This window comes from Harpia harpyja, chromosome 5, assembly GCF_026419915.1.
Source record: "Harpia harpyja isolate bHarHar1 chromosome 5, bHarHar1 primary haplotype, whole genome shotgun sequence".
Classification (NCBI taxonomy): Eukaryota; Metazoa; Chordata; class Aves; order Accipitriformes; family Accipitridae; genus Harpia; species Harpia harpyja.
Genome location: NC_068944.1, coordinates 15056288 through 15117235, shown reverse-complemented (window position 1 = coordinate 15117235; position 60948 = coordinate 15056288). Strand labels below are relative to the sequence as shown.

Below are 60948 nucleotides of genomic sequence, written 5' to 3'. Positions count from 1 at the left end.
ATCAATTTTTTAGTATAAAAAGGGAGAAAAAAAAGACATAAGCATATCAAAATAGGGAACTCATCAACACGCAGACCTCAGTCAAAGTAATTAGAAGTGGATCTGGAGCTCCTGATTTTAGAAGCTCATGCATACAAGGACAGTGGATATGAAAGATTTGAATTTTGCATTACTAAAATCAAATTTCTAGTCCTCATCATTTTGAACAAAAGCTAGCAACTGTGAGGCAAGTCTAATAGGTGATATATGCAGAGAGCACTAAAACAAGATGTCTGAACGTATGAACTGCCCAATTTAGTTCAATATGTTTTTAAGCCAAGAACAAATGCATTGGAGCGATCCTGCTAACATCCTCCTCGTCCACCATCCAAGTGGCAATGCTGGTAGCACACTTAGGTGAGTTCACCCTTGGCGATAAACTGTTGCTCCTACTGGGATTCGGCTGTTTGTTGACACATTTGGGTGCGAAAAAGTCTATCCCCAACACGATGCTATATGTTAAGGCTGAGACAAGCCAAGAGCACATTGGCAGCCTATAGAGAAGATTGCAATCCCCAGTCCTCCTCCCCTTGTCCCTCTACCACCGCTCCAAATGTGCAAACTACCTCTTTTATTTGTGTAGGCTGCGATACTCGCCTGATAACAGGTTGAACTACATCAGGCTACTAATCCAGCTGGAAAGTATTGTTTGGTTTTGCTTATTCAGTTTGTGTGTCTGCCTTGAAAGACCCTGACTTCTCATAAACTGCTCAATGCTAACAATCTGAAAATGCTGTTCTGGTGAACTCTTACAGGAACAGATGACAGTTTCCAAATGGTGGGAGTGAAAAATAAGGCACCTATTCTACTTTATGTCATGATTTATTGTTAGGTAAATGAATCTCAAGAGATTTAGCTACCTGAGCTGACTTAGAGCAGTCCAATGAGGACTCGAGCCACTATGAAGAGTACAAAAGGTGTGTATGGGCAGGAGGAGGGAAGGAGAAAAAATGAGGAAGGTCACAACTTTAAGGAGTGATACTAATTCAAGCTGTATTTAGCATCATACCCAGTGAGAAGAAAGTTAAGCTAGGGAAGACAAACTGGGAGAAAAAGCTAGCAAGTTTTTTGGATTACTTTCCTTCAACTTGGTAAAGTTGTCTATCAGTGCCTTTTGATTCGTAAGAGTGACAAGGGGGCAGTTTCAGACACATGAAAACCTTTGACACACAGGCTGGAAAACTTTGTCATCCAGAGCCAACTTTTTTGATAGTGTGGGAAGCTGTAAAATAAGATTCCTAAGACCAGTTTTTTGTTTTATCTCACATGCAATATAGTCTACTGCAGAAGTTGCCTATGGTAAAAGCTGGCTGAAGGCAGAAAAACATTTTTAGCCCAGTTAGGTTCTTCGCATATGGGCTGCTATTGTCCCGCAGCTGCTGCTGAAGACACTTCTTAAGACTACATACATGCGTCAAGCAAGAATACCAGCTGGATCCTGAAAATAATTACTTGTTCAAATGCTTGTATCCAAAGGAAAAGGAGGCCTGAGAAGAAGGTAAGGACACCCCCCTCCCCCCAACTTGTTTGAGGAACTATACAAGAATTAACCCAAAACTTTCCCAGTCAGGGCCTTTCTTGCTTACGTGGCTCTCTTTGGATTAGGTTGCTAAACTCCCAACAGTTTATCTAGGGAAGAAGGAACCTACTATGTTGGAAAAAAAAGTTAGTCTTTTGTTATTTATTTCATTTTCTTTCTTTCTTTTAACACTACTGCCAACCTAGAAAGTACTCGTATTTTTCATACTGACAGTATTGGTTTTACAAGCAAGAGGTACAATCCATAAGGTTTCTGAAATGATCCACTTGGAGCTATTTTTAGCTTTGTTTGTTATACCACTGATAACATGTAATCATAATCGTAAAACAAACAGTTTTAATATAAAACACTTAGCAAAAACATAAATCATTGTAGATATATCTGAAAAAGTTGAACTTTGTATTTGAAAAAAAATTTGGTTTTGCAACTCTTATTAGAGTCACCATCTCCTAAATGGTCCTGGCCTGCCAGCAACTGAGGTTGATCAGACACATGAAGAAGTGTTATGACCCTTGGATGAGAGTTAAGAGAAGCCTTTAACTCTCAATAAATGCCTGAGATATAAAAACCTAAACGCAATCAGGACGCATTCTGACCTCAAATAACTTTGGCAAGTAAACAATTCACTGACCTCAACCCACAAACACCTTTGATCTCAGTAGAAGAATTCAGGCAGAATGTGCATGAATATTCTCACAATCTTGTGAGTTTCAGCGATTTCTTTTTAACCTTGAAATCAGTAAAGTAGTTGCATAACGAGACATACAAATAACCTCACTGACTGTCCTGCGATTACACAGGTAAGCAAATTATGCATTTCTTTGCAAATCAGGTTCTTGATTTGCATCAGTTACATACCACAAGCAGGAAACAAAGGTAGTATTTTACTAGCTCCACATCAGTCAGCACATACGACATACAACAACTTTTAAGACCCATATTGTCCGCAGATTTTAATTCTTTGCCCCCTGCTAGCCTCTTCCGTCAGCCTCCCACATCCTAAATTAAGATTCGCTTTGTTGCTCTTGATTTAGCATTTTATTTTTAAAAGAGGGACCGGCGAACAAGCAAGCGAACAGCCTGCTTGGCTGAAGTTGCCGTAGCGCAGCTGATGCGGCTGAAGTTTGGCGGCACTCCTCTCGCGGCGGTCGCCGAAGCGGCGTTAAAGACAAAAATCATGCCTTTTCGGGCGCAGCGGGGGCGCGCCGAGGGAGGTGGAAGGGGAGACGAAGCGCGGGGGCGACGACCTCCCTCCCCGGCGCGGCGCGGGCCCGCGGGGGAGCGCCCATCGCCGGCGCCTCCCGGCGGGGCACCAGCACCGGCGGCGGCAGGCCGGGCCCGCCGCCCCTGCCCGGGGCGGGGAGCGGCTGGGGGGGTCAGGGGAACCCCTCCGGAGCGCGGTACCAGCGAGGCGATGCCCCTCGCCGAAACAAACCGGGGTGGGGGAGGCGGGGGGAGCAGCTCCCTCTGAACTTTATGGCTGAGCTTCTGTGGCCAAGGGGAGCGGTCGAACACGGGAGCGGAGCGGGGCGGGGAGGGAGGCAGGCAGGCAGGCGGTCGGGCTTTACTAGCCCCTGCCCCTTCCCCCCTCCCAGCGCGGCTCCCCGCCGCCCCCCGCGGGTCTCGCTGCTGGCCACCGAGGACGGGGCGGGGGGACGACGACGAGCCCGGGGGATAGGCGCCCAGAGCCGGCGAAGGGACGGGAAGGGAAGGGGCCCCGCCACCCCGGCCGGGCGCTGCGAGGCAGGCGGGCCCGCGGAAGGCGGGTGGCGGCCGCCGGGGCAAGCAGGAAGGCGGAGGGGACGGAGCGGGGGGTGTCCCGGGCCCTGCTGCCGCCGGGCTCTGCGCGGGCGCCGCAGCCGCAGCCGCAGCCGTAGCCCTGCCTGCGGCAGGCGGCGGCCATCGCGGGCTCGCCGCCCCCGTGCGCCCCTCCGAGGACGGAGGGGTGGGGGCAGAGGAGGCGGAGGAAGCGGCGGCGGCGCCAGGAACAGGGAGGCGGCGGCACGGCGAGGGAGGGAGCCGGAGGAGCCGAAGCCGGGCCGGGCCCCGCAAGAGCAACAGCAGCAACAGCAGCGCCAGCTCCTCCTCCTCCTGGGTGAGTCCCGCTCCGCCGCCCCGGGAGGCTGCTCGCCGCCGAGCCCGGATGCCGGCGCAGGCCGCGCCGCGCCGCCGAGGTGCCCGGGGAGAGGCCCGCGCCGGCAGCGGGACACCGCGGCCTCCGCTGGGTGAGCGTCCCCGGGGCAACGGGCGCGCCGCGGCCCGTCTCTCCCCCCCCGCTCCCCCCGGTGGCCGCGGAGGGCTGGTGGGGCGGAGGGAGAGCCGGGGGATGGGGACGGCGCGGTTCGCGGCTTGCCCGCCGCCCTCCTCCCGAGCCGCGGCCCCGGCCTCCTCTCCCTTTGTTCGCTCGGCTCCCCGAGCCTGCGGCGGCGCCAGGCCCTGCGGAGGCACGGGGGCCCGTGGCGCGGCCTGCAAGGCGGGCGGGCGGGCCGGCGGGGAGCAGCGCCCGGGCCCTGGGCCGCCGAGGCGCTGCCCAGCCCCCGGCGTGACAGGAGGGGGCCAGGGCCGGCCTCTCGCCCCCGGCAGCCGCGGCGGTGGGGCCTGCCGGCCTCTCCCCCTCCTCCCCTGGGCCGCTGCCCAAACGCACCCCGCTCCTACCGGCGCCGTTATCGGGGGCGGCTGAATTAGGCTCATTCCCCCCCCCCGCCCCGAAACCCGCCTTCAGTTTTGGGCTTGAGGGGGGGGTGTCCCCGTCTCCAGCTGGGCGGGTGTCCGGAGGCGGCGGTTTGGGCTGCCGTCTGCGGGGGCTGGTGGGGCGGAGGAGCCCCGGGGCGGCGGGTGTCGGGTTGTTGAGAGGTGAGGGAGCGCCAAGGGCTCCTGGAGGGGCGAGCCAGAGAACGGCTGCTTTCTGTGACAGGCGGCACTTAAAAACTTGACTTTAACAAAAAAAAACCCACCCCAAAACCCAGCACCCAAACCCCAAACTTTACTGGCTTTCATTGTTCTTCAGGCTGCTCCTTACGTTCTCTTTCCCTAAAGGTGCCGCTTCTCTGGGAAAACAACTGGTCCTGGCCCATGCCTACCCGTTTGCTTAAGAAAAAAGGCTGTGCAAAACACTGAGGTTTTAAGAGGTGCAGAGGATGATGCTTCTGCGATGTGAGGTGCTTTGGCTCTGTCTTTCTGTCTCTTTTATTCTTTTCGGTTTCTTATGTTTTCAAAATCAACTTAGTTTGGAACACGGTTTGTTTTTTTTTTTTTGTGGAGTAGGTTACTCTGTTAAAGGGGTTGGTTGCAGAATACACTTCAGTCGGGGAAAGCTTCTCTTCCACTTAACTAAATTCTTGTGCCCTTTTACTGTTAGGTCCCAACCCCTCTTTCTTGCCTGCCAGGAACGTTTACGCCATGTCCAGCCTCTTAATACACCTGGAGTTAAAAAATGCCTGCTGCAGGCCTCCTGTCTTAGAGAGCTTCTGTCTGCACAAGTGCTTGAGGAATAACGCATCTGCGTTTCTGCTCTGGGTGGAAAAAATAGCGCTATTTTTGTTTCATGTTAATAAACACAGCCTTGGATTGTAGAAAATATGGAAGCTTCAATATAGTTATGAAATAAATTACTTAGCTTGGCTGGAAGACTTTAAAACAGTGGAGAATGTGTAAGTATTTCTGGAGTCTTCTGCAGTAAGACAGTAATCGTAGCTCACAGTTTTATGTGTAACTTAGGAAAGGCAAATTTCAGCTTTTTCGAAATGCTTGTTTTCATGAAGTGTTAAGCAGTACTTGAATGGAGTCTTCGCTTCCTATTATATAGTTCTTGGTTTTGTGGCATTGCACTGTGTTTGGAACTGAGCCTTTACTTAAAGGAGGTTGACCTGTTGTATGCTTAATCAGGCATGTATCCCCTATATCCTGAGTTTTGAGATTTAAGTAGATTTTTTTTTTTTAAAGTTAAATTCAGTGAAATTAAGCCTTAATACTTAAGTATGAGCGGCCACAGTATATAGAGATACCTGCATTTGCTGACTCCCTGGGAAGCTGCAAGGCTATGGAGTAGTGAGGATGAAGCACTGTGGTGATTCCAGAGCTTTTGTGACTGTCACTTCATCACACTGCGTATGTGCAGCATCAGACTGTTTGCGTGGATTCAGGAGTCATGATGGATAATCCTCCTAAACTTGCTGAGAACTTGACATACTGAAATCTAAAAAAGATGTATGTTAATTTATACTAAGCTATTAACTGCTTTGAGCCTAGATTGTGAAGTTGGTCAGTGAAACACCTTGAGTTACTTTTAGAGAGGGATGGTTTGAAGAAATGATAACTGGCCTGCATTGTTCTGCAAGTAGATTACACCTCCTAACCCTCCGTAGCACAGTGAAGTGGTGGAGTGAGAGAGTGAGCTCTTAATGAAGAGTTCTTTTTAGGAAGCAAGTTAATTCTTTCTGCTCTTTCTTGGCAAATCTTCTCTAGCCATACAGTAACTTGAACATAAACATTTGAAAGACTTCATCTAGTAGTGTTGCCTTGAGTTCACTACGTATTTGCTACACTATTATTGCTGGCAAAACTGAGGCCACAGTCCAGGGTAATCCCTTACTCAAGTGCCTTATTTGCTCTTGCTTTACTGCCCTCCTGGGCCTACACAGCACTATTTTGATAGTGTTTGGGTAGTACAACATGTTGTAGGGAGGTGAGTGATAACATAAAGTAGATAGAAAGAAGACTGTTCTCTGCTGGTGTGTGTCTCAGCATTTTGTTGATAGTGCTTTAATGTGTGTTAGCAACAAATTAGGGGGGATAGCTCAAGCAGTTGTGATGCTCCAAGGACAAAAATAAGGTACAAGTAATGTAAAAGTAAATTTAATCTAATTTAGGAATGCAAATGCTAAAATGTGTTGAGTATAAATTGGATAGGATTGGGAATGAAAAGCAGAATAGAGTTTTCTTATGCAACTTAACTGTATATTTTGTAGTGTAAAGTATTAAACTGAAAAGAAATAGAGAACTTTGAGTTTCCTTTTTTTTTTTGAAGAGAAATAACAATATCTGATAATGTTGCTTATCATTATGTTTGTGCCAAAATCTAATTTCATTCCATTTTAGTGTACACTTATTTTTCTGGAAATACCTATCAGTCTTCAGAAGACAATAGGTATACTTGATGCAGAGCTCCCAAGTTCTTACAGCCTCTGTCCCAGTGCCTCCCAATATATTTGTAGAAGTACTAGACAAGGAAGTATCCTTTAAAAAAACCTTTCCTGAAAATTTTCCTTGACAATTTCAGATGGCAAGTTACATACAGCAGTACGGTTTGGGTTTTTTTTTTATTTGTTTGTTTTTTGTTTTGTGGGTTTTTTTTAGAAAACAAGAAGATTGTGCTTGTAATGGAATATTTATTGTCCATATTCAAAAAGCAGCTTCATACCACTCAAATATGCTTCTGATACAGCAGAGGATAAAGATTTATGGCACGCAGTAAATTCCTTCTTTTATTGTTATTTTTGCTTTTTCCTCTAGAAATAATTGATTTCTGAATAAAAACTCTGTACTATGTAAGTTGGATAAAATTCTGTGTTGAAAATAGTTACATTAGTTTTGAAACAAACATTTAAAAACTAGCTTTGTTGTTTGTTGCAGTAGGTTTTTTTTCGCCACTGTAGCTGAATGATCTTAAGCTATTGAAACAAAAACATGTCACCTACTTCAGCCTCTCCTGGTGGTCAAAACAAAACAAGCTGCCCTTGAATTACTGCCCTGAATGAAAAGTGAAAGCTGACTGTATGTAAAGTGTTGTCTGATACATCAAATACATAAAGAAGGTTACATAAACTTTGCTAGAGTCGACACAGAATGAATATGAAAGGGCAACATGATGCAGAATCTGACTTAGTCTGCTTATTGTGAGAATTAAAACTTTCAGATCAAAGTGTTAGAAATTTAGCTGTCTGATTTCTTAAGCTCACTTAAATAAGAGTTGCTCCAAATTTTTTCTTCTATCAGTTTTCATGGTCTTCTGACTCCTGCTTTTGTCATGTACAGGCATGCAAACAATAAGGATCTGCAACTCCAGATTAATTTCAGCGAGTTTTGAGGTGTATGGCTTTGCAAATCTGACTGCTATTCATTAGAGTCTGTAATGTGGATTTAAGGACCTATCTTTAGATATTTATCTACTGTCTGTCATGAAATTTTTTTCTGGAAAATATTAAGATAAAATACTCTGGAAACTATTGTCCCTTTGTGTGTCCTTAACCATTCACGTAACACTTTGGACTCTGAGGAGCTCAGTTGGCTTCATTTATGACAAGGATGTAAGCCACATGTTACCTAAAAAATTGTTCCTTGGTTGCCACATCACCAAGAAAACTATGCAAGTTACATAGAAGTCTTTATTTGTTTAGCATGGGTGCAGATAAATTGGCTGACTTGTTCTGCCTCTGACTTTCAAACTCCATTGAAGGACTATGAAAAAAAATCTCCTTGCTTGCAGGTAATCCCAACCTAAGGATGCCGTATATAGGCATTTCTGTCCAGGTGCTGCTCTCCAGACATTGCTTCCTATTGTGTATATATAGGGCATACAGAACACCAGAGGCTTCCTGTCTTCTGTGAAACATTCTTTTGTTTTGTAATTTGCCAAGTGCAATAGGTTGGCATTTTAAAAAAAAAATCTCATGTTTGCAAAGCATGTGGCGTTTCTGTTAGAAACTCCAAATAATTTTGCTGTAAACTGCTGTAAAACAGTTTTGGTTGAGAGCCATTTTCTCTGGCAGTGAAGGTATAAATAATAGATGTTAGTGTTTTTTTCAGAGTTTAACGGGTCTCTAGTTAAGAAATTTAAACAATGAAAATTAACCTATGTGTATTGTTAGGTAAATTGTATGGATATGTGGTATTGTTCTTTGTTTCCCAGTGCAGCTGTGTAATCAGCAACTGTATTTGTATTTTTTAACTTGGATGGTATATGACACTGATCTGCAAGAGGACTTGTGTAAGGTTTTGATGGTCTCGAGTTAATACGGTGAATGCAGCTAGCAGATAAATTGATTAATTTCAGGATTTGAGATTGCAGACTTAATACCTTAGGTATTGTTCCCCAAGTATATTCCATGTTACTTAATATATTGAGTGCTACTCTTAATGACAAAATTGTTGGAAATGAGGTTCCAGTCAGGCTTGGTTTTACAATGTGTGATCTCTGTTTTTCTTGAGTAGTTTTATTCTTAATTAATCTTGACGTTCTCTGGTAAATGTGCTAAAACAGCAGTTTGTAGGAGTCTTGAGTAGGTGATTGTTTTTCCTTCTCTAAAGCAGTCTGCATTCCTCAAAGAGGTTGAGAACAAATTAGTAGGCTACTCCAAACGTTTCTGAAGCATGTTTGTTTGATCCCAAGATGTCTGTGATACAGTGGTCAAGCTTGCTTTCTTTTTTGTTCCTTCTGATTTAGGGAATCCTATCTCCTCTGACTTTGCCTCAGTAAGTGCTGCTACAAGACTGGGCAGTTACAAGCTATAACGTTGGCTGTGGTTTTGGCATCAATAATGGGTTTTAATACTGTTGGAGTCCCTTTTGGTTGGTAATCAAGTATCAGATTAGGAGATTTAATAAAATAGAGAAATACAGATGAGTGACATCAGGGCAAAGGTTTTTGATTACAGAAGGTGTGCCTTCTAGGATGAGATTTGTGGTAGCTGTACTCCAAAAACAGGGTAGGCAACTTTTCAGGTCGACTCTCTTCATTCAGGAGCTGGTGGGAACTGGGCGAGTGAGGAATTCTCGACGGATTCGCTGAACAGAAGCTGTTTGTGCAGGCATACTGGTTTGGGTGAAAGCTGCGCTGGGGAAGTTTTCCAGGCTGGAATTTTGGTCAGCCAGAGGAGACTTGACTCCAGAATAGTTGGTTTGTGCATTCAGAGGTACGAGTCACTAGGTTATGTGAAAGATCTTAAGTCTGGGTCTGTGTAAGGTAGGTAGCTGGTGGCTTTTTTTTTTTTTTCTTCCCCTCCTTCTTCTCTCTTCAGTGGAAAGCAGAGGGAAAACCACTGCTGATTCAATGCTCTCTGAAACATTGACTTTTCTCCTCTCCTTGGCTTTTGAAAGGAAGAGAGCTGTTGGTTAGTAGTAAGTAATGTTGAAAAGTAATAAAGGATTAGCCATAGGCCTTTGGCAGGTTTTTGTGCAAAAAATCTAGTTACTTGGGAAAATACTTACATGTAAATGTAAATATTTCTCAGTCCCTTACTGAAGGGATAAAAGAGAGTCAATTCTGATGAATGCGCTAGTCTTATTTGCAGTCTAATCCAGTGATGGTCAAAAGATGACAGTGAAGGGAAGTTGTTACATCAGTACTGACTCAGATGTCCTGTGAATTACAAAAAGAAGTGGTTTTTGGAATCTGCAGTGTTTTAAATGTTGTTTGACATGGAAAACAGGAACAGAAATTCTGTGTACCAGCATTGAAAAGTATGTATCTATTCTCATTTTCTTTTAAATTGGGCTAATACATTTTTTTCATTTTATTTATAGTGTGTGTAAGTTTAAATGTATGTCAGAGAGAACAGGAGAAAAACCATTCTGTGTGCATATACGTGACTTATTTTTTTCATGCTTTAACTTTCAAGCTTAGCTAGCTTTTGCAGCCGGGCTTCTATACTCCTGGCTCTGCAGAAATTTGACCTTGCTCTGGAGATAGCTATCTTAAGGGCTTTGAGTTTGTGTAGATCTCATAGAGCATATTACTTCATATAGACAGTGAAAATTTTATCTTTGATCCTGCATGCAAGAATTTATACACTGATGTGAAGTTGCTGAGTGTAAGGCCCCAATTCTTCATGTGCAAGCTAAACATAATGTACAATGAGCAGTCCCATTGATTTAAATGTCTGCTCACAGTTAATTAATCTTTGCTGTGTTGGGACTGGATATTAGCAAAATCAGATTGTTTAGGGCTGTGTGGAAAATTATTTTCTGCTTCTGTGGAACATGATTTAAAAAAAAACCCTACCACCACCAAAAAACCGCACCCAACCCCAAAAGTCTTCCAGGGTGCATCAGGACAAAACAGCATCTGTCTAAAACTTTAACTAAAATATTCTCCATCAAATTTGCTGGTTGGGGTAGTGAGACGTTTCTGTCTGCAGGTGATTATAGAGTGTAGGTGTAGGAGGAAGAAAAGAACTTCCTGATCTTAATCATGAATAATTAAGAGTCTCTCTAGTTTTGACCCAAAATTAGAAAATTTGCATGTAGAGTAAGCTTTGTCGGAACTGGTATAGTCCTGTAAAAAGGTTTTAGTCTGACAAATCAGGACTTCATAAAAAAGATGGCTAAGCAGCTTTGCGCATGCAGTCACAATTCTCTTCCCATTCTGGTCAGTGTGCTAGTTGTACAGTGTTCATGTATATGCCTTCTTAAAAGCACCCCTTGGACTTAAAAGGACCGTCAGTTTAGAAAACCTATTTAATGTTTCACCATCTGTTTTAAGGGAAACAAAATGTTGAAGTAATTCTGTGAGATTAGATGGAGATAATACTTTCTGTACAGGTGTGTTTGCCCTGTGTATTTGACAGTACTTTGAGCACAGCCATGTCTCCTGTTTCCCATATATGGATAGGCTCTAAAGCATAAAGAAGGTAATTAATTTACTCTTTGTTCTTATTGGGCCTCTTGCCAGTGAAAATGGGAAGGGAAATATTTTAAATAAGCTGTGTTTTACATTCTCACTTTCCCAAACGCAGAGCTTGGATTACTCTCTTCGGTGGGCTGTAAGACCCTGGAGGAGCAGCCAGGCTGAATGCATGGGGGGCCAGTGGGCACACAGCCGGGTGCGACTTCTGCTCGACTGATCCAGGTTCTGCTGCTGGAGTGTGTTCCAGGGGCGGCCACTTAATTACAAGAGGTACTCTATGAGGAAGAAGATTTCCCCTTGGGCACCCACCTGACTGAAGATCCCCAATCTTGAAACAGAAAGAAGGAAGTCCTCTTCCCACCCTTCTGGTTTGTTGTGTTGTGCTGGCTTGTCTGTAAAATAAACCCTGCTTTCTGTTTCACTGATTGGATCTATTTTGCTGACCGTGAAAGACTGATCTTCAGTAGCCAATACTGTTTGACATTTCATGTATAAAATTGGTTGGATTTGAGGTTGACAGTGATCCTAACCTAATCTTCCTGTGTGTGGTTTGATACAGGTACCAACTTTATTTAGTGAGGAATATTCACTTAAGAGTCACGACAGTTTAGAAAGATCGTTTTCAAATGTCTCGTTCTTAAGGATTTATCCTCTTAGAAAGCTTTAAAACTGTCTTAACTTTGTTTAGCAGTTGACAAGCTAGCTTATGAATCACGTAGAGTCTAAGGGAGGAAGTAAAATGCTGGAGATACTGGAAATAGAAAATATTGAAAAAAGGATTGCAATAAAAATAATTTGGAGTCATAATAGTGGAAAACAGAACAGAATTACAAGCCTTCTTCAATCTTGATTTTGCGTGCTGTGCTGCTAAAAAACCTGATAGTATGTGACCCTTCTTTAGCTGTCTTGTACGAAACAGATTTTCTGCTTCTGAAGATTCTGAAACTGACTTCAGAATCAGTAGTGAAGCTTTAAATATTGTATTATTGTTTTACTTAGGTATTGGTTCATCAAGGTGAACATGTGAGTAGCTCTGTTAAAATAATCCATCTTTCAGTGCTTAGAATTTTTGAAGAGTGAGTGAGACTTGAACTTGCACGCGGCTCCCCAGCCCCTCCAAATTTGATTGTATTTAGAGGAGCTTAAAATAATGGAGTACTTAAAAATGAAGATGCAGGCAATAGGGAGCTTGTGTATTTGCCAAATATTATCAAAGCTGGTAGTTTTATGATAAGCACTTAATTTAAGTACAAATAGTGGGGGATAGACTTTAAAAACAAAAGGAATATTTGGATTTATTTTCAGATTAATTGCTGAAAGGCAGTTTAAATTCTGTCTTGTATCCCTCAGAAGTGATTTTTTTTTTTTCTCACTTCAGAATATACCAAACAAATCCAGCCTAATGACTCACTTTCCATGTACCATTAGTTTTTCAGAAAATTGGATTAAAATTATTTTTTTTTTTACTTTGCAGATTAAGTTGCTTTTGTGTTGTACTAACTTTTAACTGCTGCTGTCTGAAAGACTCTTTCAGTGTTTATTACTTCAGAATATTTACTGCTAATGTTATGATTTGCATATATCCAAGATTGTGTAAGGTACTTAAGCAGTGTGGAACACGTTTATTTTTCTGGGTGAGGTGGTTCTTTGAGGTTTAAACTACAGGTGTTTAAAGGCACAATGAAGATGGAGTTACAAATCTATTTGGTAACTGTTATATATGGATAAAGCCTTTCTTCTAACAGTGACAAAGAGAGAGAAGTATATTCACTTGGAAAGAAGTTATTAATAACATTTTTCCAATAACATTATTTATGCAAACTTTTTGCCTTAGATTAAGTTTTCCCTTCTATTAAGTGCTAGACCAAACCAACATTAATCTCAGTTGAATTGCATCTTGTTAAATAGCATAGGTGTTTCAGAATAGAAATGAGATACAACTGTGTAAGAGTGGGTTCCTTACACTTGATGTATTAAATGCTCTTTTGCCTTTAAAATGGATTCCCAAGTGTGTGTGAGTGAAGTATATTGTTGTCACTGTTACTTATTGGGGACCATGTAATAGGTGGACATTGGGTCTAGCATCCATGTGATGGGCAAAATTTATCTGCAATGAAATATGAAATTAAATATAAAAGCATATAGCTAAAAATTCCCTTGTCATTTGCATGTATGGGTTTCACAGACTGCAAGCAGTACAGGCTGCATTTCCCAGTGATGTAAAATGGAGGATGTAACAGCTCCATAGCTAGAGCCCTCATTCAGAATGTAAGATAGCCAAGTTAATTCTCCACTTCTATCCTTTATGTATGAGGACTACCCTGAACACCAGCCTTTTGGCTGCTCTGTAGCGTGAAAAGTTTTCTATTCCTTCTTTTAAAGCTGTTGTACAGAAAATAAACAGAGCTGAAAAAGAAAGGGCTAGATGTGGTATGTTTTCTCATCCCAGTGGAGTAAGCAACTGCCTTGGAGAGGGAAAACCTGGGACTGACTTTCTGGCCCAATTAATCCTGCATCTGAAACTGTTTCTGCACAGTACAGTATCTTAATCAAGAGTAAGTGATAATTGCCCTTCCGCGATGGCTAGGACCACTGTCCAAGTTGCTAGAATTTGTAGTTTGATTTCCATTGGTGCAGGCTCCTTACGTGGTCCAGAGGGATACCACGATCATTCTTCCACTTCTCATGATGTCCATAAAAAGAAGTGGTTGCCACCGTACTTTATGCAACATGATTCTGAGGTGATGATGGACAGTTTTAGAACATGCCTAAGGAGGTAGGTGAAGGCGTAGCCGTGAGGTAGGCATTGATACTGTTCTGCTAACACTAAGTACTTCTGCTTTTATATGCAAAAAATAAGGCTAAGGGCTACTGAGGAGTTTTTAATTAAAAAACCCCCAAACCTCTGAAATTCTGGTACCTCCTAGATTAAGCAGCTCTGTGTATGTGAAGGGGAGAAGGGTTTTGATGAACAACTTTTTAAGTATAAGGTCCTCATGTCGGTGGAGTCTTAAGGAACCTAACTTCTAGTATGCCCTAAGTACTTGCAACCCCTGTTGATTTTGAGAGGAGTTGCTTATGCTTAGGTACTAAAAAAAAAAAAAAAAAATCTTAACTTGGACAAAACCCAGATGTTTTGTCTTTATTTTAGGTAAGACTGGTTGTAGTTCTGACCTTTGCAGTTTGTCAAAATGTACTTTGCTCTGAATTGTATTTTTGGAAAGCAGGCCATCAGCCTCAGATCTGTTGTGTCACAAGCAGAATGTGGTAGGGGTTGTGAGAATACTCCGTGTCTCACTGGAGACACCAGTTTAGCAGACTCAGAGTTTGTGTCATATAAAGCTTAAACTCTGGGCAGAAATATTGTTGGCCTATTTGTTAGTCTGAATTTACTTTCTTTGCAGGCTGCACTTTCATTAATGGTTTAGTACTAACCTTGAAGGGTGTTTGGGGTTTTCTTTGGGGGGGGATTGGTTTTGTTGTTTTTTTTAAAATTATTACCCTCCTCCATAACTTTGATATCTTGCTCTTTGGGGTTTTTTTTTTTTCCTTGCATCTTTTTAACTCCTTTAGATATATACTACTGATGGAGTGTCTGCTTGTCATCCAGCTACCTGATGCTTCTTTGTACTGTAAGATGGGTGATTCATTCGATTACCGCTTTGATAAATGAAACAGTTGGTCTGAAAAGACTTTGTAGAATACCTGCTGAATTGTAAAGTTTTAAAGAAGGTCAGGAAGTTGAATCATGACTAAATATAGGACAGTGGTAGAAGGTATCCTGAAAGGTTGGGTATGTCTCCACAGGATGATGAAACCCAAGGTCTTGTGTTTGGCTTATTCCTTCATTGTCAGCAAACCTCTGAAAGGGACCACAAGCTTTAACTGATCTCCTTTAGTGGGTGACAGCTTGCTGTTGCAGTCAGCTGCTGGAGTCACACTTGTTTGGTTCTGTTGCCATCTTATACCTAGATGGAGAGATGGGGAGATTTCAGATTTGAGTAGGTAAGTATTTACTCAAGACCCCAACAGGTCACCCTGCCCCCCATATCACTGCATGTTGTGAAAAATCAGAATTCAGGTTTCAGAATTAAATTACATTAATTTGGCCTGATGGTGCATATTATTCAGCTTACGAATCCATCTAAAAAAGTGGAAATTGAGCTCTTGGTGTTCTGGCTCACGAAGTGTTGAATAGAGCATTGAATGCCTGTGCATTAACATTTAAGCATCAGATACAGAGACAGCAAACATTTCCCTAATGAAGCCAATAATTCTGTCTGTGAGCTCTGGAATTTGGCGTTTAATTAGTATACTATAAGTAAATGATAGTACCGTACGTTTTAAAGGGTAGTGGAGAGTAGAATTAACGTAAACATTTTTGTCCTGTATGTGAGGCAAGAAAGAGAATTGCTCAGGCAGCTCTTCTGGCTTTTTTCAACTTTTGAGTTCTTGAACTCTGAACCTTGATGAAATTGTCTACCAGGTTTCTTATATAAACAGTTCAGATAGAGGATAGAAAATTATTTTTCTCAGTATGCTGTTGTTCAAGAGGGAAAACAGAAAGGATTTTACTCACTGGTAGAAGTTGTTTATGATTATTATAATGATTGTATTTTAAATTTTCAAGAAAGTAAAATTGCTAGTGGAACTTACTGATCACTTTGCGACTAAAGACTCTCAAATTTTGAATTCATATGATATATAGAAAATGTTTTTAGTTTTTAATATTTTTTGCTAGTGATTTCTTACCACAGTGATATAAAAATTATCACCTAAGCCTTTCTCTTTTTAACTGCTAATCAGAAATTAAAACAAATCACAGTTACAAACCACTTTTGCTTCTAATGAACATAGGTGGCATCTTGATGGTTGGAGGTAAACATTTTTTCTGTTACAGTGAAACAGTTCGTGAAACGTGTCTCTGTGAGGAATGGAGTTATTTTATGCCACTTTCCTCCTTGGTTTTGGAGATTCTTTTGAGCTCCAGAGAAAGCTTCTCCTGTATTTAGAAATGTCCATGCCTTGGATTTTTTTTATATATAAGAAGATAGGAATTTTTGCTATGGCTGCTCCCTCAGTTGAGACACTACCTGTCTGCTTATTTGATAAAACTTTGTTGGGCAGCCCTGAAGGGGCTGCAGGGCATACAGACAGAAGGAGCCTTGCTTGGTTGAGCTTTTTTTTCTGTAAGAAGTAATGCTAAAACACACTGTAGTCTTTGAATGTGAGTTTAACTCTGAACTTTTTAGAAGTGACTAGGGAGCTCAGTTTCTTGAGCAGTAGCCTGTACTTTATATGAGATACCGTATTAAAGTATTTTATTTAGTTGTTATTATTTCAAGGATTGGAACATCCTTGATTGACTAAAAGTAATTATTATTTAAATGCAGCCAATGCCTTTTCATCCAAGGCACTTCATATTTCACTGAATGTCTATTTCTCTTATACAGAATGGGTGCATATACTGTCATATTATATGTATGTTATGTTCGTGTTAATGGTGTGCATTTGTAGTAAAAGAATTGGTTATTACTTTTGAAAAATGTCACTGTAATAAAAAAACAAAGGAATGAAATCTATGTGAATTTCACAAAAACGAGATTTCTTTCACGTTGCACACCCGGGGAATAAGGATAATATTAGTTGTTGGTGTTTGTATGCTGTCAGAATTTTCCACTATGAGAAATTAAATGTACCAACTGATTTAATGTGCATAAAAAAGCAAAGCTGTGGAAGTAGGAGACTCTGCAGATTTGAAACTTATTAAATCTTTGAGTTGTATGGGTACTGAATGCCTTGATATGAGGCAAGTATTATGCAGTACTGACATTAAACCTTTTTGTATTGTCTGGAGGAGAATGGTGGGATCTTTTTGGTGTCTGTATAGCAAATATATTGTATTTCTCTCTGACAATTTAGTGAAGAAAGTCCCAAACCAGAGGTCAGTCCCTTCCTCTCCGTGATTCTGAGAAATGTCCTTATTAACTGCTTCTTCGTCCTCGACATGCTTGGAGATTTCTGTCCATGTGCAAACACTGTACAGATGCTGTGGGAAAGACCTTTCGGCTTTTATTTCTCTTTAATCAAGGCACTGTGCTCTCTTTCCCCTCAGACCATAAACGGGTCCGCTTAATCCTTCCATTTATGTAGAGGGTTAACTGCATTATAAAGGATTGCTGCATCTTAACTTAAATTGAGAGGATAGAGTGTTATCTTCTAATGAAAGAAAGCTTTTATTGTTATTGAAAATGGCATGGTAGAAGTGGTGGGGTGATAGCTGCAAGGAACTCGGACATCCTTCCTGGTCATATGAATTTAAAGAGTAATTCAGCCCCAGTCAGAAACTAACCCAGCTGAGATTAATTTGAAGCCACAGGTGAAGCCCTCATCAGTCATGAGATCCAAGGCAGAAGGGTAGGTGCAAGAGCAGTGTAAGACTGTGGTATATTGCCATTCGTTCAGGCCTTCTAGAGAAGCTGAAAAATAGGAAAATTAATTTTACTTCAAGCACAGGTTCTCCAATTGTAGAACATGACTGTGCTTTATATGGTGGAAAAGTAGAATTCTCTTTTTCTGTATAGTGAATTTTCAAACAGTCTCTATTTATTTTAAAAACTTGTTGCAGCTGCTTTTGTTTCAGCTTGTGTGTTAGACAAATCTGTGTCAAACTTCTCTCTTTAGAGTTTAACTATATTTCTTTTGTTACTAGTGGAATAGATTAGATAACTAAATTTGGATTATTGCTTGAAGAAAAGCATGTGCTTAATTTAATTAATGAGTTCTTGGGGTATTTTTACAAAGATTTTTTTTTTCCATCTGGCTATTTCGAAAGTAATTGTACTACCTTGAAATAATTTGTGCAGAATTTTTTTCCATTTTTGCGTATCTTTGGTGCCAGGTGAACGTTATTTGTAGGAACAAAGGCCAATTACATATGTTTCTGGTTGTTTGTCAGATAAGCATAAATGGAAGGTGAGCGGTTTACAACTTGCTGGTCAAGATACCAGTTTTACAAATATGTGGTATGAAACCAGCTGTTGGCTAGATAGTGTGGCTAGTGAGGTGTTTAAAATAAAAGCTAGGTTTAGCCTTGATTTCCCTTCCCAGCCCCCTCATGAATGTGATGCTTAGGTTTTTCATTTCTGCTCCTCAAGAAGAGAGTAGCCCATCTAGCACCTTAAGGAAATCATAATTATCATTATCAGTCATACTTGCTTGGTGCTACAGTGTGTAAACGCTACTTCCTCTCTTTTCATTTTCACATCAGATGAATTGGACAGGCAGAAGCGAAAATGATTATAACAAATTAACAGCTTGTAATTTAGGGAGAATGGCAACATTAAAAAAAAAAGTTTTTGTATCAGCAAGTAGTATAGTGAAGTATGTGATGATCCTGTGTAAACTTCTATAATTTTCAGCAGAAGTATGGTACGAGGCTTCTCTTTGTTACTTTTTCTGTATTTTCCTCCTTCCCGTCTGTGCTGGTTTTGGCTGGGATAGAGTTAATTTTCTTTCTAGTAGCTGGTATGGGGCTATGTTTTGGATTTGTGCTGAGAACAGTGCTGATAACACAGGGCTGGTTTTGTTACTGCTGAGCAGTGCTTACCCAGAGCCAAGGGGTGTTCTGCTTCTCACCCCACCCCACCAGCAAGGAGGCTGGGGGGGCACAAGGAGTTGGGAGGGGACACAGCCGGGACAGCTGACCCCAACTGACCCAAGGGATATCCCAGAACATATGGCATCATGCTCAGCATATAAAGCTGGGGGAAGAAGGAGGAAGGGGGGGACGTTCAGAGTGATGGCGTTTTTCTTCCCAAGTCACCGTTAGGTGTGATGGAGCCCTGCTTTCCTGGAGATGGCTGAACACCTGCCTGCCCATGGGAAGTGGTGAATGGATTCCTTGTTTTGCTTTGCTTGCATGTGTGGCTTTTGCTTTACCTGTTAAACTGTCTTTATCTGAGCCCATGAGTTTTCTCACTTTTACTCTTCCAATTCTCTTCCCCATCCCACCTGGTGGGGAGTGAGCGAGTGGCTGCGTGGGGCTGAGCTGCCAGCTGGGGTTAAACCACGACACCCTCACAGAGTCGTCCTTTCTTTTCTAGCATTGTTTTCCTGGATGCAGACAAGCACATACACGTGTTAACTGAGTGGTGTATTTCTGTATTGTCTGTTTGGCACATGCCTCGTGTACTGAGGGGTTGATCGGTGGCAGAGGTTTGGCCTGAGAAGCTGAATGTCTGCTCTGATAGCACGGTAGGAAAGATCATTCATGGTACCTGTTTTATGTCTCCTCATAAAAATATGTCGGCAGCAGACCCTTTTCAGCTGGCTTAGTTCATGTTTTGGAAGTTGCACACAGTGACAGTGTTTCTCTGCTTGCTGCAGAAATACTAGCCTGAAGTAGCCCGACATAAACTTGGAAAGCGAAACCAACATCAGTACAAGTCAATATGAAGTGGTAATATTCAGCTGTTGCATGTCTGCTAAGTGTTTTCTTTCCTTTTTTGGGAAGGGCTGGAAAACTGTTTCTCACAATTATGTTATTTATTCACTAGTATTAAAAGAATGGTCAGATTATTGCTGACCACAAAAATCACTTTGAAAGAATGGTCTGGTTTATTATTTCTTTCTGGCATATGCTTTAAACAGATGGACAGCATTTCTAAAGTTATGTTTTGAAATGCATTGAGATTCAGAAACAAGCTGTATTTAGAATTAGGTTTTAGTGTCTGCATCCATACAATTAGATAGGTTATGTTCTTTTCAACACGTGTTCCAGGATTTAGTCATTTGTGTATACTTCTTCATAAAAAGAAGCACAAAAATGCAATTTTTTTGTTTTTACTGAATGTCTTTCCCTTTCTTCCTTTCATTTTCATTATATTAATTTCAAACAGTTTTGTTGTTCTCAAATAAGTAGGCATAGAATCTGTTCCTTGCAAAAGGCAGTTTATTATTATAAATTGTATACTGGTTTCTACAGGTAACTTTACAAAAAATCTTAGAGCAAAATTGTTTTAAAAATTATTCCTTTTTACAGAACATGATGTTGGTCCTTATTGCTAAATGAGAAGGTGGTTTGTAGAAGCATTGAAAAGTTGTAAGACTACAGACTCCTAACATAACTGTATTAAAGTTTAAGAGGATTGCATAAGAATCATAGATAAGCATAAAATCCTACTTGTTATCATGCTGAGGGTACCACCATACCTTACAACTGAGGAGACACGTTTTGGTGTATCTACTTTCTGCCACAGTGGATAAGTGGGACGGACCCTTACTCAGAAAGGAGTTCTCATACATCATGTCCCAGGAAATCTAACCTTTGCTTATGAAGGTAACCTTAATTTTTGCTGACAGACAGCCTGCTGCAAGGCTGGCTGCTGCAGTCTTATAAAACAGCAAGAAATGAAAACTGAGCCTGCCTGAGCGTTATTCTCATTTGTTGTCTGCTTCTGCACAGCTGTTGAAAAAGCAAAACAAAGGTTTATTTGCACTCAATGGATATGATGTCCTGCAGTGAAACACATGCATACGGACTAGACACATCAGGTTTCTTTAGTGACTTCTCTCATTTGATTCAGCAAAAATGTTTCACTTTTTTAGTGGCTTGGCATGTATTGATCTGCTGGGTTATTTTTGTTTGCTTGTTTTCCCCCTCACTGTTAGTTCATCAGGGTCTTGGAACCAAGTTGTGGCTTTCTTTTTCTCTGCAGTTTTTCAGCATGCTTGAAAATTTTTGTTAGCAGTATACTTTGTTATCAGATGCCTGCTTAAAAGAAAGTGACGAAAGGTGGTACTTGTGCCAGTCTTTTAGTAAATGTATAAAAAGTACGGTCTGCTTTGTTCCCTGTTTGGGTGTTGATTCCCGGTTGGCTAGGGATGTAGCAGGAGTGGCTGCAGTGGTTACTGTTCTGGCTGTCGTCCATCCAGCTCCCGCAGAGCGTCCTGCTCCAACAGCAACGCTGGTATCGCGATGCTGTGTGTGTTCTTGAGCTGATAGCAGCTGATATCAACTGGTGCTGATTTCGGTTTAATATACCAGGTTAGTGTGTCTGTGGTAGCTCGGAAGCAGACATGCATCCCAGTCAGCCCTTCTGTGTAGGGGAGATGTAACCTTGGGTGAGGACTGTGAGCGTTAGTAACTGGTTTTGGCTATTGTAGTGGTGAGATTATTGTAGTTACAAGACTATATACACAGAAGAACTGTAATACACAGATGCCATTTAACACTCTTCAGTTACTCCCCAGAGGAATACTACCAATCAGATAGAAATATTCTGTCCTGCAACCAAATATGGGAAAGAAGAACAGGACTTTCTGCAAGCAGCCATGGATTAAGTACTGTTAAAGAAAAAAAAAAAAAAGTTAGGGAAATCCAGATGTTAAGGGACATCCTTTTTCAACAGCAGGCCAGAGGCGAGCAATCACAGTATTCAGACTTCTTCAACGTTCTGTTCCAGGTTTTGCATACAGTTAATTGCACTAATGGTGGTGAAGAAAAATCCCTTTGTGTCAAGTTCTCGTTATAATTTTACACCACTTTTCTACTTATTACCAAAGGTGTACTTTGCTTATTCTCTGCTAAACGTTGCTAATAGTGATTAGGGTTACTCTGTATGTTGCTAGAACATTAGTGGCCATGGACTGTTTTCCCTTTAAGCTTTCTAAAAGGAGGAAAAAAAAAAAAGTAGGAGAAATTACATGACTTAATGTAGTTGGTTTTTTTGTTTGTTTTAAATTGTAATCTGTGTAATACCTATTTAATTATATCGGCCTCTAGAGAAGCTGACAGTACTTTCCTCAGCTGTTCAAATCTTAGAGGGTGGAAGTTTAAATTTGTGGTGAATAACATTTACTCAGTGTTCAGGTCTTTGATTAGTTAGCTTGAAAATAGGAGGCTTTAAGTAGTACTCTTGAATTGTTATGAGTGTAAAGTACTGTCAGATGAGCTTCTCAGATGTTTTTTACCTTGTTCCAATTTTATATGAAGGTGTGCACCTGAGCTTCTCCACACTTGCTAGAAAGGCAGGTATGCAGGAGAGGATGGGCTTTTATAAAATTAAAACAGTGTTCACCCCTTAGCAAGCAAGCCACTACTAAAACCATCTACCTTTTTTTGTTGTTTTCAAGGTATAAGACTATGCAATGGAATTTAGATTATTCTTTAGTATGAAGAGTCTTTAAATGAAGTAATACAATGTAGGAATTTACTTGAAGCTCAGTATCATCATCTCACCATCTTCAGTATGCTAATGGCATGTATAGTGAGAAAGCTGAGAGCTGCCATGTAATGTATATGTTCTATCAGAAACTGATGGTGTTTGAAATAGATATTTAATCTCTCTTTACTTAATGAGTATTTTATGTGTAGTTTCTGTACTTAGACTGAAACTACAAGTACATGGCACGAAGTATCTTGAGTCAATATTTTCTGTTACTGATCTGAAGAAATAACTCCCAGTGATACAGACTTCATTATTGAAGTAAAATCAACGGGAACAGGTATGGAGAATAACTTCTTAGTAATTTACATAAATAGATTTAGGAAATCTGGAATAAATTTAGACACATAGGGATTTCCAAAATATAGCACTTGAAATCTGTGTTACCTTAAGATGCTGTTTTTGAAACACCCAAGTAATGCATGAATATATTTTGGTGAGAGTTTGGGGGCAGCAGATAATTAGACTAGGCTTCATTATCTGACTGCAATGAAAACCTGGTGCTTGCCATGCCCCAGGAATACAGAAACTTTTTTCACTTTCAAGGTATTTTTAGTTATTTTCTTAATACAAACAGCTATGTTAAAAATACAATAAATTGAAGTAATAAATGATGTAAGTCTTATTATGATTCAGTATGAGAATAAAGATTATATATTTGTAATGGATAGCAAGACTTCAGGAATAATGCAGCTGTGGGTTCAACAGTCAAGTTCAGTGCACTACTGTTTCACTTTATGGAAATAAATGAGCAGATTAACATTTATTTTAGGAGAGCCTAAGTTATCTGAAGCAGCACTGATTAATAGTTCCAAGCCTTTTTTGTGATGATATTTTTATTAAAGTTTTTAAAGACAATTCTTTGTTCAACCATGAGTTGTATTTTGCGGTATGTTTCCAGTATGATGTTTTCCATCCCAGCTCTTGAAAGTTAATGCTGTATTATTTCTATAGTAGTGTATTCTGGCAGTATTGTTTACAGTATTCATTTCGGGAAATGAGTGCACCTAACCTAAAAGTGTGAAAAAGATAAGAAATTAATAGAGGCCATATAAATAAAAATAATCAATCTTTTTTTGCGAACACTGCATTGAGATAGTCCATTGAAACCATTTTGTAGCATCAAACTGAAACCACTCTGAAGTGTTGAATATTCAAACTAGATTTGCACAGACTGATTTTTTTTTTTTTTAACTTTCATAATTTTTCATAATTCAGTGCTGGCCACCATAATAGAAATTAATATGTGATTGCGTGACCTGCTCTTCAGATGTCTGAGAAGCAGCCTGTAATGTAAAGTTTTAGCTTTAATTCTCTTCATTAATAATTTCACTTTATATGTGATTAATACATGTTGTTCTTCAAAATGAGGTGTGATGGGTTAACCCTGGCTGGACGCCAGGTGCCCACCAGAGCCGTTCTATCACTCCCCCTCCTTCTCAGCTGGACAGGGGAGAGAAAATATAACAAAGAGCTTGTGGGTCGAGATAAGGATAGGAGAGATCACTCACTAATTACCGTCACGGGCAAAACAGACTCAGTTTGGGGAAAATTAACTTGATTTATTACAAATCAACCGGAGTAGGGTAATGAGAAATAAAACCAAATCTCAGAACACCTTCCCTCCACCCCTCCCTTCTTCCCGGGCACAACTTCACTCCCGGATTCTCTACCAACCCCCCAGTGGCACAGGGGGACGGGGATGGGGTTTACGGTCAGTTCATCACACGTTATTTTCTGCCGCTTCATCCTCCTCAGGGGGAGGACTCATCACACACTCTTCCCCTGCTCCAGCGTGGGGTGCCACCCACGGGAGACAGTCCTCCATGAACTTCTCCAACGTGGGTCCTTCCCACGGGCTGCAGTTCTTCACGAACTGCTCCAGCATGGGTCCTTTCCACGGTGTGCAGTCCTTCAGGCACAGACTGCTCCAGCGTGGGCCCCCCACGGGGTCACAAGTCCTGCCAGAAAACCTGCTCCGTGGGCTCCTCTCTCCACAGATCCGCAGGTCCTGCCAGGAGCCTGCTCCAGCGCGGGGTTCCCATGGGGTCACAGCTTCCTTCAGGCACCCACCTGCTCCGGCGTGGGGTCCTCCCCGGGCTGCAGGTGGATATCTGCTCCACCGTGGACCTCTCTGGGCTGCAGGGGGACAGCCTGCCTCACCATGGTCTTCCCCACGGGCTGCAGGGGAATCTCTGCTCCGGCACCTGGAGCATCTCCTCCCCCTCCTTCTTCACTGACCTTGGTGTCCGCAGGGTTGTTTCTCTTACATGTTCTCACTCCTCCCTCCGGTTGCCGAATACCCCGTCCCAACTTTTTTCCTTCTTAAAAATGTTATCACAGAGGCGTTACCACTATCACTGATTGGCTTGGCCTTGGCCAGCGGCGGGTCCGTCTTAGAGCCGGCTGGTATGGGCTCTCTTGAACACAGGGGAAGCTTCCAGCAGCTTCTTACAGAAGCCACCCCTGTAACCCCCCCCCCGCTACCAAAACCTTGCCACACAAAACCAATACATGAGGTGTGCAAATTTAGTTTTGATTATTTCTATAAGCACAAAGGGTACCATCTGGTAGGCTGATGATCTGGTAGTTTTTGTCCAGAAGCTTGTGTTTTGTCAACCTGCAAAATGTTAAGGATTCCAAGATGCAGAATTTGTGATGGAAGTTCATAAGCCAGAATTTCATTCTACCTTGTTATTCTGTGTGTTAACATCTCATTCTCTTTCTGGGTTGGATTAATCTCCCATTTTCAATCTGTGTATTCCAGGTATTTCTGCATACATAGCCACCAGGCTTTGGGAGTACGTTGGCATAGTTCAGAGTCTGTTTATAGTCACAAATACCTGCCAGAAGAATTTCTAGAGGTGTCTCTAGTTAGGCTGTCTAAATTCACTGTACAGCAGATGGCACTGGAAGGGCACGTGACGCCGTAATTAGTACAAAATACTAGCAAAGCTGTTGCAGTGCTGAGGGTTATGAAGAAGTTGTGTAGCTCATTTTAATGGATTCCGGGAAGGGGTGCATGCTGGGCTCTTATAGTTGTAGACAGTGGAAAATTCTACACTTGCAAGTGTATGAGTGTATCATATGTGGAGGGCTGTTTATACAGCGCTTTTAAACGCATTAATATGCAATGCAGAATTACTGATATTAAGTATGTGCAAAGAAAGAAGAGTATCTGGATCAGTATAGAGTATTTGACTTCAGGGTATATTTGCTTTCTCCTGTCTTGGATAAAATATGTGTAACAGATGTCATAAAGTAGAGTGGTTCTCACATGGAAGACTTGTTCAGAGGCTTGCTCTCATCTGTAGGCGTGCTGAATTTACTTCGGAGAGCTTTGACCTGGACTGTCATTCACTAGATTTTTAGCATCTTTTCCTAGATGAATGAGCTGGACTTCTGGATATATGCATGTTTATGTGGTTTATATTTGAACTTCAAACCATTATTATTTCTATATATGAAATGTCACAATGATAGAAGTCATGAGTCCTGCATTTGGACAATCATGCATTTTGCTTGATAACGATATTGGCTACTATGCTAGGCTGACAGATATAAACCACTTTTTTGCTCAATCAAGCTCAGTAGTCACTTTCAAAGTAAAAAGTTTTGACTTCTCTGTATGCTGCCATAGAGATATATATGTTGAGGTTATTTTTAGATGCTGGATTTTTATTTGTAAAAAACCCCACATTTTGATACAGAAAGACTAGTATGTGATAAAAACCTGTTCTTTCAAGTGACTTCTGTAGTCTTTTAGTTATGGAGAAACTGAAGAAATGTTTTTCCTTCAGCCAAATTTTAGGTAACTAATTCTTTTGAAACACACCAATAAAAAAACTTGGTGAACCAGACAGTTTGGGGCTCTATACATCTTCTCTCCCCAGTCAGCAATGTGATAATGTTCTTTTATTTTCTCCCTAGCTTACAAGGCAGATTTTACTTTGTTTCATGCTTGGTTTTTTAGGGTTAGGAATTGCAAACAGTATGATGTACTTCCCACCAGGATGGGGGAATGTATGTGGTAAAGTGGAAATAGTATCAGCTTGTGGATGTCAGTCAGAAGTAGTTGGAGAACGTTGTGGATTTCGCAAGTGGGGCTAATGTGAGGGTTCCCAGGCTTCTCGTACTCCACACACAAAGGCCCAGTTAAATTTATCAAACGAACAAACACTCTGACTTTGTCAGTTTAGGAGCAGCGTAGAATCCTGAAGTTATATTTTTCACTCATTTTGTAGGTTCATTTAGTTACATGTGATGAAAAGAGTACTGTAAATTGGTAAGATGGCAAAACCCAAATGGTTTAGGAATAGAAGGTCAACAGGCATTTCAAGTCTATTTTTAATTGACATGTAACTCTCCCTTTATCTGTATCTGTAGCTCTTTCTTAATTACTGTGCTTTGTCAGTTATTCTGATATGCGGGATTTCAGGCATATAAAACCCACTAAATGTATTCTACTCATGTTTGGTTTTCAGTACTTCCATATTTCCCAATTATTCCAAACATATGGAGCTCATATTAAACATCAGTATTTTAAACCATGAAATTTTATGGTTCTGCATGTATGTGTCATAAGAAAAGGAAAATAAAAGTAGTGTCTTAACCTTTGAAAATACATATGCATATCTCAGTATCCTCTTCAAATTGTGTAAGTGCAGTACATTTTTTTCAGGTGTCAGGACTCATGGTACTACAGGAGTCATGTTAAAAATGGGAAATAAACAGTGAACTAATAAAATACTGGTCCTGTTTTTTAAGGTTTTAATATTTGTTTATAGCAAGAGTTGGTTCTTAGTTGTTTATTTGTTTGTTTAGGAAATAAGTTTTTGGGGCATGTTTGTTCTTTGCCGATGGCAAGTAAATCAGTTTACAGGCAGAAGAGAAACTTTTCCCCTCATTGAGAGAAAGAAAGGGAAAGTGCTGTTTAGTTTGGTAATTAAGAAAAGGAAATGGGAAGAGCTGAAGATACTCTAAAGATGGACTTGGGAAATGTCAGAGGTTATGGCAAAGACAGAACAGCTCTTCAAGGTAGGGTGATGCAGCCAGTGTAGGGAATTTGAAGATAGGACTAGGGTACAAATCCAAGTAAATCAAGCTTTAGTGCTTCTGCTGTTTATAAGAACAGTGTTCAACACCCCAGCAGCAGGGCTTTACTTAAAATTTTCCAAGGTATTTTGAAGTTCAGAATCCTTAGCTGCCTTGCATTGTCTTTTAGTTTGCTTTGGATATGATCCTTTAACCTCTGTGTACTTGAGGACCACAAAAGTTGGGCTGGACAAGAGTAATAGTGGGCTGCTGTTAGATTATAGTAATCATTCTGCTTACATGCTTTTATGCAATTTTTGAATGGTTATTTAAGAAAATAATATTGTTTAGTTGATAAAACTTCTTTCAGTTCATTGCACTATTTTTCTCAGTTGCTTGTATTGTGATGCTATGGGAGAAAAGTGGGAAGTGCGTACATAAGGGCTGTTTTACTTTCCCCTCAGTCCTCCAAGCTTGGAAGATTTCTTGAAAGATTCTCATACTCCTCCAGCTTGTCATGCTTAGCCTGGAGCCAGGCTTGCTGCTGCAGTTTGTGCTGCTATCATCACATGTATTTGGAGGTACGTGGAGTAATGGCTACTACTAATGGTAGTACCTACTTCTTCGGCAGCAGCAACTTCCCTCTCTTCTCTTTCCCTTCTCATTCTTCCCCTCTCTGCAGAGCTGCTTGCTCTAGAAGGTCTAACTAATCTTAAAAAAACCCAACAAAACAAAAAACGGCACAACAAAACCCAAACAAATCTCAAACAAAAAACCCAAGCTGAAGAGTCACATTTATGAAGGGGGTGGGTACATGACTCTGGAAGACGTCAGGTGGGAGCTATTGAGTGGGACTTGAGGAGATGTGTCCGCTTAGTCTTGGCAGAAGTACTGGAGGAAGAAAAGCTCTAATAGTACTAGGTAAGGAAAGCCTGTGAGTTGACCTCCACTATGCCTAAAACAGAGTTTGGAAGTCAACTTTTCTTTCACAGAAGTTCAGGAGGGGACTTCTATGACTTGCTCTAAACAGATGTTACTTTGCTGTTAATGTGTCTCTACTTTTTCACCAGAGTTAGTTTTCCTATAATTGTATAACTATTTGAATATTGCTCAACTTTCCTGTGTAAAGAAAGTACGACCTCGTAAGACCATGTTTTTAGGACTAATCACAGTTTAACCTGTATGTAGGAATCCTGTTGGATAGAGTATCTTCTATGGCTTTATCTTCTATAGTTATTTCTGTGGGGATCTTTTTTAGGCGCCTTCCGAAAGAGAGGGGTGTTTCTGTGCTTGAAAGTTTTATATACAAGCATGGAGTATATACACCTATGATGTAATGTGTATATTTTAAAAAATAGCATACTGAAAGCAGAAAAAAGTTGTGGAAATCTCCAAGGCACATGTAGCAGATTCATTTTTTGAGCCTGATTGGTTTCCAAGTTGGCTCTCTATATTTACTTTTATTGGATGCCTGGTACTCAAGTACTGCATTTTCTGTTTTGTTTGGAGAGGCGGGGAAACCCTTATGGATAATTTTAAAACTATTTCTTTTGTGAAGTTAATTGTTTTTTATTTGTTTCCAGGAAATGGCTCTTGAAGTTAAATGAGGCTGGATAAAACACATAAATGAAGCAGAAGCTGCTCTGCATGTGTTAGGGCTATATCACCACAAGCACTGCTGATCAGCCAGACTTGGTAACTTGTCATAATGAAGAAGATTAGTCTCAAAACAATTCGCAAGTCCTTTAACTTAAATAAAAGTAAAGATGAAAGCGACTTTGTAGTGGTTCAGCAGCCATCGTTAAGTGAATTTGGAAAAGATGACTCCTTGTTTGGCAGCTGCTATGGTAAAGATTTGGCTAGCTGTGAAGTCAATAGTGAAGATGAAAAAGGAGGCAAAAATAGATCAAAAAGTGAAAGCTTAATGGGTACGTTAAAAAGGAGGCTTTCAGCAAAACAAAAACAAAAAGGCAAAGGCAGCACACCATCTGTAAGCTCTGCGGATGATGACACCTTTTCTTCCTCATCTGCTCCAATAACCTTCAAAGATGTGCGAGCTCAAAGACCTCTGAGATCCACTTCCCTCCGTAATCACCATTACAGTCCAACTCCTTGGCCCCTTCGACCTACGAATTCAGAAGAGACTTGCATCAAAATGGAAGTGAAAGTCAAGGCCTTGGTCCATTCCTCTAATCCAAGCCCAGCACTGAATGGCGTTCGAAAGGACTTCCATGACTTGCAGTCAGACAACGTGTTCCAGGAACAAAATGCATTAAAAAATACGGAATCTCAGAATGGGGACTTGCATCTTCATATTGATGAACATGTGCCTGTAGTTATTGGATTAATGCCTCAGGACTACATTCAGTATACTGTGCCTTTAGATGAGGGAATGTATCCTTTGGAAGGATCACGTAGTTACTGTCTGGATAGTTCCTCACCCATGGAAGTTTCAACTGTTTCTTCTCAAGTGGGGGGAAATGCTTTCCATGAAGAAGAGAGCCAGGTGGATCAGGATGTAGTCGTTGCACCAGATATCTTTGTGGACCAGACGGTGAATGGTTTGTTGATTGGTACCACAGGAGTCATGTTGCAAAGCCCAAGAGTTAATCACAGCGATGTCCCTCCACTCTCACCTTTGCTACCTCCAATGCAGAATAATCAAATCCAAAGGAACTTCAATGGATTGAGTGGCACAGATGCCCACGTGGCTGAAAGTATGCGCTGCCATTTGAATTTTGATCCTAACACTGCCCCTGGAGTTGGAAGAGTTTATGATTCTGTACAGAACAGTGGTCCTATGGTTGTGACAAGTCTCACAGAAGAACTGAAAAAACTTGCAAAACAAGGATGGTACTGGGGCCCCATTACACGTTGGGAGGCAGAGGGAAAATTAGCTAATGTGCCTGATGGCTCGTTTCTCGTTCGAGATAGTTCTGATGATCGTTATCTTTTAAGTTTGAGTTTTCGTTCCCATGGAAAAACTCTTCACACTAGAATTGAACACTCAAATGGTAGGTTTAGCTTTTATGAACAACCAGATGTGGAGGGACATACATCTATAGTTGACTTAATTGAACATTCAATCAGGGACTCTGAAAATGGAGCTTTCTGCTATTCAAGATCCCGACTGCCTGGATCTGCAACTTACCCAGTGAGACTGACAAATCCAGTATCTCGGTTTATGCAGGTGCGTTCTTTACAATACCTGTGTCGTTTTGTAATACGTCAGTACACCAGAATAGACCTGATTCAGAAACTGCCTTTGCCAAACAAAATGAAGGATTATTTACAGGAAAAGCACTACTGAAAGCTTATGGGAATCTTGCATCTTGCACTTTGGGAACGACAACAACAAAAAGAGATTGAATTACAGTTTACAGACTTTGATTATTATCAAAATCTTTTGCTGCCATAAAAATATTTCATTTTTGTGTGTAAAAGAAAAGTAATGCATTTGGATTTATGTTTGTTTTGGGGTTTTTGTGTATTTTGGGGGGCTTTTTTTTTTTTTTTGAAAGAATGATCTCAAGTTTATTTTTAGAAGTGTGAAATAGCTATCTTTCATCAATGTGCAGATTAATCACAATGTGAATGATCAAATTCTCCTTAATTTCCCCCAAGTCCTTTGCTGCTATCCACTGTGATTTTTATGCATTGAAAGCACATTTCATGTGTATTCAACCATAAGTAAAAGTCAAATGAAACTTGTTGAATGGAATTTTTTTTTTTCTCCTTTAAAATAGCCTGTTTGAAAAAAATGATCATGGATTAAAAAAACATATTGGTATTCTAAATTACAGAATTTAAATCTATGTTAAAAATGATTTCCTAGTATCCTAATTATAAATTTCTATAGAGATATGCCCTAACATAGAACTTATTGACAGAGCTGTGTGGTAAGAACATGGTTATGCAGCATATCTTTGGAAAAAAGCCCCACCTTTCTCCTAAGCCTTGTATTGTCTGTACACTCTTTTGTGTTTGAGAAGGTTGGTTCAGCCTTCTTCTTGTCTCAGTATTTTGTCCTTCTAAAAATGGCCTTTAAAAAAAAAAAGTCGTCTATGAAAGTCAATGTGTAGTACCTGTAAGGAAATTGCGGTATTTGGGGTCTTGTCAAATATTACCTTTTACAATCATGCCATCAGTTAAATAAATGAACACCTACCAGGTCGCCTCTTTCTGTCCTTTTCCCTCCTACCTCCTTTTGGGGGTGTGGGGTGGGGTGTATTTCCTGGGTTTGTAGGAAGACTCTAGGAATTGTTATCGTGGGAACATACATTGATAAGCCATTTTAGGGATGGGGTGAAACTTTGAATAGGATGATTTCTACAATATATATTCAAGCTAATTGAAATTTCATTATTTTCCATCTTCTGCTGGTTTTTTGCTTCAGAAATGCAGTAATACACTAATGTCCTTTGGATCATTTTTCTCCTTTTTTCGGATATCCTTTGGGGAGGAAGGAACAGGACTGATAACATTTTGGATGGAAGATGCTTAAAATGCCTCTCTAAAGCTCTATTCTCATAGCCTTTCAAATTATGGGGAAAAGAGGTTTGGATATACACTGGCCGCAGAAAATGTTGCAGTTTGCTGTCATGAAATATGTTTTGACATACGAAATACTGAATCAATTAAGTAAACGTTTATGATATCTGTCAAAGATTCTGGCATTTGAAAAACTTACAGTTATTCTAACCTTCTGTAGGGAGAAAAAGACTCTCAGTGGGGAGTACAGGTTCTACACTGTAATATTTTTATCATGCAAGGGTAATCCGTGGCATTTTCCTGTTTTGTTTCAGTTCCCTGCCCGCCCCCCCTGCCCATGATTCTGTCACTTCTATGAGTTATTTGTTAAAGGGGTCATAGCTAGCTTGGGAGGGAGGCTTGCTTTGCCTGCCTCTGCCCCCATTTTGTATTTTAGAATGTCATCTTCCCCATCTCTGGTAGGAGTTGTTAGTCAGTAAATATCAGCTTAGAAAAGGCTGTTCATCTGTGATAACAGCTTTCTTGTTTAGGTCATTTTCTTCTCCTTGTTTAATCTAGCCTTTTTGTCCCCTGAAATGAGTCTTTAGTAATGAATACAGTATTGCTGCAAGGTGGTGCAATAGCACTACGTCTTGGGTTGCCTGAATTGATAGACGAAATTTATATTTTTTTAATTTATTTTTTGACCATAATGTTTTAACTAAAAACTTAAAAAAAAGAAAATCAAAGGTAGATAAAAAGGCTGCCTTTGCTTTTAAGGGAGGGAGAATAAGGATTTCTTCTTTAGTCTGTTAAAGTTTTAAACTTAAAAAAAACAACAACAAACCCCAGAGCAGTCTATATGTGTAATTTGTTGGCTCTGCCATTGAGATATATGTATGAAAGTGTGAATTCTGTTTTCTTTTTTTTCCTCTACTGACTCCCTTCCCCCTCCCCCACCCCAGCTCTCCCTGAATCAGGATCACTAACTTTATTCAAAAAGGCACAATAACCTGTAGTATGGTACAGTGTTCTGATTCTGTCTGTGGGGAGGAAAAAGAAAATCATTTTTATGGATTTTAGATGGATACTTTTGGAAGAAAACCTCTGGCATTGTCTTCACTTTAAAAATTCTTTCCCCGTACAAGCTAGAGGGCCTATGCATTCTACAGAATCTTTGAAAGATTATAGTATATTAAATATTTTCTTTGCCATTTAATACCACTATTGAATGCATTAAACATGTTTATACTATACCACATGCATTAATTTAGCAGTCATTGCATTGAAACTTAAATATTTGAAGCTATAATATTCTGGTCTTATTGATGAATTGAAAAACGTGCAAGAACACACATGCTAAATTTCTTGCCCATGCCTTTATAAATTTCAGTTTGTTCACTCATGCATGTTGATGCTTTTTTTTTTTTTAACTTTGGTTCAGCTATCCAGTTTTTGAATTGCCTGCCTTGCTGCGTTCTTCATCTGCGAACTTAATCAGGTCAAGTCAACTTTGTCATTTGCATACCCCCCCCCCCCATAAAGCTTCCACAAAAGGAATGCTGAAAAGTGGTTGAGGCCTAGGATGTGAGAACCATATAGCACTTTTTTTCTAAATAAAAAATGGTGGTGATATTTCTAGTAAGCTCAAAATACTTTAAATCAGTAGTAAGTAGGCACAAATACTTATTTTTACAGGTTTAATTAATCAGAACCTCACAGTATTTTTTCATACTGAGGTAACTGGCCAGCCAGGAGAAGGAACCCAGAAAAATTACTTTGAAAACATTAAAGATACTTACAATTTCTTATAGTAAAATTAATATAAAAGAAACACAGTAACATTTAGTTATGAGACAATTTAGAAGTACTCAGAGTAACCACAAAAATTGTGTTGACTTCTGCTTCATGAAAAGTAGAGGAACAAAGTGTCCTTGACAAATAAAAGGAAAATGATTGAGGGTATTTTGGGGACCTTTGGAAGTAGATACACTAGGAATAAAAGCTAACTGACTGTGATCCTTATAGAGTAGAAATATGGCTATTTATTCAGCACAATAGTTTAAGGGTTCAAAAGGTATGCTTTTTATGCAATTGAATTGTGGAAAAATGTTTTTGAAAATGAAACTTTGAAATAAAACTCCTTTTTTGAGCATCTGAAATGATTGATGTTATTGATAACATTGTCTCTTTTACCAATTAGAAGAGTAAAACAACACCTTGTATTTGGAAATAGAAAAATAAATTTGCACAATTTCCTCTGTGGTTTTTTTTTTTGTTTGTAAGCCAGTGTTGTAAACAACTGAAAGTGATTTGTATTCTTTGATCTATTTGAAGAATATAGCACTTATCCTGCTCTTGACATAGTGAATGCCATCTTTTTATCAAAATGGTTTTCTGTCAGAAGGATCAGAAATGCAACTATTAATTGAACTCTTTGTTCTCAGATTAGCTGACTGTATTTTGTTAAAGCCATTTTCTTTCCGTGAATATTGACTGCTGGGCTAAGTGAAATCTGTGCAGTTTTTGTTTTGATGCATTTCATCTATGTGAATACTGGAATTATAACTTTAAAACAGCATACCAGCAATATATGGGCTATGATTCTGATGAGAAGTATTTCTCTGCTACAGAACTTTCAAATTCTGAGCTAAGCTATGGATAAATTAATGATTGACAATTTAATTTCTTAAAATCTTTTTATGACTGCAAAGAACAAAAATTACAAGCATTCTTTATAAATAAAAAATGGGCTAGATGGTAGTTCATACTGTGAGAAATATGGCGTTGTATCTGGAAAGTGTTCTAAATTCTACACAGATAATGAAAAATTCTTAAAAGAATTTTGTATGAATACCTGTTGGGTTAAAGAATTTTTATAGTGATGATGGAGTGCCATGAAGTTAATACTTGCAATCCAGATTGCTGTAGTTTACACTTTTCTCTGTTTCAGACCTGGTGTGCACTATTTGTACTAAGCACGCCGCAGAGTGAATTATCCAAAGTCCATTGATTTTAATGTGTTTTGGTTTGTAAACAAAATTATAGTAATTTCTTGCACATTTTTGAAAAATAATTGTATAAGGATTTATGTATCTGCTTCTGGATACAGTGTGTAAATAAAAATTTCATTCACAAAAAGATTTGTGGAGTGTTGATACCTTAATGACGTTCTAAAACAAAAAAACCTGAAAGACATTGTAAAATTTGGGCATCTGACTTAAACATTTAAATTTTAATGGTTACAATTTAAACTGTTCTATATTTTTTTTAACCCATGCTAGTTGACTTTTCAAAACATTTCTGTATATTGATTTTATTAATTCCTACTTTTCAATGCAAGAAAAAAACATTGCCAGAACGTAACTAGGATATGATTTTTAAAAGGTCTGCATACATTACAGTAAGCTAACTTTTTGATATTTTTTGTTGTTTTCCTTAAACTACAAAATTTGTAACGGAAGTCTCCATTTCGCCCGGATGTATGTCAAAGGTAATATGCTATCTCTTGTCTTCCGAGCAAGCAAATAGTTCTTACTTGGTTCCAAAATAAAAAAATTATATATGGTGTTGATCTTCATGTATTCACTTGATGCTGTCCTAGATTCCCTTTAAAAAGGGAGTGGCATTTTAAACTCTGGGAAATCACACAGATAAACCAGAAGATGAAGTATAAACAATTTCTATGTTACAAAAGATACGCACAATTGTTCACATGTTTTCCTGTAGTTGGGACATACAGAGTTGCTACTCAAATTCAAGAAAACAGCACCAGCTCCTTAGGTCTTGGTTATAACTGGTTTTGGTTTTTTTAAAACAAACAAAACCCCCAGCCTTGCTAGCAAACAATTATTGTTCATATTGTCCGCAGCTGATATGTACTTTTCTACATATCCTGTACCTTAAGTCCTCAAATAGTAACCAGAAATAATTTGTAGTTTTTGCCATTTAAGAGAAAACTGCCTTCTATTTCCTACTGTGGGGGCTAGTACTGTGCGCTCAGTATGGTGTGTGGTTGTTCCCCCAGTGTGTGTGTGGGGGTTTGTTACTAAGTCTGCATGATGCTCTTCTCTACGTGTGTTCTATTCACTCCAGAAAATTTGGCAAAAAATAAACTTACCCTCAAATGTTTCCTTGGTAAGTGGTGAAAGGTGGTAAGAGTTAATTTTACAGCTGCCTGTAAAATTAGCATGATCCAGGCAGGGCTGAAATGTTTATAGTCAAGATGCCTGTAATCCTAATTATTTCTACCTCGCATTCAATCAGCTTTGTAGCTGTGAGAGCAGAAGAGAAATGGTAAGACACTGCCAGATGCAGAAAGCTTGCTGTACGTCTGATAACGTAACCCTTGTACCAAGGTAGGGCTTGGAGGCGGGGATGGTGGTGAATTAAGTCGTCCTCTGCAATTAAGACCTCCAAGATGACAAAGCTGTAAGATATAGTAGAAATCCTTAATATTTAGGAAACAATGTTTGATCACTTCCCTTTAGCACATGCAATTTGCTTGCAGTCTCTGCTTTTCTTTTTTCTGCCTTTTCAAAGGCTAAGGCTCAGCGGAGCATTTTAGCATCCCTTGCGACATTAGTATGCGCATCTTTGACTTTTCTGGTAAGGTAATACCTAAGCTTTCCTGTCAAAGCCATGTAAAGTAGGAACAGGATATTGTAGGGAGCGGAGACAATGGTTATTTGTTTTTGAGGAATGACTCAGAAATAGGAGGTGTTCTGCCTCCTGAGAGCCTGCAGTTCTCTCAGGCTAACTTGCCGCATGCTGTCAGTGAACTACTGAATCTCTTTAAGTGTGAACTTTGAAGACGGAACTGCTGAGGGTTGGGGTAGGCATGGCACCAGCCCTCACGCAACAGGCTTAAAAAAGAAAAATGTTTCCTTGCATAGAATGAGGAAGGAAAGCTAAATGAGGCGTGTTTCACTTTCAGTGGGTGAGAATGAGTAAGTTTGGATGCACACGGAGGAGGGATGCATGACAGAGTCTGGACCACTCCTGACACTGACAGCTCAAGTGCTGTTTGAGCAATTAAGTCTTGAGGGAAGAGTCAACATACAATGAAAAGAAGAGGAGCTGTAGCAAAGGTAACGCAAGTTTTGTAAAACTTAGGAGCAACCGTGTCTGATATTAAATGTGTTGTGTCTTCATCTCTTCTTCAAAATTTATGTCTAATTTTCTTAAATTTAATCCACAGAACTCTTTAGCTGCAGTTTGTCTTCATGGCTGTGTAATGGGCTGTCGCGTTCTTTGTGGCTGAGCCTGCCGCGGTAAGAAGGGCAGTTTTTCAAAAGCAACCCCTGTTGGTTCCATCTATTTAAATGTCAAATATTGCTTAAATAGATGGAGAAGTAATGCAAATATATTTTCCAGAATTCTTCATGAAATAGCTAGGGCATCTGTCATCATGTGATCAACAGCATATCTATTTCTTAATGACGTAGGTTGTCTTTTCAGTTATACGCCTTTCAACTAAGAAAGAAAGGAAAACACGGCGTGAATTTCATAGACTGTCACTGGATGCTTCTGTGTTTGACCACATCACATCAACCAAGGGGGTATCTGGGCTGAAGAGATTTTTGGCAGTGTTCCTTTTCCACAAAACATCCCCCCTTTGCCCCAGCCCTCTGCTTCCATCAGGAGACAGTGGCTGTCTTGTTCAGTTGCTGGTTGGAGTTTGTTTGGATTGTCAAAAGGTTTTCTGGGTCCACTGCTACAAAGGCAGGTTTCCACTGAAAAGCGTGCTTGATATTTTCTTTCAGAGCACCTTTCTTCCCTGGTTGTCTGCCCTGTATCACTCCAAGAAGAAAATAAACTTGTGAATGTTCTAACCTTCCTCGAGCCTCATCTTGTCTGAAGCAGAACTGTTTCTGGTTTAAACAGTCCCTTTTCCAGCTAATGGAGAAGTGACCTGAACTGTTTTGCGTGAGTAGTGTTTTCAGGCAGTCTTCTGATGCCGAAACCTCTAGAAGTCTCAGCTTCAAGACTTTGTTGTGCAACAACTTCTAAGATAGTCTATAGTTCTCACAAGTGTAAAGTTTGGAAAATGTTTAGACTGGAAAAATCAAAAGTCTGTGAAATTCATCCTGTTACCTTTTTATATTTTTTTAACTTCTGGATGGGAGCACCAAAGGGTGGGGGCACCAGCAAATTAAGAACCATTTCTGTTGAGGCGTCGTACCTTGTCACGATGAAAACTTCTGCTTAGCTCTGCTGAATGGAGAAGGTGTTAGGGAAATTCCCAAATCCCAGACAGAAGAATGTAACTCCGGTCATTCCTGAAAACCCCAGAGGGGCTGGTGCGTGACGTGGGTGGCACGGCAGGCACCGCTCCTGGAGAGTTTTCTGCCTGTGTTGAGAGTCCACACGTTATTTGACCTCTCACACCTGAGTTCCTTTTTCGCTTCTGACATCTTTTTTTAGATCTTGCCACTAATGTTAGTATGCTGCTGGTTGGCAGTGTTCTGAGAAACGCCTGTCTTTCTAGGCTGTATTGAAGGTAAAAGATACCAAAGTGCAGGTCCATGGCAGACTTGCTCCTTTTTGTCACTCATCTGTGACAATCAATGACCAATTTCAAGTTTTCTAACTTCCCCTTAAGTTTTCTTTCTCTTTGCGTATCTTTTCAGTTTCAGTGGATGAAGCCAAAGAAATGATAAAAGGCTGGAAATTGTTAGTATTGCTGTTTTTTCAGTGGGAAATTTTGTTGTCTGATTACAGGCTGTTACAGGACATTTAATATTGACATTGGTAACATCTTCACACCAGTTAGATGTTAGGACGTGTTCATCAAAGAATCATTTACTTGGGTGGGTTAATATAATGCTGAAAGTGAAGATAACCTCACCATCATCTTTTGGTACTTAATTTACTGTATATCCAAGTTTCTTATGAAGATAATTTAATACTTAGAATGAAAGTCATAGCCTCTCATAATTAGATGGTTACCTTTTCTCCAATGAGCAGTGGTATTTGGGAAAAAATGGTTAAATTCAATTTTACTTCAACCTGTTAATTTTGGAAAGCATTTCCTTACATGTAAAAAAAAAAAAGAAAAAAAATAATTTTTTGGCACTGTTGAATCTTCAAATGAACATTGACCTCTATAAATTTTCAAGTGTAATTAATTTTAAATGGAATCCTAGAACAGTTTCCTATGGATAGTCAAGAAGCAGAATGCTAGACTGAAAGACTTTTGTTTCAGAAACAGTTATTGCTGTCGTAACCATTAAAGACTACTTTCTGTCTCTAAAAATCCAATAATATATGAATTTAGTATATTGTTTTATTCTAATATAATAAAAAGGCTTTCCAACTGTAATGCAATACGAGAACTAAATATTAATTTCACTGACGTCCTACTGAACTGCTGAGACATGAGGTGGAAACTTCCTAACATCATGGCTAATGTCACGGTTCAATGACAAAAAATGTCTGTCTTAAGAAAAATAAGTAATCCCTGTCTCCAGCCAGCCCCAAATCCCAAATCCTTCCCTTTATACGAGATAGCCATGCAAAACTGTGAATGTAAAAGGTTTGCAAAAGAACTGCAACAAAATAATCAGCACTTAAGATTTGTTCAAGTATAGCTAATCTAGTTCAGCAGCATATATTAAGTATGAATAAATTAGTGCTCAAGATAAAAAATTGTTCTAGGGTGTAGTTTAATACACAAATGACTGTCATATAAAAGTGAAATGTTATGAAAATATAAAAATACTTTTTAATGAATTGAGTAAGGCATGCAACTTACATAAAATTTGTTTCAAGTAGCTTTTCGGTGAATTAGTTATCCTTCCGAGAAGCCGTTACAATTTTATTCAACAGAGACTGATTTTTAGATATGGCTCCTAGTTAATACCCAAATTATTTGGTTACTTTATATAAATTTAATTATATATATCAGAATTAAACTTATGCTGGGGTCTAAGAGGTTTTTTTGTGGAGGTGGGTGTTGAGTTTTTTCCAATGTTGTCAGCTCTGCTGCTCCAGAAATGTTAAAGTTACATTTTGCACAGGCTGAGTTAGGAAATTGATGTTTAGTTCCATAGAGATTTGCTTTTTTAAAATTTTAGGTAGTGTGTTCAGTCATTGAAACGATATTGTGCTTGTAGAACTGTCAATGTTTTGTAGTATAGAATATGTGATGTACAATGCAAGGCAAGGGAACAAAATAGTTACAAAAATAATAGCTCTGAGCTCCTAGAAGAAGAACTTGAAGAAACAGTTTTATAATTTGCTTTTAAAAAAGAGATTGTATTGTTATGTATTTTTGTCTTCTGTCATAAAATACAGTTTTTAAATGCAAGGAAATCTACTTGAAGAGTACCAATGTTTTAAAAATCATGGTTTTCTTTTAAAAAACCAGTAACTATGCCTTACGGTGCTGACACTTCTTCACATGCTTACCTACCTCAGGACATATGAGTGTGTAGAGGCGGCAGTTCTCTTCAGCACTGTAACCCTTAGTTCTGACACTTCTCCCCCCTACACTGTACCCAGCCTGATCATCTACAGCTCGATTGCTCCTGTGTTTTAAAGCCTGAAAGCTTTAATCACTCATTTTGCTGTCATTTTCCCCAGCTGCCCTTGCAGCATCACTGACATGCTTGCTGTTTGGGAGGGATATTAGTATTAAAACCTGCAATGGGACTTCCAAGGTAAACTCTATCCCTTCATATAGGGGAGAGGGAGGAAATACCAATGGGAACATCGCTCAGTTGGCTGGTGGGGTGCGTGCTGTCGGCTGCGTCAGGATTCATACAGCCTTGTGAAGGGGCTCCGTGCAAGGCCTCTGGCTTAAATCTTTGGTTTCAGCAATGTGGTAACGGTTGTTGCTTGACAACTTGAAGGAAGTTACCCTACAGTTAGAGAGAGCAGATAAAGTATTTGTTTCTAGAAGTCTCTGTAGAAATCTTCCACATATGTATTAGTGCTTGAGGCTTTTCATGATTTAAGACAGGCATTCTCAAGAGTTGTCATAACAAGAGTAAGAAAAATATGGCAGAGAAATGAGCTTCCATTTATAGCCAATGCTGCTAATCGCATTTTGCATGCCCCGAGTATGACCCGCAACTACTCAGGGTCACCAAAACCAGCCCACTGTTGAAGTAACATGCAGGTTGCTGGCCAGGGGCAGCAAAATTACTTCAGGTAGCCAATGTACTGAGTGTGAACTGGGATCAATGATTCATAGTCTTTCCCAAAACAAGATCTAGGGGGGGAAAATGAAAGTAGGAGGGACAGGTTCAAAAGAAAGAAGAGGAGGAAGTGCTTCATACAGGCAATATTGAGGTGCGAAGCTCCTTTTCACAGGATGTTTTAGGTGCTAAGAACATGTGTAGGCAAGACTATGGTCAAAGTTCATGTGTTAGAAATACTTGTAGTTCCGCTAAACACAAAGATGACGCAGGACGGCGAGGAGGGCATCTGAAGGGCACATCGTTGATGCTTTTCCTCTTCTCGTCATCTTTTCCAGAATTGAGTTCTAACTGGCCAAACACGATACTGAGCTGTGAGGGTCTGTGGTCTGACTATATCTGTGCTTATATTTTTACTCTGGGTGAGAAATTGTAAATCTTGAAATCCTGTCTAACAGTTCTTGTTTCTATATTTTGGGGTTAGTAGGAATTTTAAGGATAAGTACATTCTTGATCATTGTGGAAAGTGTCACTTTTTTTTTAAGGAAACATTAAACAGAACAGTAAATAATTTGGCATTTGCAAGGCAAAGGATTGCTCCCAGCTGGAGCATCTAACAGATTTTTCATGAAGCTCTTCTGTACTTTTTTTAGTGCAAAGCCAGTGTTAAAATTAATTCAAGATTCATTCTAGCACTGAAAGCTTTGAAAAACATCATATCCGAGAGAGAGATTTGTATTTGAACCAACATAAAATCTGTGTAGTATAAATATTTCAGCACATGAGAAGAACAAGAGCAAATCTGAAATTACGTTCTTTCTCCTGTGCTTGCCAAAGCAGTGCTTCCACAAGCATATTTAGCTGCACAGAAAATGGTAGAAATCTCTGTGTAGCAGTTTGTATCAGAAGAAAATCTGACCTGCTTATCCTTATAATTGATTGGAAGCATACTGACATATTTATTTCATATCATTGTAGGTTGGTTGGTTTAAGTTGCAGAGGTGATGAAATAGCTAGAGGGAAATGAAGAAAAAAAATGGGGGAAATGAGGGAAAAAATCATTCATCCTTCTGTTTTTATATGCAAGTAAAAAAGAGAAGAAATGCCACTTAGAGGGGTTGGAGACATCTTGGGTAAAGATGACTATCAACACTACATTATAGCGCGGGGGGGGTGGTGATGTTGGGTTTTTTTGTTGTCTTTGGGGGTTTTTTGTGTTTGTTTGGGGGTTTTTTGTGTGTGTGACTGAGTTTGATCATACTACCCATGTAAATAATGTCTAAGCTTCATAATTTGATGCCTGTATATCTGTTTCTTCTCTGAGGCATTTTGTAGCTTGCTTCTGGAGATTTTTCAGAGATTATGTTTTCAAAGACCTATCAGAAAACAGCTGCTTCTTTTATTTTTGGTTCTTACTTTCCTCTTAAAGATTACATTGCTGTAGGAGAAAAATAGCGAAGTCTAATTTTTCTGTCCTGGATAGTCTTGGAAAAGATCAAATACTCAGCTAATGAATGGATTAGTGCTTTTTCTCATTGCTTTATGAGTCTCAGATATTTCCCAATGGAAATTTATAAATAGATTTTGATAACGAACAAAGGGAAGATGTATTTTATTCCAAAAGTGCTAAAGCTGAAGGGCATGTCAAATACTGTAAGTTTTTTTTTCTCTAGGAGAGAAACTGAAAACCACCAAGGATTTTGACCAAAGACTTTTTAAAATGGTGGGAAGTAATTAAAAGAAGTAAGTGCATAATGATTGATTTCCTAACTCTACAAGGGTATTAGAAGGATCTGCAATACTGGGAGGTATAAGAAAATTTGGGGCCTCATGCATGTAGAACCATAAATGCTTGTGCATCACCTGTTCCCTTTCAAGGCTGAAACTGAAAATGTTCCATATTTGGAACTGAGCCTGTCGATAGTATTACAAGAAGAAAAATCAGGTATCTTTTATATAGTAAAAGAAAGTTGTGGGGTTTTTATTTTTTTATTTTTTTTTTAAATCTCAAATTCTAATTTGAGAGGCAATCAACTGAAATTCTTGCCTTTCTCTAGGGATCTGTTGGGAACAGATGCTTATCCTTTTGATAGGAGGTGATAGTCAGCATTTCATTTTAAACACAAATTATTTTGGGGGGCTGGGGAAATACAGAAAAAAAAGGATGAACACAAAATGTTTCTCCTCTGCTGACCTTTTACAAGTTTCAAATCTTAGGCTTAAAAACATACATACTTTAAATAATCATGATGCAGTTGGCACGCAGCTTGGGAGGATGACAAGAACTAAAAACCTTCATAGAATATATAGAGGTTATATATTATTAAAATCTCATCTATCCTTAGTAGTAAGATAGTATATTATTATATCCTCATATATTCTTAATAGTAATGCCTGCTTTATTTTGGAACTATATTTTAACACCTTTTGAGCCACCCTGAAGCTTTTCCATGCCTCGCACACTGATCCTACTAGCATTTTTTCAAATCTATTACTTCTTAAGCACACAGTAATATTAATACAGACAACATTTCATTACCTCATAAAATCCTTTGTCTTGTTATTATGTCACACAATTCTCTTAAATGCAGTTATTTGCAGGCATAAAGCATGGAAGTTTAAAAATCAGGACAGAAAAAGGAGCTAATTTTCTTCACTTTGAAGGACTAGCATCCTGTTTTTCTCTCGGCTTCCAGGAAAGCTAACAACAAGTAGTGGGTCTCTGTTGTCTAGCAGAGGGTTTAATGTAGCTACCAGCAGCTACTTGTGCCTTTCCCTTTTTAAAAATCGGATACAGCATTGCCCATTTCTATGTCCTGTCCCTCAGACGTGGGACAAGAAGAGAAAAACTGTGATGAACCTTGCTCTTTCTGTGAAAAAAGATAGTTGTATGGCACAATCAGGGATCTACTAGGAGGAAGGAGAGAAGACAAGAGAAGACAACCTCTTCTTGATAGGACCAAAATTTACCTAAACTTATCTGTAGCACCTCCCCCCCCAAAAACCCTTGAAGTGATGACGTTTCACCTTTTTCTCCCTATTTTGTATGCACTTACATATCTGTTTTTAATTCTCAATGCTAATTTTGGCTGAGCTGAGATGTATGTGACCTTGCACCAGTTGTTTAATTTCTCTGAGCCTCAGTAAACTTGGCAGAACAACTGGACAAGAACAGATCACTGGATAAAACAGATGGGAAAGGAAAATAAATTTTACACAAAGCACTACGCTTTGAGGTGGCTCATTTGAGGGGTGAAGCAAGCAATAGACTGGATGCAGACTCCAAAGACATCACCTAACCTACTCGGGTAGTTAACCTACTCAAAGAAATAATCCCACAGAGTTATTTATCTGAACTTATAAACTGTCTGTCCATTTCTGTGCATGTATGGTTGCACACATAGTTTATGACTGAGTGAGAGAGGACACTGGAGAAGTTCAGACAGTTCAAAGAAGCATTTAAGGCCTTGTGAATGCACTTGTAAATTACTCTCATGCCATCACAAGCAACATGGTAACATGCAGATAAATGTTTACTTTGCATGGAAAGTTCTGTAATCACATATGTATATTAATAAATAACTTGAAAGCACAATACAGACCAGTAAAATACAGTGCATTTCTGCATTGCATGTATTAACAGAGAGTTACTTGGAATTAAATGAAAGGACTTGTTTCATTTTTGTTTTGCTCTAAGCTCCAAAGGATCTCTCTTGTCTTAAGTAGACTCAGGGCAAGAAACTGCATTTGGAGATGGAAGCTGGGTAGCTTACTACCAAAGTTAAAATTTTGGCTAAATGATATGAAATGCACATTGCTTAAAAGATGATTCCCAGAACTCTGTAAATGAGTGGAACTTCTTCTGGTTTTCCTTGTAAACTAAATTAGCCAACAGTATCTTCTGGGCCTCCATTTTGTATTTTAACTTTAAGGAAAAAAAAAAAGTATTAATGAATTCATGATCTGTGACCAAAGCATACTCTTATTCTTTTGCATTATATAAATACCATTAAAATGAATTTGAACCATAAATACAGACAAGCAGCTCCACTTGACCTTTCTGGCTAGAAAATAAGGAGTAACTCATGTCATGACAAACATTCTTACTAAAAACTACAACATTGCTTTAGCAAGCCAATATAAGCTGCCAAACATAGATGAGGCACTGCAGAGCTCAGAGGCTGTTGTTAGTCAAGATTTTGGGGGCAGTTATGCTTCTGTGGATGTTGATAGCAGCTCATCTGTATATTCTACTCAAGGGAGAAATTTGTTCAGCCATGAACATCAAACTGTAATGGAGATATTTCGAGGAAATTAATCAAGCCAAATGGTTTTGCCATCCAACAGAAGTGCTAATTCATCAGAGGGTATAAGAATTGTGTCTGTGTTGTGAGGGTTTTGTTTCTAAATGACATTCCCAGGCTGGTAGATACTGACTTGTTTTAGGGAACTTGGGTTTACTAAGAACTTTAAATATCAAATTACCCTTTTCTTCATATTGCTAGGCTTACTTGTCTCTTAGGTTCTGTCAGCTCTGATTTCTCTAAGTAGCTTGATGATTATTTTAGTGGTGATCTGGAGTTGAAAAGAAAAGCAATGAACAATGCGCTTACTTGTGTATTTTAAAGTATGAATGTTATGTCTATCATTTTAGCTTTTCCTGGTTGCTGAACAGAAAAAATAAGAAGTAGCCTAAACCCCCAAAAGTCTGAGGGAGTCTTGTCCCTTACTAGAGGTTTCAAAGTTTGTCATGGTACAGACAGTAAATGAGACTATGGTTTAGAAATTGTCTGATAAACAGTTTGTTTTGTAACTGAATTGATTACTTCACCATATTGTAGATTTTGTGTGTTCTTGGAAAGCAATATGGAGAGAATTCACCTTCAGCTTGCATTGAAATCCAAAACAAGTTGCCTTTGGAGGCGTTGGGTTGGGAGGGACCTTTAAAGGTCATCTAGTCCAACCCCCCTGCAATGAGCAGGGATGTCTTCAACTAGATCGCGTTGCTCAGAGCCCCGTCCAACCTGGCCTGGAATGTTTCCAGGGATGGGGCAGCTACCACCTCTCTGGGCAACCTGTGCCAGTGTTTCACCACCCTCATCATAAAAAATTTCTTCCTTATATCTTATCTAAATCGACCCTCTTTTGGTTTAAACCATTGCCCCTTGTCCTATCGCTACAGGCCCTACTAAAAAGCCTGTCCCCATCTTTCTTATAAGACCCCTTTAAGTATTGAAAGGCTGCAATCAGGTCTCCCTGGCGCCTTCTCTTCTCCAGGCTGAACAGCCCCAACTCTCTCAGCCTTTCCTCATAGGAGAGGTGTTCCATCCCTCTAATCATCTTTGTGTCTGTCCTCTGGACCTGCTCCAACAGGTCCATGTCTTTCCTGTTGGTTCTGAGGTTTCCAGGATAGATGTATTTACTCGCATCATCAGATTTTGCTGATACACACTCAGTAGACTGCCATTTGTTACGTTTCCTTGTGAGAATGTGACAGTGATACCTTCCCCATTTGACTTACTCACTTTGTGGCTTTCAAATGAGCAATGTCAGGCATACTTGTTTCTTTACATTAGCTGAGTCTTGAGCTTTCAGTAGGATTAATATATACTCTTTCAGCTTTCACGCCTTTGTGCTGTCCTGAGACTCATAAAGCAAGAGGGAGTGATAAGTTCAGCATTTTGCTCATGTAACATGGAGAAATCATTTAGAAGAGTGATTTATGGTGTTGCAGTGAAACAGTTCATAAAGGATAATATCTTTCTACTTAGAATTCACATGCTATTACATAGGAAAGGCTTTGGCATTTGAAGGAAAAGTCAGCTGTGGTATCATCAATTTATAACAGGCTATTTGAATGTGAGGTAGAGGGAAACACCCCATCAAACATTTTATTTCTGGGAATGTTAACTTCCCTGATAGTTAAACTTAATTACTCATGGAGGATGCCATTTGACAATTAGCCATAGATTTATGTTTGTGGTGAAGAATGGTTGGAAGAGAAAATGAGGGAGACAGTACCCTATACAGTATTTCTGTATGTGTAGAAGAGGTAATTTATTCAAGGACAAGCCTTTAATTCTTCTGTCTCCGACATATTACGATGACACAAAATGGGAAGGTTGAGACAGGCTTACCTAGTTTATTCACACTTCAATATTCAGCAACAATAATAAGATTAGAATGTATTTTCTTGTTATCAGCTGACCTGATACTTTTCAGTACACACTAGAATGAAAGCTATGATTGCGGTCCCCAGATATTTGAGTCTATTCCCATCCCCCTTTAATCTTCCACATTTTTTATTACTAATTCTGATTTAAACCTCAACTCGGTTCTTCACTCTCAGTTTAAAACCTGCTGAACCAGATCCTAACCATAGCTTGACTGTTCGTTGATTTTGGGAGCTACCCTGCCTGTGGCTACTGCTCTTGCCCTGGTGATCGTGGGAATCCAGCAAGTACCTGCTGACACACCAATAACACAACCAATGCTCTCTAGGGAAAAAGAATTTTTTTTTTTTTTTGAAAGTTCACAAACATACCTTAAAAAAACATTTCAGGTACTGCACCAGCATGGGCTGTGGAAGGAAGAGGAGTATCATGAGGCAGGAAGTTGGCTGAAGTGACAGCTAGGAGGGTTATGTTAATTTTTTAATGAAATACGGAAGTTCTTCATACACTGTGCACAGAAGTAGAATAACAACAGGCTTAGGGGACACACCTAAAGCTTTGTGAAGGGTAATTGGGACCAGTCCTGGCCTTAAGTGGCTGAACAAGACAATGCTTCGCTTGCTAGGTTAAGTACAATGAAAAATCAGAATAAAACTTCCTTTATAACAAAGAGAAGATTAACCCTGCCTCCTTTATCCTTCTTCCCTGAATTATTAACTTCTCTGGATGCTGGCAGAACAAAGCATGGGACTGATATTCTGTCTATTTATTGGCTTCATATGGAAAAGATTTGGCAAAGATGCAGTGTAAACTTCTGTTTATTCTTAAATTGTTCCTATAAATTTTAGGGGAAAATGTGACATGTTCCTAATGTGACTGTATGCAAATACCAAAAATCTGGGAGAAACAAACAGAAAGAAGGTAAATTGACCCTATTCTTTATAAGAAAAGAGTATTATTATAGCTCAATGAAGTACACAAAAATAAGAAATTCCAATAGCATTAAAATTCATGGCACTAAAATGAAGAAGATTATGAAGTGGATTATAATTTAGACAAGTATAAAGACTGTCTATAGTAGACTGAGCTAGATCCACAATGAAAGCAACATTGCAGTACCTACTAGCCAGTGGCTGGGGCATTTGCTGGTGACTGGTGGTGAAACTCAAGTGAATTGTATATACTTATATACCTGTGTAGGCAAATAAGAGCTGTTTTGCCCTTGCTGTAGACAAATGCCCGAATTCTAGTTTTCCAGTCATGTCTTGTATGTTGCAGCCATAAAAATAATCAGCTTTGTGTTACATCTTGGTTAAAGAACCAATAAGTGAAAATGTAGTTTTGTGACAATTTGGGGGGTTCTCAAGTGTTCGCTCCCATGTCAGTCAAACACACTTAAAATCTACTGAATGCTTTTAAGATGAGATGCAGGTGTTTTTTCTCTCCTGATACCTAGGATACCGATTTGATCTGTCACTGTTTTGTAGAGAGATTTTTAATTTTTGATCATTTTTAATCACTGGGATGTGGATACCTGTCTCTCATATATTAGGCCACTATCCAATGACTAAACCCTACAGAAATTGGTATCTCTGGTATCTAAACTATTACTGAAATTAAAATAATATTTTTAGAAGGCGTAAATATATTTAGAAGGCATTTTACAATCAATGCAGCATCTCTGGGTTTAACAATTTAGTTTTGCTGAAACAATACAATTTGTCAGTGTTTACATTTCAGAAAAGACTAGTTTTGCTGACTTTCTTAATGTTTGTTGAATACCGACAGTGTTTCCAAGAGTGCGTATGTCCCCTGCAAAGAAAAGAACATACCTGAGAAAGTTATGTACTTACTATACAAAATAATGACAGCTGGTTTGAGAACTGCAGGAGTTGCACAGGCAGCCTTTGGGACAGTCTTTTAAGGAGGGGTACGAAGGTAGGACAGCAGCTGTTTGACTTGAGGACGTTCAAATCAGGAAAGGGGCACAGAAGGTTTTGGTAACTTATATTTCCTCAGCAGAATTGATTCTCCTGCTTTTGAAGAAATGCCATTTTTACTGTTTAGATCACTTTTCCCAGAATTTTTCATAAGTGGGCCTTTAGCTAACCCTAAATGTGTATGGGTTGCTCTCTCCCTCTGAAGTCCTTAATGAAAACATCAAATGAAATAAGACCTTAATGACCTTGTTGGTATTCTGCTGTGATTGTGTGCATAAAACCTTCAAATCTAGACTGCTTCATAATTATTCATTGTAATTCATAACTGCATCCATCAAAGACTGTGATTAGTGTTTCTTGGGGGTTTATATAGCTTTTATTCACAGGGAATATGGAAGGGTAGGAGAACTGCAAAACTAGAAGGAAAGTAGCTGGCTGTGAGTTATTTTAGTTTTGTTTGATGCTACTATTTGTTTTCTAAGTAAAGATAATAAATTCTGAGAAAGAAGAATGTTTTAGTTCTAGCTCTTTCAAGCATTGCTTCCATAGCTACATTTTTGGGGAGATATGTCAACTCTTTCTTCCCTTTCCCTCTGCTTACCTGTCCCCTCAACCAGAGTGGCAAGTGCTGTCCTATACATGTCTCCTGTTACTGGTGACATGAGAAGAACAGCAAATGTTTTTGTGGCAGAAGTCCTGCGGTTACAGCAAACTGCATGCTTTACCCCTGTGTTAGTAAATACTGTAGTATTCAGTACTCTGCAAAGTGACTTACTGCTTTCAGTTAGTTTCAGAGTTGCCTCCACACCTGCGGTAGCTGGATCTTGGGATCACTCAGGCCTTGTCTGTGCTACCAGTGACATGTGGTACCACAGCTGTGAATTTCCTTACACATAACAAGAGATGTGAAATGATCTAAATATTGCAAAAATTTGCAGCATTGAGATCAGATTTATAAATCACTTTGGGATTAAAAAGCTGATGCTTAGTTAGGATCCCTGGGATGCAAGGGTCAGAGGAGGTGAAGGCTCTGGGAGATGAAGGCAGTGCTCTGCCACTGGTGTGCCTGTGAGCTTGAAAACCAAATCTCCTTTGAGAACCAACTGTAATTAACTCTCAGTTTTCTGGGTAATGGAGGATTTTGGTGCCCAAGAGAAAAGCACAGATAATACAAACCTATGTAAATGAAGTTTAGAAAACACGGGGTCTGTGCAAAGCCCACACAGCCCACTGCCACCTACATAAAATTTTGCTACTTTCAGTCCTGAGCTGATTTGTGTTAACTGTAACCTGAACCACTGAGAAAGTCTGCTTCCAAAGATATAAATATGGGCAGATTTTCACTGTAGCAGGGTGGATCTAAGGGACATTCTATGATTTTTTCAAACATGTGACATGATGGCATTACTGGATGCTCAAAAAAGTCCTGGAAGAGTGTCCAGAGTCCTCAAATTCCGTATGGACAGAAGAAGACGACGCATCTGAGGAAACCCAAGTAGGTAGTAGTAGCAGCCTGGTATCTTCTGAATGAGACAATCAAATAAGTTTTGTTGTATCCATGCCCACATAATTGAAAGCAGGATCTTGTCCAGGAGCTTAGAGAAAGTTAAACCACTTGAAAACTCCAGTCTCATGCTTTAAGACACTTTCAGAGTCTTAAAGTTATGAGTGAAACTTCTGTGCGTGAAAATTAACAACTAAGTGCTCAACAAAATTCAAATGAAACCTCCTCATCTTTATTCAGCAAAAACTGATGCTGAACAGTGTGATAATTTCAGGTGCCCTCTAAGCAAAAAATTCATTTTCAAGTGCCTTCTTTTAGATCCTATTGTGTTATGGATTACTGAGCTTAAGTCTTGAATTACAAAATTAATCACTTCTTATTAATTACTTCTGTGAAGCGTATTACACACAGTTCCTGCTGAAACCATGTAGCCTTAAGACAAGAGATACTTATGCATCTGGTGATAAGCCCTAGAGGTAACAGTTTTCAGTCAATAGCAAGTTTCCTGACATCATGAGCGATTGGTAGAACCTGGAATTAATTTTTGTAATTTGAAATATATCTAAGATACAAACACAGCTAACCTTTTGGTGTGAACTTAGTTAAAGGTTATTCTACTAAAAATGTTATTCTATCACTCTGTTATTTTCTTCTCCTGCAATTAGTCTTTAGAAACCTTACTTATATGAGGAAGTATACAGCTCACAATGTGATATGTTTAACATTGAGTCAGTGGAATTTCGCAATAGTGCACCTGATGGATATTGCCATACTAGTGCTTTTATATTTATACAGACAGCTCAAATCCAACCTACCTATTTTAACTTAAATTTTACGCTTATTACTAAATCTTTCACGGATTAGTGTCTCTGAAAAATTTGCTCTTCTATTTTTCAGCATTTGTCTTAACACCATCTTTGCTGACATAAATTTGCATAAAGGATGATACCTCAGCAGAGGGGCAAAACCCAAATGGTACAAGAATTCTGGCTGTATTTTCAGGAATTCTGACTCTGGCATGCAGTTTTATCTGAAAAACTCTGTGGCAGAGGGGAAGAAATCCAGAATATAAAAACATTTTACGTCACTTTTCTCCAAATGAAATTTTTCACCACCTCATTTTGAAACTTGGTTTGGTACTATTTTGAAAATAGAGTGAATAGCACATTCAGTGGAAGGTTTAGGGAAGTATTCTTTTTTCAATCTTCCTGAAATAAGGAGGATGAACAGGCATTTTGGATTGGTATGAAATGAAATGTAGTCATCAATAATATTCGTTATTGATGATTACTCTCATTGTACAAGTAATTGATATTTTCAGAAAGCTTCTGGCTAAGATATTAGGTTATCAAGAACACAATTCAGAAATGTGGTAACTTCCTTTAACACCTATTCTTCCAATTTCTTTGGATGGCTCCTCCAGATTTATTCTTGTGAGTTTTGTTTTGAAGGCTGCTAACATAGAGGAATTATAACTGATGTAGCTATGTCTCTCATGTTTACTATATCTCGTCATGGATCTTTTATAAGTACTTCATTGCCACATGCCATTTACAGGGACTACCTTGGATATAATCATCTTCATCTTATTCGCTGTACCTACTAATTTACTGTTGTAGAGCTTACAAAGCTGTTGTCATAGATAACCTATCTCTCTTTTAATATACATGTATATAGAATATGTTTTCTGTGGTTCTTCCACACATTATTTTAAATACATGATATTTAGAGCACAGCCTATCTCATTTCAGCTATTGGTTCTCTCTTTTTCAGATGCAAAAGAAAGTTTTAGAATCTCCTAGGATTCACAGGCTCATTTATGTACACAGTTCACTACTGCACTCCTTCTCAGTCATACGTTCATTTATAATGCAATAAAGTGAGTCATTGTCACTGAAAATGCAGTGATAGAGTAGTAACGGATCACTAATTCTGCAGCTTTCATGCCATTAAACTATGTGTAACTAAGCAGTGCAAAGTAAGGGGTGGAGTAGAATCTGTCACATATTCAGGAAAATGCATTTCCTTTTTTGAAGTGAAACGTCGGGTGGCTTCACTCGTGCTATTGGTGAGAGGACCCGCCTAGTTGATGGGAGCACTGTATGCCCTGCACCATCAGGGGAAGAGCTGGGGTGTGGAGGAAGTTGGTTTGGAGATTTGTCAACGCCTGGATCTAAATACCCTATGAAAGAAGTGACGCAGTAGTTGACTAAGAAACAATGGTAACACTTTGCATTTTCCACCGAATATCTCAAAACCCTGTAAATACCATTAGACTTGTAAGTGTTCATTAATAAGAATAAATAGTATTTCATAAATGCGGAACATACAGTGAAAGAAGTAATCCTATTTTCTATTATTAATTCACTTTCTCAGTGAATTCTCAGTAAAGTCATGATAGCATTTTTAGATAGGTTTTAACAGAGTATATAGCTCAAAAGAGGCTTGGTTAATGTTACGTAGGAAGTCTGCTGTAAAACTGGGAATAGAACTCAGATTTCTTATTTTGTGGGTCTGTTGTAACAAAACAATCATCTCCCCTTCATACAATGAATGATTTTGTCCTACAGCCCATCCAGTGCTTCGTTATTTTTGAGGCAGAGTAAATGTGTTACAATGCACAAGCACGTCTCTGAAGTAAAGTGCAAGACTTGACCATAACTAAAGAACTGTTACATGTAGGCATCGTCTAGCTCCTCCTTAGGTGGCCTCTGTCCAGGGTCTTGTAAGACCATTTTGTATAAAGCATGGTTGTTTTCACTCTGTATACCCCTAGGATGTGGGTGTTCTTGGCATTGTATATCTCAGTTACTGATGTATCCCTTTTCCTGTGGGCAGTGTTGCCGCATCAGTGCTCACCCAGTGCTGCTAGAACGCTCTCTTGGTCTGAGGCGACCACCCTTTCTACTACCAGGGCTGCATTACACAATATATCTCAGAAGTGGGTCTCAGCTGGGAGATGATAATGGCTTGCAGAAAGCTTCATTGCTTCAACTGTGGCTAGTTTTGTTGAATCAATAGTGTGGCATCATATGAATGACTAGTGTGGGTCTTGTCATTCTTGGCTGATTCATTCCTTCCCTAGGCTGGGGACTTGGACCGTCCAGCAGCTCCTGCCCTGGGGACAGCCTGCTGTTGTCAGTGTTACAAACCATCAGTGCGATCATATGCTCTCACAAGTCACAGGCAGTGAAAGAGCCATAATTGTCCATTTTTTTCATTTAGGCATGTCATTCTGGTCTCAGAGGCATTGATGGGACAAAGGCCATCTGGCAGCTGCCTACAAGCCATGTCCTTTGGGGGTCAGTTCTAAGGCTGATTCTGTGTAATACGGTCTTAATGAACTGAATGATGAGACAGAGCTAGGACATTTGCTGTGCTCTCAGCAGATGATAGTGGGCAGGCCTGCTGTTCAGAAGGATCTTGGTAGGCTGGAGAAATGGGCTTGCAGGTACTGCCTGAAGTCAAACACAGTCAGGTGCAGAGTCCTGCATGTGGGATGGAATAACCCCATGCACAAATAGTTTGGGGCTGGCTAACTGGAATACATCTTTGGAGGAAAGGCCCTGGGAATCGTGGTGAACAACAAATTGACCATCAGCAAGCAGTGTGTCTTCGTGCTGAAGAAGGCCAGCTGCATCGCGGGCTCCATTAGCATGACTGTCACCAGCAACTCAAATGATGTGGCTCTTTCCCCATGTCGGGCACTTGTAAAATCAATTCTGTAGTAATGCATCCCATTTTGGGCTCAGCAGTGAGATGCTCAAGGGGCTGGAGCACAAGATGTATAAGGAGAAGCTGAGAGGACTGGACTTGAACAAATCCAGCTTTGAGCTGAAAGCTTTGAGAAGAAAATGCTGAGAGGGAGCTCTTATTGCTACCTAGTTGGGAGACTGTAGAGAAAATGGAGTGAGACTCCTCTTGGAGATGCATGGTTATAAGATGAGAGGTGTGAGCTGGTACATGAGAAATTTCTTCTAGATGTAAGAAATTTATTTATTTATTTTTAATCATGAGGGTGGTCAAACACTGGAACAAGTTGCCCAAAGCATCTGTGGAATCTCCTTTTTTCCAGAGATTGAAAACTCAGCTAGACGAGAACATGAGCAACCTGCTTTAAGCGGACCTATTTTGAGCAGGGAGTTGAACTAGATGACTTTCAGAGGTCCCTTCCAACCTGAATGATTCTGTGATTTCTCCTAGGTTTGTGTAGTCTGATCTCATGAACACTGCTGAGCAATTATGACCATACAGTATAGCTATATTGTCTCTAAGGATGTCATCCCCTCCATGGTTGTTTTAAATTGCAGTTCATACAAAAAAAAAAAAAAAAATTGAAAAAAACAAATTATTGATTCTACTGTGGAGCTGACTGATGGCAGATGACACCAATCCCATTTGCTTTCCTCCCTCCCTGATGTTATTTGGGCTATATCAGTCTTCATTACAGGAACTCCTATTTTTACAGTTATGACAGCTTTCCTGCAAGGTTTCTCAGGCTAGTTTGATTCTGTCCTGTTGAACTGATAAAATGACCTCAGTGCCCCAAAGCACATCATTCTTCTGTTCACATCAGTGGATTTTCTTCCTGCCTCCACCCATTCATGCTTTTTGCTGCTGTCTTCTATAAATGACTGGCTCTGTGGTACTTATTCCAGGATTCTGCAGCTTCCCAGCTTCATTTGTCATTTGTGTTCAACATGTGTAAAGCAGAGTACACTTCAAATCTTACAGTTTAACACTTGTACCTGTCACTTCCTAATGTTCTGATTATGAATCACATATATTGAAAATAAATCACTACACATTTAGGTTTCTTCATTGTTTCAAAAATGTTTGATCTGTGTTATCACAGCAGACACAGCTCTGCCTTTATGAGACAGGAAGCAAGAAACATTAAACAAATGAGAAGGACAAAAGTAGCAGCTCCACTGAGGTAGTATTGTGCTTTGCAGCAGAAACTACAAGATGGACTAACAGGCTCAGTATATTCATCAAATAGCTGATAACTTTATGTCCCAAAGAGCACCATTTTTAATCCATAGCCCAACTCCCCAGGGCATGAGCGATGTGTCTGTAGTAACTGGTGCAGTATATTCACAGGTATCTGAATCCAAATAGAAAACCCATCTGTGAAAACATGTTCCAACTGTGCTTACGCAAGAGAGAATGAGACTGAATGCAACCAGTGGGAAAGTAAAGTCTTCTGAATGTTTCACAGTTTATTTGTGACTTCCCCATACTTGGCAAAATTGAAATCTCTTATTGAGCTATATTTAATATTGTCACAGTAAAATAACACCAGGCTGAGGTTTAGTTAGGTGTTCTTGGACTGTTGCTGTGGGCTTGTCTAGGCTGGGAGAATGATGTTTTACACTGTTTATTAATACAAGTTAACAAATACCATGTAGTGGAAAATTGTGCATTGATGTGTAAAAACATGCTAGCTTCAGGGTAGATAACCCTAGGATTGGCTAGAAGAAAACAGTACTAAAGCAAAAGTCATACTTGATGTGGTGACACACTTTTTAAGTACAACCTATATTTACACCCAATAAGGGTAGAAAATGAAAGTAGAAAAACTGAAAATCTGTTCAGTGTGGAAATGTAGCACTGCCCTAGAACCTTGTATAGGATTAGGAGAAGGGTGTGTCCTTTCTTTGTTCTATTATGCAAACCAGACAATACATTCAGTAATTCAATCTAATCAGACTTTCACAATCAGGTGCTGGCATAGAACTATAGCAAATATTTCCTGAATCCTTAGCCAGCCACGTTTATAGCAATTGGGAAAAAATATGACGTGGTAACCCCTTCATTGCCTATATTCTTCACATAAGAAGCAGCAGTCCTATGGACTCTCTTTAGGCACTTTGGTCTGATAGACCATTGTGACTTCCCATGGGAGAAGAAAAATTGCTGCTTATATTTTCATGTCTCTGCCAAGGTTACTCCACAGCCTCCCAGGAGCAGCTCTGCTCACGCACTAACCAGAGTGCAGCCTGGTGAGGTCCACCCTAGGCCACCGTCAGTGCCCTTTGAATGTTCATTCTTAAGGTCCATTGATAAAGGATCTTCCTCTGGGAGCCATAAGTATATTTATTAGGCATTTGCAGGTACCTGCCCTGTCTCATCATGAGCTGCAAATCACTCGTCTAAATTACAAATAAATTAAGGATTTTAGCAAGTGTATTTAAAAATTAGCTGAGGATTCATGTGAGTTTTCTACAACTGCTAGAAATACCAGACAATAATGCAACATCACAGCTTTGCAAAACAGGCTGTTAAAATGCCACGGTATGGGCAGAGTCAAACTAATGAATTAATGAACACAAACACTCACATTGTAGAAAGTTCTAATAAACAATGTTAAAAAAGATCTCAAAATGTGTATGCAAACTGCAAAGTGGAACAGCATTTGTTGATTCACTTTTTAAGTGACTAAAGATGATATTCAGGAATACAATGAAAATTCATGTTTCAGCAAATGACAGACTTTACAGTATCTGTGCAAGAAATGATCAGAATAGCGAAACAGTCCCTGTGCTAGAGCCTGTAAGCAGTAGAAGTCAAAATTTTTCATGACTGTAACATGAAAAAATCAATTTCAAAAATAAAATTCTAAATGCAGCTACATATGCATACAAACTTAAAGTGGATTCAGCTTCCTAGGAAGGTCTTTATTACCCCCAAACCACTCAGAGATGTAAATTTACTACAATTCTCTAGTACTGCTTTTCTTTTCCTGAGAGATTCCCAGTCCCAGCTGCTTCCCTCAACACTTCTTTGATGATGGGAGCCAGTTAAAGGGGAGAAACAATATTCATGACCCTCTGCAATTAAAAAGATCTCAGGTTTCAGACATTAAATCTAAAATTCTTGCAGCAAAGTGTGTGTGGGTATGCAGCCTAGAGATTAAATGAAATAATTCTTGCCAGCTTCTGTTGAGTAAATTGTAATAAATACATTTAATTAAATGAATATGTTCAAGGATATTAACCGCTTACAGAAACTGTATTAACAAAAGGAAGTTAAATTCATTATTGGAAATAATTCTGTGTTTTCTTGTCACTCTCTGTAAAGAGCTAGCAAGAAAAAGAACTAAGAAAAGATTTGGGATGATATTTCCAGTCCTTGGCTGCTGGGAAAAATTCTCCATTAACTTCAAAAGCATTTAATCAGAAAGCAATTTATGCCTTTTTTAATCTCAGTTGCATTTTTTCTTCATTTTCAGTTTGAAAAGGTTTCTGTGTGGATGAGCATCTAGTCTGTTTTCACCAGTTTAGCCATGGTATTAGAACTCGGAGACTGCTGCTTAGATGCAGCCTGAACTGGTGGCTGAGGACATTATTTTACACTTGAGAACACTTTATGTAACTGTGTCTTGCTGCCGCTGGCAAGGCAGAATCACGAGGAATAAAACTACTCACATAGTGCAAGTGGTTTTTATTCACTTAAATCTCCAGATGTGATAGTTTAATAAGATACCTGAATTTGGGGTAAATTTAGAAAGTTGGAGAAGGATGAAAGTTGCATCAGAATAGGTATAATTTAGGTGTAGTATCCTGAAGCTGTTAGACAGCCAAGGTAAGAGTTCTTTGATTCAAAAATCAAAGACCTCTTCTTACAAGACCATCATGTATGAACAGTAGTTCAAGCAAAAGAGGCTACCTTCTAGGTAAGATGTAGTGATTTTGTTGTGAAATTTCATGTGTTTGCAAGGTCTGGCAGCTATTACCAGTACAAATTTTCCCACTGTTTCATTTTTCCTTCATTTCTGTTAGGAACTTTAGGTTTCACACATGTGACCTTCCCATCTTTAATTCTTTTTCGCCCTTTATTTTGAAACTCTGTCCCTAAAATGTTCCGTATTTAGGCTTATATTAATAATTTCAAGTGAAAACTTCTCATGATATATCTTAATTTTCTTTTCTGGCAGACAGTCAAGGATTGTGCTCCCTGCTCATTAAGACTAACTACAAAACCTGGTCCTAATCAGAAGGATCTAAAAGTCCTTCTGAGACTGGGGCTACACAGACAGCTTGACTCCTTGTTTTCATGAGAAGGAATTCAGTTTCTGAATCTGAAGGGGTCTGTGGTGTGCGGGCATGAGTGGGGAAACAGCCTACGTGTATGAACCTAAATGTGGCCACCTATACCACATTGCTCACAACTGAGGTCCCAGTCAAGAGTCTCTCTTGGGCTGGTTTTGTTGTTGTTGTTGTTGTGTTTTCTTTCTTTTTTTTTTTTTTTTAATAAATGTTTCTCTTTCAGGTTTACTGGCTTGCTTTTCTCAAGATGTTTTTCTGACATGTCTCTCTAAGGCAGTTATGGATAATTCAGGTGGGCTAGAACAGGATGATGTTGTGGTTTGGAAGTATTTTAAGTGATCTGGCTGCACCGGTGATAAGAGTTTATTGGTGAAGATCAAGCAGCTCATTTCTGGCCATATTTTAGTTTACAAAGAAGGGAATTAATAAATCTTTCTCCTGAAAATTGCATTCACTCTGCTTTGGAGACGGAAGGTTCTAACAAACAGGCTGAAGTCAGTATGATTTTTTTGCTTAGCATGGCCTGAACTGTATGTGTTACTCACCAGGTAAGGAGAATTATACTTGTTTTATTGAATCATGCCATGTCACTCCCATATTACTGTTATGGATATATCCAGCCCTAGAAGAAAGAACTGGATACATTCATATAAATATGCATCCTGGAAACTAAATGATGTTACTTACTATTCAATTTAATACAACTGTACAATGAATTGTTATGTATCTAAACTAAAAGAGTTCTGGTTTATTTTACTTTTGATTGAATTACAGAAATAATATCACTTATGCTTCTATTTCATCCTACAAATTAAAAAAAGACCAAAGAACTAACAGAATAGTGAATAAATTGAGACTTGCATGTCTGAGATTGAACTGAGATGTGAGTGTGAAAAACTGATAGGCTAAGGGAAGCAGCCTAAAGACATGGTGAATTACATCCTTCCTTAGGAAGCTTATGTACATATTGACAAACAGAATTATGCTAAAGGGATCTGTTTGGAATCCCATTCATTTATGGGATGAAGCAAAAGAAATGATGGTTACTACCTATGGAGAGTATGTTTTCTTTTTTCATTTTGCAGTTGTCCCCTATACCTTCTCAAGAGTGGTACAGAAGCTCACAGAGCATAAATTTTATACATGGAAATGTATTGGAATGTGAAAAAAGGTTGATTTGAATTTCTGGATTTCCTCATGTGTGGATATATACATCTACAATATTCTACTGATGCTCAATTGTCCTGGTTTCAGCTGGGATAGAGTTAACTGTCTTCCTAGTAGCTGGTACAGTGCTATGTTTTGAGTTCAGAGCGAAGAATGTTGATAACACTGATGTTTTCAGTTGTTGCTCAGTAGTGTTTAGACTAAAGTCAAGGATTTTTCAGCTTCTCATGCCCAGCCAGTGAGAAAGCTGGAGGGGCACAAGAAGTTGGCACAGGACACAGCCAGGGCACCTGACCCAAACTGGCCAACAGGGTATTCCATACCATGTGACGTCCCATCCAGTATAGGAACGGGGAAGTGGGGGGAGGGATTCGCCGCTGGGGGACTGGCTGGGTGTCGGACGGCAGGTGGTGAGCAATTGCACTGCACATCATTTGTACATTCCAATCCTTTCATTATTGCTGTTGTCATTTTATTAGTGTTATCATTATCATTATTAGTTTCTTCTTTTCTGTTCTATTAAACCGTTCTTATCTCAACCCACGGGTTTTGCTTCTTTTCCCGATTTTCTCCCCCATCCCACTGGGTGGGGGGGAGTGAGTGAGTGGCTGCGTGCTGTTTAGTTGCTGGCTGGGGTTAAACCACGACATCAATACATTGCTTCACTGTTCCCAATGCAGATTATGCTGAAGAGATACCAGCATTATTATTGACATTACCAGTACTACTCCTCACAGCCTTGCAAAACCCTGTATGCTTTTGCTTCTGTCCAGCATCCCCTTCTTCCCTCTTCCTCACCCTCGATTGCTGCTGAAGCAGCAGTGTGGAGGAGGGAGTTGTGGGGCTGTATCCCCCTTTGTGTCCTCTTTGGCTGACGCACTCTTGTGCCTTTGCGAGAAAACCCTGGAGCAGGGTGGAGCAGAACTACAGCACACATGGAGCTATTGGGAGCCTGCAAATCCCAGTATGGGACTGGGCAATGGAAGGGACTGTGCCAGGGTAAGAGGTCCCAAAACCTAGAGCGATAATGGAGATAG

At 39.5% G+C, this 60948-nt stretch overlaps 1 protein-coding gene across 6 annotated transcripts; it reads left to right on the top strand.

Moving 5' to 3' along the window:
• The first annotated feature begins 3559 nt into the window (after positions 1–3559).
• Positions 3560–35076, top strand: SOCS6 (suppressor of cytokine signaling 6). 6 transcript variants are annotated; one of them, XM_052787493.1, is made up of 4 exons: positions 3642–3674; positions 4616–4737; positions 27928–28044; positions 29047–35076. In XM_052787493.1, the coding sequence occupies exon 4, from the start codon at positions 29172–29174 to the stop codon at positions 30771–30773; it is 1602 nt and encodes a 533-aa protein (XP_052643453.1). In that variant the 5' UTR covers positions 3642–3674; positions 4616–4737; positions 27928–28044; positions 29047–29171; the 3' UTR covers positions 30774–35076. The 6 variants fall into 6 exon arrangements, with proteins under 6 accessions (XP_052643454.1, XP_052643453.1, XP_052643451.1 ...); XM_052787490.1 differs by lacking the exon at positions 3642–3674 and adding an exon at positions 3709–3804; XM_052787495.1 differs by lacking the exons at positions 3642–3674; positions 27928–28044 and adding an exon at positions 3709–3804.
• The last annotated feature ends 25872 nt before the right edge of the window (positions 35077–60948 follow it).

Bases quoted from the DNA above. Each gene is read 5' to 3' on its own strand.
- SOCS6 (XM_052787494.1), top strand. From the start codon at position 29,172: ATGAAGAAGATTAGTCTCAAAACAATTCGCAAGTCCTTTAACTTAAAT.